At 38.9% G+C, this 72,089-nt stretch overlaps 1 protein-coding gene across 1 annotated transcript; it reads right to left on the bottom strand.

Annotated features, from left to right (window-relative positions):
• Nucleotides 1-12,437: 12,437 nt before the first annotated feature.
• On the bottom strand, nt 12,438-61,704 carry STMN2 (stathmin 2). Its single transcript, XM_037803521.1, has 5 exons — nt 61,518-61,704; nt 34,620-34,715; nt 30,907-31,079; nt 21,304-21,495; nt 12,438-13,796 (listed from the first exon to the last, which is right to left on the bottom strand). Exons 1-5 carry the CDS (start codon nt 61,534-61,536, stop codon nt 13,737-13,739), a joined length of 540 nt encoding a protein of 179 aa, XP_037659449.1. The 5' UTR covers nt 61,537-61,704; the 3' UTR covers nt 12,438-13,736.
• Nucleotides 61,705-72,089: the final 10,385 nt, after the last annotated feature.

Genomic DNA, 72,089 nt, shown 5'->3' with positions numbered 1-72,089 from the left:
TCCCAAGTCAGTCTTTCCCAGCCAAAACAGGGCCAGAATCCACACAGGGGGCACAGACCGGCTTCATAGTCTGTCTGACTATGAAGGGTGCCAAGGGCTTCTTCCATAGCTCCCCAGAGCTGTGCTTCTTGATCTGCCCAGGAAATGCAGCCCTTCAGCTAACTGACCCCCACAGCCCCAAGGAAGCATAGTGTCTTTTTTTAAAAAAATGAAATTTTATTGAGATATATTCACACACAATATAATCCATCCAAAGTATACAATCAGTGGCCTACAGTATCATCATATGGTTGTGCATTCATTACCACAGTTTTAGAACATTTTCATTACTCTAAAATAAAGAAAAAAAATAAAAATAAAAAAGAACACCCCAAACATCCCATACCCCTTATTCCCCTCCCCATTATTTATATGTTTTTGTCTTTATTTTATTACTCATCTGCTCATACACTGGATCAAGGGAGTGCCGGTCACAAGGTTTTCGCTATCACAGGGTAATGCGATAAAAGCTATATAGTTATGCAGTCATCATCAAGAATCAAGTCTACTGGATTACAGTTCAACAGATTCAGGAATTACCTTCTGGCCATTATAATACACCAAAAACTAAAAATGAATATCTGTATTTTGCATAAGAATAACCTCCAGAGTGACCTCTTGACTCTATTTGAAATCTCTTAGCCACTGAAACTTTATTTTATTTCATTTCTTTCTCCCCTTTTGGTCAAGAAAGCTTTCCCAATGCCATGATGCCAGGGCCAAGCTCATCTCTGGGAGTCATGTGCCATGTTGCCAGGGAGACTTACATCCCTGGGAGTCATGTGGCATGTACTGGGAAGGGCAGTGAGTTCACCTGCAGAGTTGGCTGAGAGAGAGAGGCCACATCTGAGCAACAAAAGAGGTTCTCTGGGGGTGACTCTTAGGCACAATTGTAAGTAGGCTTAGCTTCTCCTTTGCAGGGATGTTTCATAAGAGCAAGCCCCAAGATCAAGGGCTTGACTTATTAAATTGGGAATCCTTAATGCTTACAAGATATCAGGAATTCCTCAGATGGCGAAGTTTAATATTTCCACTTTTCCCCACAGCCCCTCAAGGAGAATTTGCAAAAATTTTTTTTATTTCCTGCCCCAAATACTCTAGGATGTATCAGGGTATAAAGTTAACCTGTATGTGTAACAAGATCTCATTCCCTGTTTTAGGTTCCATGTAATTATGTTGTTGAAATAAACTGACCATACAAGTTAAATTACATTGTGTGCTACAGAGAATATAAATTTTGTACCAAATAAACATCTCTTAAACAACAGTTAAAACTCAGGAATAGAAGTGACAGCTGTAAGACCTTATAACCTAGGAACATTTACAATAGCCTTATTGAACATTCTGTCCTTCTGCATTGTCAATTGCCCAATCTCTGCCCATGTCCTATCCCCTGATAAAATAAAGCATAGCGCCTTTAAGTCTCCTCCACTGCTGCCTCTGTCCTGGATGGGTTGGAACAACAGCCACCCTGAGAGCCAGGCCCCCAGTGATCCGAAGTCGCTAATCAAAAGCCGGAATCGATCAGCCACACCCGCCCCTGGTCTTGGAGAAAAGGATTTTTATGTCCCTTTTGGTCACCAGGGAGCTAATCAGGGGCTGCCTCCCATAGTAGCCTGCTGCGAGAGTAGGGGACACGTGCTGGTAACTGCCATGGGGAAAGAGCACTTTATTGGTCTTTATGGTAATTTACCAGCCTCTTCCTCCCACTCTTTCCTGGATGCCACATTGGCTTCTGGAATTTCAAAATCGTTGTTTCAGACAATTCCTGCCAGTTTAATAGTTGTTCTGGTGGAAAGACTGAATTCTACAGCTTCCTACTTTATTTCTTCCCCCAGTCCTCCAAAATATATATATTCGAAACTGGGATTACAACACAAAAATTATAAAAATGCTTTCTGATCTGTTACGTATGCCTGTCCACTAGTTGAGAAATCAACTTGTTAAGCCCTTGAGATTACTTTTGAATCTGGTTCTTTTTTTCCCACCCTAGACTTCTAAAACGTTGGTACTGGTTGTGGCTGTGGGCTATAACCACAATAGAAGCAGATGTATAAAATCATTAAGAAGATCTGTAAGTTTCCTTTGTTTCATTTATTAATTTTTGTTCATTCATTCACTCCACACATTTATTAGGCTCCTGTTATAAATCAGGCACTATGTTAAGTATTGGGAATAGAGTACTTTCAAAAAACTAAAAGAAGTAAGGCTGCTACACAGTTTATAAGAGTATAAGTATTAAGAGATGAAAACAGTGAGATCACAAGGGGGTTTATAAACTGTGCTAGAGAATTTTAAACTATCTGAGGGGCAGTGAGAAGCCAACAAAATATTTTAAGTGGAGGAGTGATATAATCAGTTTTCAATTTTAGAAAACACCCCTGGCTAGAGGTGGATGTGATTTTTTTTCTTTGCAAAAGAACTGCCCTATTTTTTTAGCATTTTTTTCTTACTCTTCTCATTAATTTTGCACTAGCTTCATTTTACAGAAACAAACACCTGGTAGGAAAGAGAATACAAGCTAGTTTCATTAAAAAGGTTACATGTGATCCTGTAATTATCAGTTGATATTGCTCATGTTTAATAGATTTTTTTCACCCTTTTTATGGCACTACATAACTATGCTTGGTTTATGGCTCTGAATTAGAAATAATGTTTCATTCATCTGTGACTATCCATTTCACATTGAACATGTGAACTTAGCAGTTTCCTGAATGCTGTTACTCAAAATGTTAAACTCCGGGGGATCCTTGAGTTGCTGTATTGCTCGCCATCATTTCTTTATAGTGTATACTTTTCTCATTACCTGTTCATCTCTCAGTAGATTATGAAAAAGTTATATAAGGAAAAATAGCTGCTAAATGAGTGCCTCTTAAATGAATAAATAAATGAATGGCGAGGAAGTGTTGATAACCACTTGAATTTATAACTGATTCTTTTTTTATTGTTTATTTTTTATAAAGATTTATTCACATACCATAGAGTCATCCAAAGTATATAATCCACTGATCACATTGCCATCCTATGTTGTTCATTCATCACCCCGATCTATTTTTGTTAACATTTTCATTGTACCAGAAAAAAAGTGAAAGAATAAAAAATTAAGAGTAAAAACAGAACACCCAAATTGTCCCCTCACAACCCTATTTTTCCTTTAGTTTTAGTTTTTTTTTTTTTTTTGCCCCCGTTTTTCTACTCATCCATCCATACACTGGATAAAGGGGAGTGTGATCCACATGGCTTTAACAATCACATTGTCACCCCTTGTAAGCTACATTGTTATACAATTGTCTTCAAGATTCATGGCTACTGGGTTGTACTTTGATAGTTTCAGGTATTTACTTCTAGGTATTCCAATACATCAAAACCTAAAAGGGACTGTCTATATTGTGTATAAGAGTGCCCACCAGATTGACCACTCGGCTCCTTTTGGAATCGCTCAGCCACTGAAACTTTATTTCATTTCCCCCTTTTGGTCAAGAAGACATTCTCCATCCCACGATGGTGGGTCTAGATTCCTCCCTGGGAGTCATATTCCATGTTGCCAGGGAGATTTACACTCCTGGGTGTCAGATCCCCATGTAGGGGGGAGGGCATTGATTTCACCTGCCAAGTTGGCTTAGCTAGAGAGGGAGAGGGCCACATCTGAGCAACAAAGAGGCATTCAGGAGGAGGCTCTTAGGCACAATTATAAGCAGGCCTAGTGTCTCCTTCGTGGCAACAGGCTTCCCAAGGGCAAGTCCCATGATAGAGGGTTCGGCACATCAAACCGCCAGTCCTCAATGTTTGTGAGAACATCAGCACCCATCCAGGTGGGGAAGCCCAACACCTCTGCATTTTCCCCCAGCTCCTCAGGGGGCTCTGCATATTTTTTTCATTTTTTTTAAATTAACTATTAACTATATAAAAAAATTAAAAAAGCCATACAATAAAAAAACATTTCAAAGAAACCCAAACAAGGGAATAAGAAAAAGACACCTAACCTAAAATAACTACATTACTTCCAACATGTTCCTTTTCTACCCCAAGAAAATATATAGACTATAACCCAGAAAAGGAATAAAAAAGACAGATAACCTAAGATAACATTTCTGTGAACTTGTTCCTTTCATACCCACCAGAAATTAAAAAAACCATAGTCATTCCTGGGCACTCCCAGAACATTAAATTTACCCACAATAACTTAATCTGTTCTTATTAGATTATCAAATTCCCCCTTCACTAATTGCTGTCTATTGCTAGGTCTCCTACATTCTACATTATAAACCATTTATTTTACATTTTTCAGTGTTCACATTAGTGGTAGCATATAATATTTCTCTTTTTGTGCCCGGCTTATTTCGTTCAGCATTATGTCTTCAAGGTTCATCATGTTGTCAAATGTTTCATGACATTGTTCCTTCTTAGTATTCCATTGTGTGTATATACCACATATTATTTATACACTCATCTGTTGAAGGACATTTAGGTTGTTTTCGTCTCTTGGCAACTGTGAATAATGCTGCTATGAACATTGGCTTGCAGATATCTGTTCGTGTCACTGCTTTCAGATCTTCCAGATATATACCGAGAAGTGCAATTGCTAGATCTATAACTGATTCTTATTCTTACATAGGGTGCTGTGTTCCTTCATCACAGGGAGTGTCTGTGATTACTATGCTTGGGCTTTGTGGCTACAAAACAGGTGAGTGGAAACATTTATTTATATCCCACTTCCTTCAAAAAATGATTGAAGATGTATGTATGTATATATAGGTCCCCATTGCAGGCAAGGGGATGTTTGAAAATAAAAACCTCCAATAAAACTTCCATTTGAATCAAAGTGGTCCTGGTATGACTATAAAAAAATATTTTCAAATAGCTGTTTAGGTTAAGAGGTAATATAAAGTTTATGATAGAAAGCTTGCACTTTAGTTCCTGCAAGATAAAATAACAATAGTAACTAATTCTCCATAGTACTAATTAGGGGTCAGGCACTGTTTTTAATGCTCAGACTTGCTAATCATTTAATCATCACTACAACTTTATGAGGAAACTGAGACAAAAGGGGTTAAACAATGTGTTCATTGTCACGTAGTCAAGTGACAGAGCTGAGATTTGAACCCAGGTACTTTGGCTTCCAAATCTGTGTTATTGTCTGGTACACCAAACTGTTTCTGCATAATTATCAGGCACTTCAACAATCCAAGCAAGAGCTGATGGTGATTTACACAAGGATGGTAGCAGTGGAAGTTTTGAGAAGTGGCTAGATAGATTATCTTTCCCCATCTCCATCTCCATCTCCATCTCCATCATCTCCATCTCTATCTCCATTTCCATCATCTCCATCATCTCCATCATCTCCATCATCTCCATCTTCATCTCCATCATCTCCATCTCCATCTCCTCCATCTCCATCTCCATCATCTCCATCTCCATCTCCATATTCCTATCTCTATCATCTATTTTCTATCATCTATTGATCTATCTACTGACTGATAGATATAGGTAGATATATTTTGAAAATAGAGCCAACAAGGTTTTCTGATGTTTGTCTGTGGGGTGTGAGAGAAAGCAGAGAATCAAGGACACCTACAAGGTTTTGGCTGAGTGATTACATAGAAGACTACAAGGGTTTTGGCTGAGAAGGATGGAGGTGCAAGAGAATGGAGTAGCAGGTTTGTGAGAGAATATTGAGAGGTTTTTTTAGACGCATTAAGTGTGAGATGCCTATTGTATATACAAATGGAGAGGTTGGTATTAAGTTGGCTGTATGGGTCTGGAGGACAGGTGAGAAAGTCTAGATATATCAGTTTGGAAATTGTCAGCATATTGATGATGTTTAAACTGTAATTCTGATACAGATCAATAAGGGCACAATAGTGAATAGATAGAGAAAAGTGGCAGTTCAAGAGCCGATCCCTGGAACCTCTTAAAGGTTGAGTAGAAAAAGAGTCCATCAAAGGAAATGGAGAAGCAAGAAAGCCAAGAAAGTGTGGGGTAGTGAAAGCTAAGTGAAGAAAGTTATTAGGGAGCAGGGAGTTCTCATTTATGCCAGATAATAAGTCAAGTAATATTAAAGCTGAGAATTTACCATTGGATCCAGAAACACGGAGATCATAGGTAACCTGACAAGGTTGGTGGACTGTGGGCATGATGGAATGGGGTGACAATCTCATCAGAGTGGGTTAATGAGAGAATGGGAGGAGAGAAATGAAAGGCAGAGCATGAAGACAATGTTAGGGGTTTCCCTGCAAAGGGAGTAGAGTCATATATCAGTAGCTGGTGGGGAAAATAGAAACAAAACTTTTTTAAGATGGAAGATATAATAGCATATTTTATGCTGAAATTTTAGAAAGAAAAATGGAATAGGAGGGAGATGAGAGAATTTCTGGGGCAATGCATTTGAGTTGGTGAAATGCAATGGGATCTAGTGCACAAATGGCAGGACTAGCTCATCTCTAGGAATAGATGAGAAGACAGAGCATAATGCCATAGATATTGGTAGGCAAATAGATATGTTGGTGGGAGTCTATGGAAATTCTCTTCTAACAGCTTCACTTTCTCGGTTAAGAAAGAAGTAGAGTCATCAGTTGAGTGTGAGGACAGGGGAGGAGATGTTGGAAATTTGAGGAGGAAGGAGAATTGATCTAAGAAAATATGATAATACGACTAGGGAAATACAGTGTGATAGCTGGGTTAAATTCATGTTCATGAATTTAAAGTAAGACCAGTCAGCATAGCTGTATGAGTTCTACAGCTATGTTCATCTGCATGGGGACAGGTATAGAGAAGACGGAGAGTTAATTTAGACAGGGGTATGAGTTTGGCCAACTGAGAACAACATATTAGGGGAGGGAGATGTAGGGGTTTTTAAGAGAGAGACTAAACGATTGCCCATGGAATTTAAGGTGTGTAACGAGGACAGTGGTGACTACAGGAGTAATGGGCATGGAAAGGTGGAATGGTCAGTGGAGTGGAGGTCTCAGTGTGTTGGAAGGACACTTGGAGTCAGGGTACTAGAGGGTTTTGGCTGCATAGGCAGGAGGTGGTGGTCAGAGAGTGGGATGCCTGGAATTGAGATAGTGGTGGGATTTTGGTTATAGATAATGGTGAAGTCAAGGTAAGGACCAAGGGACTGAGCGGGTGAGGAATAGTGGAGGGACAGAATTGTTAGAGCAGGGGAGGTCAAGGAACTCAGAACAGGATCTGGAAACTTCATTTCTTTGGATACTGAAATGACCACTGTTAGGACTGAAACAGAGTTGAAGATAATAACAGTGATGCAACAGCTAAAAATCATACAGAAATGAGGGGACCTGACTGGTTGGTAGTTGAGTAGTCTGGAGATTCACGAGGGAAGAGGTAGAATGATCTGGAAATGGCAAACAAGAGCAAGGAAGGTACTTAGCATTCTTGTGGAGGACGAAGCAGTGTCCTCAGGGAAAAGATAGGTTTCAGTCAGGGAAAGACGTTGTTTATAGAGGGAATTTCAGATTTAAAGGATGTAATGGTCTTACAGTGCTCAGGACATACACACCAGCAATATTTTGCTACCAAACCCTAAGCACTTTGCTGATGCTTTACTTTCCCATTTATCTGAAGATAGTTTAGTTCAGCTGGACTCCATTTTTTTTTTTTTTTCCAGGAGCAAAAGGGAGCTTCAGGCTTCAATGACTTGAAATAGCTGCTGCCTTAAATGGCATGCCTTGCAGGCAGAACCAGCTGTCCAGGAGGTGAAACCAACAGGTCACACAGTGTGTAGCTGAAAGTGTTGCTGTTAAAATTCCAAGGAGCTGCCCCAAGTAATTTTATTCTGTTTTTTTTCCCCTTTTAGTTAGGTATTGGAAAGTTATCCATTTTTCACAGAAGCATTATTTTTCTGATCTAAATTTTTTTGTATGATATGAAACATTATTCCAAGTTCAAATAATTTTTTTTAAAAAGCAGGACACTATCAGACTAGAAGATGAAGATGGGAACTACTATTTCTTAAGTGCCAATATTTATTAAGTGTGCCAAGCATACTGAGTATATTCTCATTTGAATTCATTAATTCATTTTATTCACTCATATATTTGCCCAGCAAATATGTGTTTGTGTGTGTGTGTGTGTGGGCATGCACACACACTATTCATCTCTATTCCAGGTCACAGAAGCAGAGGGAAAGAGGGCAAGGTGAATCGTGAATATGCCACCTGGAAGTGGCATGTGTTACATCCGCTCACATTTTACTGGCAAAGCAAGCCACACTACCACAGCTAACTCCAAGTGTAAAGGAAACGCAAACCCAGAAGGAAAGAAGGCAGAAATATTTAGTGAACAGCACCAATGCAAAGTGGAAAAAGTAATCTAGTTGTCGTTAGTGCTGTCCACTGAGTAAGCCTGCGGGGTGGACCTGCAGGTTGCCATGGTTGCAGTTTGCCCACCCAGAGTCTCCCTTCATCGGTGTCTTCCCCTGCTACTGGCCTTGGAGGCGGCTCCTATATACCACATCAGCTGGGTTCCCTCTGGCTTCTGGGTGGATTTGGCCAATGTGAGTCCTCGGCTAGAGATTGAAGGGCGAGAGAAGAAAGATTTATTCCCCAGATCCTTCTTTGCAAGGCTTCATTTGTTGGAGGCTGAGTTCCTCTCCTGAAAGTCACAGCTCTCATGAGGGTCAGGCAGCCCTTGCCCACAGCTGCAGCTGTACCCGGGTCTTCTGGCCAGAGGTGGGAATGTATTCTCCTTGTTGGTATCTCTTACTGCTTCACTGTCCTTTGTCGGTTTCTCTTAATCCATTCATACCCTTAAAGTCTTTATTAAATTCTCTTAATTTTCTTCTTCATAGTGTGCCGTCTTTTTCCTGCCAGGACCTGGACTGATATGGTAATCAGTAAAAACTTAGCAATCCTTGGGTCCACAAAATTGGTGGGCAGCAAGCAGGCTGAGAAATCTGCTCAGATTCCATGGAGGATCTATTCCCCAATGCCTCCTTAGATGTGTCCAAGGAGATATGGAAAAGGAAGACCTTCTAGGAGGGCAGAACCAAGAACTATGGAGACCAAATCAAATCCTGATCAGTTAGTGGGACTGCACAGTCTGACCAGTAGGAAACTGGAATTACTACAGATCAGTGATTGCTGTGTTTTCTTTCATTCTTCCCCTTTAGAATGAGCATGTTTGTTGTGATTATCCTGTCCCTATTTCACCACTGTATATTGAATATAGGATAAGATATCTTGTCTTTGTAATTTATTTGTCTTCGTCAAGAGGACCCACAACAAGACCTGATGGAGAGTACTGTGCTTCATCAGAGATCCTGGACATTGAGCTTGATGACCAAATAACTTGGTAGTTTTCTGCCTTTGGGTAGGATGAGTGTGCTTTGCATGTGGGAAGGAGAGTGAGATGACTATTTGGTGGACAGGATAGCAGTCATTGGTGCTGTTCACCAAATATTTCTGGCTTACCTCCGCTGAGCTCATGAAGAGATTACATTTTCCTGCTTATTTGGAGTTAAATGTGGCCCTATCCCTTGCTTTGGCCAATGAAATGTGATGTTTGCTACTTCCGGGTAGAAGCTTGAAGAGAGCCAGTGTAGGTTTGCCGTTTGCCATGCTCTCACTTTCCCTCTGCCACGGTGACCAGCAGTGCTCCAGACAGAGGTGGCTCCATCAGCCTTTGGCATGAGTGAGGAAGGAAAAAAGGCAGAGTCCACAGTGCCCCATGGTGGACGTGTAGCATGAGCAGAAAATAAACCGGAGTGGTTTTCATTCAGTGAGATTTGGGGTTGTGATCACAGCCTGACCGAGCCTCTGCTGATTGATACTGTGCCAAAGATTATTCTGGGCAGAGAGTTCAGCATTTGCATGGAGGCCTAAAATTCTATGTCAGATAGCAGACATAGTAAAGACAGGCACTTTACTGCTGTGTAGAGGGGCAGATCTGTGTAGAGGGGCAAATGAAGGTTGGGGGTGGGGTGGGAGAGTACAGCGAGGCTTGATCAGCGTATAGTAGAGAATGCAAAGTGGATGGAAAGAGAAAAGCAAAGAATGAGGGACATCAGAGAGGTCAAATTGTTGCTACATGATGGTCAATTGGAGGTGGGAGGTGAGGGACAGGGAGCTCTCCAAGATGACTCAGAGGTAGTTTGTGGGGAGTTTGACTTTTAGCTTTGTTTTGGGCTCCATGTTTGCCTCAGCAGTTGTCAATGTGATTAGAAGTAAGGGCAAGTGTCATGTCCAGGCTTGGGAACCCAAGAGGTTATTATTGTTACTAAAGCCAAGGGCGCTGTGTCTTTCCCTTCACATTCTAATCGTTGGTGGGAGGTGGGTGTGTGGGGTGGAGTATGGCTGTGAGTACATTTTTGCCTTTGCTTTCTCCTCTGAAATGTGAAGGCTTGTTGCTTCTGAAGGCAGTGCTCTCACCAGAGAACAGCATCCATCAACATTCAGTTGTCCCATACATTTTTGGGTATAAAGGAGATGGGGGAAGAGGATGAATCATTAAACCAATGGGATTATGTGCATTTTCACAGAACTTTTCAAAGCCATATACACAAATTCAACACACTGTCAAAGAAACCAAGACTTTCTGTAAAAAAAAAAAAAAAGCTGTAAGTGGAACTAGGCTAACAAACTGTAGGTAATTCATTAAGTGGAGTCATCCCTGAAAGAGCTCTTAGTTTATCTCTTAGCTGGTGAGGAGCATCTCCAGATGTTTAAAGCTCTGCTGAATTAATATGTTGGGTGATAGATGCTGAGTCAGTTCTTTGATCTCACCCGTTTCTTAGCCCTACCTCCATCCTAGGTGCATTCCTTCTATTGTCTTATTATCCTGCAAAGTGTAGTTCATTTTTTTCTTCTTGGATTCCTTTGCCTCCCACCACCATTACTTTTGAATAAAGTTGAAAGAGTTTCTGCCCACCTTTCCATCCCCAATGAAACGTTCCCAGACTGAAACAGATGAAACAGTATGGAAGCCAACAAGATCCGCACCTGCACCAGTTTCATTGTTTATGGGCTTCTCAAGTGAGGTCTGTAGGTAAGCAGCGTTAGCATCTTGGGAACTTGTTAGAAATGCACATTCTGGGGTTTCTGCACAGACCTAAGGAATCAGACATGCTGTGACCCAGAAATATGTTTTTACAAGCCCTCCAGGTGACTCTGAAACACAGTAAAGTTTGAGGACCACTTGTCTTGGGCTGTTTCATAGGTACAGCCCATTCATTCTCACTAGTGTAGTAAGATTTGGAGATGGTCTGCTGATGAACTACTAATAAGGAGACAATTCATGAGACATAAAAGTATCATGACCTGGAGCAAACCACTTATTGCTCCGTGCTTCAGTTTCTCCACTTTTGAAATCAGGCTGTTGGATTAGTTTGCAGTTCCGATTTGGGGGCCTGCAAAGGAGAGGTTTGCCAACTATTGTTAGTCTTTCAGAAAGCCAATAGAAATTCTGTTTCTCTTCAATATGTTGGACCGACTGACCAAAATATCCTGTTTGCTAGTTTTAGTCCAAAATAAGCCATTAGACTATGAGCGTCTTGTGGTCAGTCATTCATTTTCATGTTTCCAAGGCTTATCACGGGGTCCCACACAATGAGAGTCATTCAACCAGTGTTTTTCAAACTAAGTTACATAGAACTTGTGTGCAAATACAGCTTATTTCATGCTAATCAGGAGCTCTAATTGACTTCTCAAAGGAAGATAATGGAGCTCCTGCTTTACAGCATGTGTGTCATTTGTTGGGAGTGTTAGATTCCCACAAATAAGATATTCGTGATAGAGACCAGGGAGTCTCAAAACCTGCACTTGGCTTGCTAGTGCTTCCAAGGGCTACAGCCCAAACTTAGTTATTCATAAATCTGTGTGGTTTCAATTTTTTTAAATGATTTTCTGCTAAAACTGGATGTGATTCCTTGGGTCCTGTAGGATCTATCTGGGTCATTGACTGGACCCTGCTGTGTCTGTGTGTGCCTTATGTTCATTGGCAGTGCGCAGTTCAGCCATATGGCAAGGAGAATCACATTTTAACAGATGGCATAGGCTAGGGAAGGGGTCCTTGGGGACGCATGGGGGCACTTGAGGTCAGACAAATGAGCTGATGCCAGACACCTTCCACATGCAGCGAAAGGGGCCCTCTCCTCAGAATTATGGGTCTGAACCTTTGGTACCTCCTTCAGTCCTAAGTGATGTTAAGGAGAACATGTTAATGACTTCTCTGCCTGTAGGGCCCATCCCGAGGAAAGAGAACAGAGATGCTACCTGCTGCTGCAGAAGGGAAGTGACTCAGCTGGACACTGGCTTCCTTTAACTTCTTATTAGTGTTTCGTCGCCTATGAGATTGTCTAATCCAATAGACACCCTTTCAAAAATCTGAACTCCAGGGTGAGACATATGAAGGAGCAAGAGAACAGACCAAACCTTTATTAGTTCACAGAACTCCAATTCTTTATTAATCACAGCTTGCTCACAATGACATACAGGAAAATAGCACTAATGAAGAGTAAATATGCAGGCAGCAACCTTGAGGAGTTGGGAGTTGGGAAGAAACAACTTCAAAACTGCGACTAGGTACTTACGGTGGGTATCTGGTGATTCTCTTGGTTGGCACAAATGCCCTGCCTTGCCCCCTGAACTGCGTCAGCCCTCACTGATGGAGTATTTTTTAAAAATAGGCAGGATTGCCTCACACTGGGGAAGAAAGACCAGCTTGAGTGAAAGTCCGCAGTGTTTTTGATTTTGTTGTGTGTGTGTGTGCGTGTGCGTGTTTTAATGCAACAACCAGCTCACAGTTTCCAAGTGGAAAAATATTCAGTAGCATCATGTACTTGTACTATAGGTAAGAGCTTAAAATGAACATCATCAATCATGGCATCCACAAATAAGCCACCTGACACATTAATTCATTCCATCAAAAGAACTTAAACTAGAGAATTAAGCCCACTTCATAAAGAGCATTTTTTTCATGGCTGTTTGAAGCACTTGGATTTGGATTTGTGTTCAGCACTTTAAAAGGCTCAGCTTTTTGCTTCTACCCATATTGATCTCAGATCTGTCTTCTCTTCCATCCCTTTCTAAAGCCAAAGCACATTTGTAGCCATAATCGAGTAGAAGCAGAAGTCAACACTATGGATGGTGGTTTTCCTTAGCCTGGTTTTGTAGTCTCTAGGCAATAAATAGATTATGAGCGAACAAATGTGGAGTGTCATGTGGTGTTGTAACACTTGTGATCTAGGTACGGTCTTAATCAAGCTCAGAGATGACAAAGCTGTCCAGGTCATTAGGCAATGGTGGGTTTCTAGCACCATAAACTGTCTACTGACCTCATTTTTCTGTTGGAATGAGAAGGGCAGGGAATGGAGTTAGACATGGGGAGCTTCCAAAAGAACAGACCTAGCAAATTCATTTGAGTGGAAGGACACAACATCAAAAGCCTGTTACAGGACATGTAAGATTATGAAATAACTTGCATAATGCAATACTTGTATTTTTTAACAAAAATGTAAGTATTTACAAAATAAGATCCAAGGTATTTTTTAAACATCAAGCAAAACATTCTGCAAAGAGACCGCATTGATTTTTTTTTTTATTTTTGATTCTGTTTTTTTTTTTTTAATGAGTTCTTTTTTTAATCCATGTCATACATTTCCCATACTGATATCGCATGATCCATTATAATATAGGCAGGGGGGTTTACTAATGGTGGGGCGTGCCATACCCGCCATCGCCTCAGCCAGACAGTTCCACCTGGAGCTCCTTGTTCCTGCGCACCTCCGCGGCATGCCTCTCCTGGAAAACACCAACGGGAGAAACGTCACAGTGCCTTGTTTGGTCACATGAGAATCAGTAGTGCCTGCTTTTCCTGAGCAAACTGTGTGCTTGACTGGCCATAACCCAGTGTAGTTTCTTCTTTTAGGAATTTTTCTCAATTTACAAGAAAGGAAAGCATCAGACCTGAGAAGTGTCCTATTAGAGAAGATCTTACAAGACTTCTGTTGTCTTTAAAAAATATCTAATACTGTATTTGATTACAACTATGACCAACAGTTCATATAATGAAGAGAACTTTGAATACTAAGAATACTGTATGAATCCAGAGAATAGTAATGAAACATCGTATTGTTGTTTGCCCTATTGTTTTTATTGTTGGTATTCTTCCTTTTCCCCAATTTTCTAAGGACTTCATAATTTCTGATGGATACTTGGGGAGGATTAGATCCAGGAAGAAGACTTTTTTGGGGCTTCCTAAACTCTTCACCTGTTGTCAAAGCCCTTCACAATCTGAGTTCAAATGACCTTTCCAGTCTTACCCCCTATCCTTCTCCTACACACACTTGACATTTCAGTTTACTGGAATTATCATGCATGCAACTTTTAATGCTTGAAATTCCCAGTGTTCTGTCTGGTCAGAATCATAAACTTACTCCTTAAGCCCTGTAGTAATATCCCTTTCTCTATGAAGAGCTTCACGAAACCGTAAACTAGAGGTAATCTCGCTTTCCATATGAACACTTGCATAAATCTATCCTGCCATATGGCAACCATTTTATTTTAACTTCTTTATGGGCATTTCTGTTCTTGTCTCCTGTGTCCCCCCAACCTATAAACTCGCTGAGGGTTAAGGCTGTCTTCTCTCACTGTGTCCCACCTGTAGGACCTAGCAGAGTGCTTTGCACATAGTAGTGGACTGGAAGGTGTTTATTTACATAAAGAACTGAGGTGAGGCACTAATTTTGGCTTGGGAACTGAATTTGCCAAGGAGGGAACAAGATGGGGGATCCAGTATTCTTTAGTTAAGGTTCTACACAGGATGATGAAGCACATTGTCTTGAAAATCATAGGTACTAAACATGTTTGTTAAATTGAAATTGAAAGTTTAAAATGTTAGTTACTACTAGCATAATTTATTTTGTTATTTAGAATATTTTTTATATTGCTATTTCTTTTCCCTTGAAGCTTCAGAAATTTTCCAAGGCTCTACAGAGTCCTTTAGTTTAGGGTTAATGAGGTTCACCAGCTGTAAAATAAATCTTATCATTAAACTCTATTTAATCTCAGGCATCTCTGCTTACAGGGTTTTTTATATTATAATACCAAATATCCATTAGACACTTAATATGTATCAGGTATACATATACACAGAATACAACGGTACTGATTCCCTTAATCTTCTCAACAGTCCTGTGGTGGAGGTTCTACTATAGACCCCAATTTACAGATAAGAAGACTGAGGGACAGAAAGGCAAAATAACTTGCCCAAGACCACATAACTAACAAGTGGCAGAGCTGGGATTCAAGCCAAGGAGACTGGCTCCAGAGCCCACTCTCCTAACCACTGCTTTACAATCTCAACGTTAGTGTGAGGAGAAAATTTTATAGTTATGTGGGAAAAATTTTATAGTTATGTGTCTTTTCAAATGAAGGTTCTGGGAGAAAAAATATATATATACTACTTTACACTTTCTTCAGTGATACAGAATTAGAGTAAGCAGGAAGTTGACTCGAAGAAAGAGTTTGAATGCAATCCTATTTAATTGGTGCAAATAAGCTTTTTGTCTATATTCAAAAGCCATGAAGGGAAGGAAAAAAGTCATGTATAGAGAAATTGTGTCCTATTTGGAAATGTCACAGGGGAAATCAGCTTGGATGCAGCTGACCCTTTTGTTCTGCTATTATGTGATGCAGAGAAGTCTTTTTCTCATGCAGGAAGAAATAAATTAGTGTGAGCTGTGAGGAATAACCCAGACCATTACTGTGTTAGAAGAAAACAGCTTCAAATCTGAAGATCCTTATGAACTCAAATTTATGATATAACAGGAAACATTATAATTAGTATTACTAGGCCACTTTGGTGATTTCTGATAGTTTGGGGATATACTTCTTATTAAACTCAAAATCAGTTGTAAAGAAATGGATTTTGCCATAAGAATGGACAAATATTATCTGTGACTTTGAGACAGCATGAAAACAAATGGAAATTCAAATTCTCCAAAATATTGCTTTTTTTCAGGCATTTTAGTAAATCTTGTTATTGGAAAACTTTACATTCAAATCATCCTAATGAATATATTCTAATGAAATTGTATTGTGACTGTATATCAAAATGTGGGAGAATCAAAGGCAGATATGCAGGAAACAAGTAATTTTCAACAAAGTCTATTTTTCTTATCAGCAAACTATTCATAATTATCAGAAGACCCTGAATACAGAGGTTACTAAGGAAGTTTGATACTTTGAGAACACGCATCAAGAAGTCAAGGTTGGATGCATAACTATGTGATTATACCAAGAGACATTGATTGCACACTTGTGATGGATTATATGGTATGTGAATAAAACTGTTAAAAAAAAAAAAAAGTCAAGGCCATTCTTTGATAGTATTCTTTTCATTACTGAGCTCCCATCATTTGCCAAGCACTATCAAAGGCACTGGGCTAGAGACCCAAGCATATCTAAATATATACTGTTCTCAGCAATGTAGCCTCTTAGAGGAAAAAGCATGTGGACATCTGAGGGAAGAGCTTGCTAGCCTCAAGCACTCAACCTGTAGGGGACATCTGTCAGGGGGTTTTATGGAGGGAATGGAGAGTATTGACTAACCTGGCAAGTCATTTAAGAGGACTTCTGCTGAACCTTGTGGAATTCTCTACCTAACCCAAATTGCATCATATCTTCTGGATTTTATAACCCTACTGCATCATCCTCTAGTCAATCCCAAGACTGCCAGATCATAATATTGTTGGGGAAAAAACAAAAAAAACAAAAAACCAAAGGAGCTTTCAGTGGTACTCAGCAGTATGAGAAGCAAGAAACAACAGACAGCCTTAGAGACTAGGGTTCGAATCTTGACTCTGTGGTCTACTCAGCCTTTCACTGTTGGCCAACTGGCTTAAACTCTCTAAGGCCCAGGTTCCTTAGATGTGAAATGGGAATAATAAACAGTATCTCCTTTTAGGGTCGTGTGGATTAAAAGTGTTTGTACATGTAAACTGCCTGGCTTATAGCAAACACTCAATAATTGCTAGTTTTAATCCCCTTTTCTCTTTCATTATTCATTCATCAGACATATTCAATAGTAAATGGTTACACAAATGGCATTTGTGAGTCAGAATGGCAGGAAAACAAATAAAAGTCAGATGAGAGGAATGAAAGGCTACAATGAGCGTAAATTTATGATGGTTGAAATCCGTAGCGAAAGAGTTATACGTCATCAAAATCATCTCTTATGAAAACAATCACAGAATCTTATTCCTTTAAGAAAAAAACCTTTTTTATCATTTTAAACTACATATTTTGTGATGCTGTTATCACTAAGGTAATGGTTAAAATGCCTTTACATGGCATTATTCCATATTATTACCAACTACACTGAAATAATGCCTTTTATTTCTTAAGTACTGAACTTTGTGGCTGGAGAGAGTAAACTAGTAGTCGAGGCTGTCTGTGTTTCTTGCTTCTCGTACTCCTGAGTACCATTGAAAGCTCCTTTGGTTCCCCCCCCCCCCAACAGTATTATGATCTGGCAGTCTTGATACTTGATAAGGTGAAACATTATTAGATACTGGGTGGATCAATTGTAAGACCTAGGGAAAAGTTGTCAAATTCTATGTCCATATTATTTTGCAGATGTCTCTAGTACTCACTCAATTTTAAAGAAATCGAAACTATAAATCAGCCAGTGTGAATATCGGTGTGGAAAATAGAAGAAAAAAGACAGAGAACTGAACCATTTCTCAAGAAGGGCTTGGCCTACATCAAAAGACTGGCAAATGAGTATACATTTAAAGGTTTTTTAGTGTTTAATGAATGCACATATTATTTTTTAAATGATTACATCTGCTTTAATAGATTAAAAAAATTAACTATCTCATTACAGCTCCTGGTTGGGTCTGATAAGAGAGATGTTACTACTCAGCCTTCCTAAAAGGAGCAGGCAGTGAAAATTCATACACCCATGTCACATTGGCTATGATTTATAGGAATCTGAAATAAAAACGAGTGTAACATTCATTTTTGGAGGAAGAAAAGGTATGTTTGTGGAATAAAGATCATAAATATTTAAATATAATTTATGACTATATTAACAAAGCATAAACTCTAGTTCAGAAGCTTTTAGCTCAGTTATTCTCAACTCTAGCTAAATATTAGAGTCTCCTAGTGAGCTTGAAAAATAATACAGATCACTGGGCTCCAACCCAGGCAGTTAAGTAGTAATCTTTTACTTTAAAGAGCTCCCCAGTAGATTCTGAAGTGCAGCTGGGTTGCTTTCACTTTAGGTTCTCAGCTTTAGCTAAAGGCGTTGCTGGAACATGGCTGGACTCAGGGATTCTGGGAATTTATCAGTGAATGACATTGAGACCATCACCGTGGGCACCATGGTGAGAACATGCTGGGAGGACTGGATGGCAAGCTGATTGCTGGAAAGCTTAGCTGGAATTGTCCTACAGTTTCTGCCTAATCACTAGGGAGGGCTGTCAAAGTGGGGGCATTTAGTATGGCAGCCTTGGTATAGATTTATTTTTAGTTCTTTAGTGCCTCTTTACTAAAGGCACTGTCTATATTGGACTATGTGAGTTGTCTAATTCTCTACTTGTTGGTGCTGTCTTATCTATTGCTGGATTTTCTACTGGCTGCGTTGGGAAAGAGATGATAAATACTTTTGAGGCCACATCCCTTCCAGGTTCTTAAGCAGATACTAAGGAATCAATAAATACACATCAAAGGATTAACTCATTAATAGACATTATTTCAGTAGTAACCATCTTGTGATGTGGCAGGTTCCAGAGGAGTTTATGTTAAATTGGCAGTCTCATGCATTTTCAGCATTACTATTATATTGATTCTGTTTTTAATTTCTAATTTCATATTAGTAATGCCATTCAAATGAAAGGCTAGACATTGATTGCAGGGAAAAAATCTTACTTTGTCATATTATAAGAAAAAAGTTTTAGTACACACAAACACAATATATATAAACAAAAATTCTGTACCAAATTTACAACATATTTGAAATATATCAAACAGAAGTAAATTTGATATCCTTAAGAAGGGAGTATTCCATTTTATCGAGCAGGTAACAGATCTTGGCTGACGCTGCCGAAGATCCTGTTAGATCTGAAAAGTGAAAGTCTATATTACCTTTCATCCACATTTTTTTTTCCATCCACATTTTATGCTTTTCTTCATAATTCAGCTTTTGAAAATATAATAATTGGATATTTTTTCAAACAGATGGCCTAGATGCTGTTCCTTAAGTATAACAAAGTAGTTAAAAACTAATGGAGAATCTTTCCAGCAAAATTTTTAGTGTCTGGGCTGAATACTCAAGGGGTAATATGGCTCTGTAGTTCAGTGTCTTCTTCCTAAAGAGTATTGTAATTTATTTTTTATTATGCCTTAATAATGCATGTATGTATGTATGGTGAGTGTGGGGAAAAGTATAAAAAGGAGCCAGGGGGAGGGAGATAAAAAATACATAGAGAAAAAGAAATTGCCTATTAAAAGCCAACACCTTTGGAAAAATACTGATTAAAATGTACCCAAGTTTTATGAACTGTTTTGCGATTGAAATCAAGAGGGATATGTGCAATTTTAAAAACAATAATGTTCCTGGACAGCCAACAATATGAATCTCGCAGTAGATACTGAAGGTCTAATTGAGAATTCTGGAATGTGATCGACTTGCCTCATTCCTAACAACTGCTTGATTTTTTAGGGCCTAAGATGTGAGATGAAGGTAAGTCAAAATTATCTCAAATAGAACACACACAGTGGCTCTCTGCTGTCCATGGTAGCAGCACTGATCAAGCAGGAATCCAAATCTCCTCAGTTCTTCCTCAGGGAAAGACTGGTTGGAGGTCAGGAGAGTAAATTTTAGCCAATGGAACGTTGCCATTGTACCACCATATGTAACCTGCAGAGAGCTGAATTTGGTTGCATACTCCAAATCCTGACCTAATTCATTTAGGTGAAACATTGACATAGTTCTGGGACATATGGAAACACTAGCCTATAAATAAATTTAATCCTGTCCTTAAAGTTTTGACCAAGGCATCCAGTGGCTATTGGCGCCCCTGCCCAAATCACCTGCTACTTCTCCACACATTTCTGAGCACCTCAGTATATTCCTGCTGTGTCAGAGCCCACACACCTTTCCCCAGCAGAGCTTTTGTAAATTCAAGAGCACAAATGCCCATGAAAAATCTCCATGTTATCATTTTTGTTAAAGTGTTTTCTGCATGATATCCTTTGGGTTTAGGCTGATGTTTGTAGTCAGAGAATGGGAGTGAATACAAAGGTATGATCAGAAGTTCTGGATAAAGCTTCTTGAACCTTAGATGAGATGGGCCAAGTCTCCTAAGAAATACTCAGAAAATAGAGGGATAATCTTATCTAAACTCTTAGAGACTCCTGTTTATCTCTGTAACTCCAGTGCTTGGCACAAAATGGTATTCAGTAATGGTGGCAAGGGTGATGCCTCAGAAAAGAAGGATTGAAGAATCATTTCTCAAAGACCCTCTTTCTCAAAGGTTAATCTAACCCAATTACTGGAAATGGACAAAGCAAAAACACTCAGAGCTATCCTGTACCCTTTCAAAGGGAAGATGGTTTGGGGGGATAGATGTCATAGATCCTACAAAAGAGAAAGAGGACTTTCTTTTAAAAAGTTTATCATTTGTCTGTATTTATTATGTCAATTCCTTTACCTACTTTTAAATAGAAAGAGGACACTTTATTGGAGGAACTTCCACCACTACTTGTCCTCACGGGTGGAGTATGCGTCTGGGTTAGAGAAGAAAAACAATGCTGCAGAGTATCTAGACTTTATAAAACAAATACCTCTTCATGCCTCTTTGCTTTGGTTTCATGTAAAATTATTTTTATACCCTAGTTTTCCACATAGATTTTCCTACATGGAGAGAATGGGCTTACCAGTGGGCATAAATATTCTGTTCTTTTCTGACAATCATATTTTTCCAATTTAAATAAATTGATTTGTCCTTAAGGATGACACTGAGGTCTTTTACAAACATGTAAAAAGCACGAGTCAGCTTCCTGAACCCATCCACCCCTGGAAAACGTAACAAAACTCCAGCTTTAATATTGGATTCCCTTTCTTCTACCATGGTGCACCAACCACCAAGGCAGCAGCAGCGCGGAGAGACCCTGCCCATGGGGCTGGCTGGCCCCGGCACCTGTAGCAGATTTTGACTAAGGCTCTGGTGCTTAGGCATATTTCACCCAGCCTCCGCTGCATATGAATGTAGCCATCTGCTCAGGGCTCTGCCGTGATTACCTTTTCCTGCAGACGTTCAATAATAGCAGCTAGATTAGCCTCACGGTTTTCCTTAATTTGTTCCATTTTCAGGATCAGCTTTTCCTCCGCCATTTTGCTGAAATTGTTGTTCTCCTCCAGAGCCTTCTGAAGGACTTCTCGCTCGTGTTCCCTCTTCTCTGCCAATTGCTTCAGCACCTGGGCCTCCTGAGACTGGGGAAGAAAAACATACCCATCTTATAATTGCTCAAATGCAAACCTGGCAGAATAATGGTCCACTGATTCGGGAGGAAGAGATTTCTTTTCAAATGAATAGTCCTTCAAGCCTAGAGCCCTGTTGTCAGTTCTGCACAGCTTAGAGTTTTCTATGGAATATGGGTAGTTGGGAAATGTGGTTAGCTGAATTTTCAGCTGTGAATTTGGAGGTTGTCTGTCTTAGAAAAAGAGGAATTTAACCCTCATCGAGTTTTTTAAATAAGTTGCTGCTAAGCACTTAACGCAACATGAAATGTGGTAATTAATCACTGGAAGGCAACATTTCATTGAAGCCTCAGGAAAATGGGTGAGGACTGGAGTGAATTCCGGTCTTCTTCCTGCCCCATGGTTTTTTGGATCAGCTGCAAGCTGGGCCCTGCGAGGAGCTTTTCAAAGGGCTCCAGTGTAACGGCCAAATTCACTTGCTCCTTTTATTCTATCCCCACTCCTCCTCCCCTTTTATATTCATGAGCCAAATTATCTTTGGAGACCTGAGAACAGTGCAAACTTCATATCCACTTTGCCAGGGAGAGGAGAAAGAGGACATGTTGAGGTGACTGTGATAATCACCCCTGTAGTTGTTCAGTGACTAGAGTGGAAATGTCTGAGTCAGATGCACCAGCCCCCACTCTCCACCTCCTGTCCCCCACAATTTGTGTGCTGTGAGTCCCCCATAGCATCAGGAGACTGAATGGTGTACAGTGTACGTGAACAATCACTGGGGAGCTTGACAAAAATGCAGATGCCTGGTATCCACACACAGAGATCCAGTCACGGTGGCTCTTTGGGGAGGCCCAGGAACCTGTCTTTTCGATAAGCAGCCCTGGTGATTTGAATGCAGGCTGTCCACAGTCGACCTTTTGAAAAACGCATCAGCACAGGCTTTGCTGTCAGGCCTGTGTTCAAGTCCTAGCAACCCTGGTTGTGTTTAACTTTTCTGAGCGTTCATTTTCTCCTTTGAGTTTTCGGTTTGCAGCTGAGGGAAGTCTTATCCAGTGCTGATCTATCCAGGTTAAAGACTCAATTATTACACACTCCTGTTCCTGGGGAATTCCTTAGGATTGGCTGATGCTCTGAGGTGAGCTTCACAAGCGTAATTGTGAATGTGAGTATCTACACGATGGGAGATTAAAGAAATATTCTGTGGCCTGTTAAGCATTGATTGTCATTGAAAGCATTAATAGAAAACAGTTTAGTTGATGGTTGTAGCAGTGAGGCCCTACTGGAGAGACCTTAATATATAAACTGTAGGGTCTAGCAGGGGAAGAAATGTCTATTCAGATAAAATTATACAGAAATGGTAAAATCAGACAGCCTCAAGAGACTGTGTTGATACGTTTATAAGGAAACTTATCGGGATTAGGTATCAGGCTGGAACCAGACCGTCTTCTTGCCTAACTCCACCGTGGTTTCAGTTACATCTTTAGTAGACCTGCCACATTCTTGCCTTATTTTGTCTTGCAGAGAAACACAAAAATTAATGAGAAAATGTTTACACAAAATATGTTAAAAATCAAACAGATCCTTCCTGGAAGAAACACAAATAAAATATTTTCTAGCTAGTTCATCCTCCTTCCTCTAGATGGGACTGTTGGTAAAGCATCCGAAATGGCTTTTGCTTATTTACTGTTACCAGGACTACTGAATCGTTCCAGAGGGGGCTGGGAGTTGGTGGTGGTGAAAGGAAGAGGCTGACTAAATGTGTGTGTGTTTAAATGTTCTCTTTTTCTCTGGGTTGTGTGTCAGGATCAAGTGAAATAATGTTTCCAAGGTATTCAGCACAGTGTCTGATATTGAGTAAATGAGTACTGAGTAAATGGTAGCTATTATTGAAAGTAAAACTCAAGACACTTGGAACTTGGAGATGTTGGCAATTCAAATGTAAGATTTTGGCTATCTCATGTGTCCAGAGTATTTTTTCAAATTTCTTTCATTATGAATAGCTGGTGGATTCAGGGTCCTCATGATTAATGATAGTCTGAGCTGTTCCCTAACATACATGTCCAATGTATGGGGCTGTATTAATGGGATAGCTTATGGTTAAGTATACTCCACAGACAAATAAGTGAAAATGACTTTGATCCTTCCCTTTCAGAAGGTTCAATTTAAATCTATATAACCGCTGGTCTGAAAAACCTTCTAGAGGGAGAAGGCTGGGTTATCACAAAGCAAGGGTGTGTTGTATCCAAGAATTAGGGATTGGATTGGAGGTCTGGGTTTGTCTTATAATGGACATAAATCCATGGGGCAGCCTTCAGAGGACAAAATAAAACAAATCAAATGAAAATTTAACTTTTTCAACATTCTTCAGAGCAGTGTTTTATGTAGTTTTTCTACCTTAACACACAGTTGGATAATGTTCCTCTGTACATGTGCCCATCAGTCACAGCTGCTAAAGCCAGGTAGGAATGTGCAGTTTCTGCCCAGTGTGCTAGCAGTTCCTCTGTCCCCTTCTCCCCCCCACCGAACAATGTTTGCCACTCTGATCTAGATAGGAGCACTGGAATGTTCCTGGCTGTTTATTTCCAATGTTTCTCCTACAGGAACTTCCATGGCATAGTGAACCGAGTGTCACCCTGGTATTCAGAAAACCTGGGTTCGAGTCCTGCTTTGTTGAGCGGGGGCGAGCCAACTTGGGCTTTGGCAGTGGTTGCTGCGGAGAGTTACAGAGAGGCTCCCTCAACTGTCAAATTTTAAATTCTCAGATGCTCAAGTTAACTTTGGTACTTTGTTAAATTGTTTTAACTTAATGTTTATATTTTTATTCTTAATTTTCCTTTGTTAAAGAGCCAAATTCAGGGGGAACAGGATCGTGAAGGCAAAGCCTTGGGATTAAAAGGGTAATAGAGCAACAGATATCTTTTCGAATTTCTTGCCTTGGTGGGCCATTTGGTTTGCATGAACAAAGACTCCCACGGCTCCTGTTAGAAGTAATGGAAAGAAGTCTGTTGCATTTACTGGAGTGCAGCATTTGGCTCATTTTAGTCCTTTTGCAGCCACTGGGGCTAAATGAGATTACACAGCATAGGTGTCAGGTGCATTTCTTTAACATAATTAATGGGATGAAACAGAAACAGAAGGCTACATTATCACATGAGTCTGCTGCTAACCACCAAGTCTTGCAAAACTGGGTCAGGCTGCTCTTGAGTGCTGCTCATTACTCAGTGACTTTTCTGACACACTGGAAAGGAACATTGATGCTATCCGTCATTGTCTCAACTAATGCATTTTTAGGACTTAATAAATATCTATGTTTTAAGTACTTAAAATTCATGTCCCTGAAAAAAAAAATACAGGATATGAAGTCGATTACAGAAAGAATTCCTCACAGAGAAAATTCTGATGTTCTGTATTTTGAGCACTGCTCTTAAGTATGCAACTCAAATTCTTCTGCAGAACTATCATGAGAGCCTTTTACTTTGTGTCATAAAATGTCCCTGTATCTCCACTGGAGCATAAAGTCAGCCATTCTTTGTTTTCTCACAGCCTGCTCATTACTTTTCTAACTCTATTCCTTGGGATAAATTGATTTTCTCATGAATTAAGTTTAATCTTTGAGCCATGTCTCAAGGAAGGAATTTGGTTTGGATTCTAATATTTCAATCAATGAACAAATAAACATTTAGTCGGAAAAACTACAGTAAAACATTACATGAAGTGAAGGTGAGGGTATACAATGAAAACATCTCATAGACAAAAGTGTAAGCCTTTTCCTTCATTTTTGGTAGAAGTAAAATTCTCACCACATGTTCAAATAGGTATTCTTACTTTATACCTTGGTGGAGTTGATTAGCACAAAGGAATCTTGACTGTTTGACTGTCTGGAGGCTGGGGAGGTGATATTTGCTGACAGTTGTTAGAAAGAAATTTTCCAAGGGAAAAGTATCTGACCTTGGAGGAACATTTAGAATGCACCTAACATGGAAGGTGACTGAAATACAGAAATGGAAAATTAGGGCAACATAATGAAACAGCTGATACAATGCAAATGTCAAGGCAAAATATTTATAGAACCGAGATGTTCATTGTGACATTCTGGGAGGCTCAGGGATCGTCTCCATTTTGCTGTTGTAAACAGAGGCCCCTTACTAGGAAATACCTTTCTAGACACAAACCTGCTCACACTATACTCAACATCACTGAAGTAATTACATGAAAGGCATGTGAGGGGGAAATGATGAGACAGGAGAAGAGCTATTGTACATTTAGGAACACTTTAACATAATTTCTGAAGAGGTTTACTACCATTTGTTATATTACTGAGTATAAGAGTTTAATCACTGTACAAATGAAATGGAAGATAAATTTGAATTAAGTGGTATATAAAACTCCTTTTACTTTATGTGCACACATGAGATTTAAAGCTCCATTTTAGTTACTGCTCATTTTCCATTTATCTCTGAAGAAAACACATTCCTGTCCCTTTTCATTATGTGGGGGTTCTATTAATTGCCATTTATCCAACCACTTAGCCAACTAAATCTAGTATCAAAGTCCATTTATAGTGGTAGGTTAGATGATTTGTCTGTAATTATTGGTTTTGTTTTTAACAATGAAAAGACTACTAACCCAGCTAAAGTCACAAATAATGCCTTGTTAAAATATGACAAATGAATACAATATAATTATGTAAAGTAAAAAGGTGCAACATTCACTTTGTGTTGAAGAGCCAAAACAATACAAAGAAATTTAAAATGATTACAAGTCTTTAATCTTTAGGATGAGCACCTCCATTGGAGCCTGTAATAGGTTTACTGTGGTTAACTCCTAGGAAAAGAACCGTGGGGATGTTCTTCCCTGTGGGATAATGTAGGTGAGGATTCATGGTCCACATGACACATTCCCCCAGGAGCAATGTACTTCCTGTATGTTGAATTGTGAATAATCTAGCACTTTATTTCTTAATCCATTGCCCTACCAATCACACCCTCTTTTCCCAGATTTGACTTTAATTGCCATCTGCAATGAGAGATGCCAACAAATAGGAAAGGAAAGTCTATCAGTTTCAGTGACTAATGACCCAGTTTTATACCATTTTATTAAAAGTAAGCAACATATCTTTCTTTCAGAGATTCACTGATTTTGGAGTTGATTCTGCCAGCAGTGTCAGTATGTCAATTAAGTCTCACTGGACTGGTTTGAGTAAGGTGCTTCTTAATTTAATCTATTTTAGGGTGTGATTTTATAGATGTTATTAAGATCCGTAAGCGTTCATCATTTTTTTCATACTATTAATTTTCTTCAAGGCACTTTTATTTGGGCTGACCTAGTTATAGATCAAATTTTATTAGCAATCAAAATATCTATCCTTTGTAATTGGTTAGAAGCGTATTTTATAATATTTAAAAACATTTATGAAATGTATTCTGATAACATTTCAGTATCTGTGTTAAAGAGAAACTTCTTTTCACTGTAAAATCATGAGCTTGCTAGGCCATGATCTCCATGAGGTAGGGAACTGGATGTGTTTTTACATAATATTAGCTAACCCTTTCAGAGTGCTTGTCGTATGCCTTGATATAGAATAACTTCCAAATTTCACACTAACTCCATGATGTATGTCCTATTAGCTTAATTTTATAGGACAGAGAGACAAAGAGAGATTAAGTGACTCCATGTACTCTAGATTGTGTCTATTGTGTCCCTTTACAGAGCTGTATCAGACACGGAGAGATAAGGTGAGTCGGCCAAGGTCACACAGCTAGGACGTGTGATTACAGGCATTCTCTTAAATATTATGTTCTTAACTACGATGCTTTTAAACACTGTGCCATGCTTATGATGACCAAATCATTCACTGTCCCAGCTGGGAAACTTATGAGAGGGAGAGGAGAAATCATTAATAATGATGTCAAAACAGTAAGAGTAACCTGGGGTTGTCCTGCTAAACCACGGTGTACAGTCAGTCTAGCTCTGCTGCCTTCAGGGTAGTAGATGCTAAATAAATGTCTGTAGAGTGAGTGAATAAATAGATGGGTGAATGACAAGTGCTCATTCCATTCCGCTCATGTGGGTCAAATTGCGGTATGGAAACTGTGGTTTCAAGATGTGGGCTTCGAGCTGACCTCATGGGATAAAGTGATTTTCACAAGGGGGAACACTGATTTTCTGAGATAATCAAGGAAGGGAGAAAAAGCACGAAAATGGCTCATTCACATAACAGGCTTCTTCTAGCAGCCAATCAATGGAGCATTGATTCTCATTCAGAGGAGCCTGAGGGAGCATAATCTAACCTACTAACCAGATGGCGGGTGCTGTAGTAGTGACAACAGATGGATGAGGAGCTGGGGAAACTGCCAGAACATTTAGCACAGAGTGAATTAGAACCCACATGGAGAAGCCTCTGGGGCCGCCTCCCAACTATAAATCCAGAAGGCCTCAGCAACACAGCTTGGGTCACGGGTTCCTAGCTGGGGTCCCCAAGTACCTGGAAGGTACTAATAATTGGTGGGGAGGTGGGAGTGGGTGATGTTTGTAAGCTTTTTATGTTTAAAAATCTAACAGAAATCGTATTTCACTTCTATCTATATCTATATCTACCTTTATATTTACTTTGAGTTAGAATTATGTCGATTTAGTGAGAAAAGGCTTATTATTTTATGATAATCAGAAATATTAACTGGCAATTATAGATTCCTTTGATTAATAATTATGGGAAAAGGAATTTATTACTGTTTATTTAAATGTAGTATGTTTGGTATGCAAAATCTTTAAAAACTTGTAACTTATGGGAAAGGAAATGGGTCCCGGGCAATGAGATAGCTGGTGAACACTGGACTAGGCTGTACATCTGTGTATTTTTTAAAAGCCTTTATTGTCTCCTCATTTCTTATCTTATGGTGTCTGCACACCTAAGGTGGCATTCAAGGCCCTCCATACTCTTTACCCAAATCCTCCAATCCAACCCACTGGAACTCCTGGATTCAGCTGTTCCTGAAGCTATAACTTTAGCTACACAGGCTAATAAATCCCCCTTTTTTGTTCCAACCAGTTAAGTTATTTTTTAGTTATATGCATAGGAGAGAATCCTCAATAAGAAATTACTTGAGATATATGCACTTGCCAAAGGCTCTTTACAGAGAATTAATGGTTCTTCAAATGAGCACTAATTAAGTCAGTACAATCCAATAGAATAAAATCAATTGATGATTTTTTAAGTTGGTACTTTCTACTAATTAGTTATATTTTCTTCCAATTAAAACCCTACTACCAGTAAATAATCTCTATAGTGTTTTTGAAAATTTTAACAAATAACACCAGAAATGTAAAGGAATACTAATTTTAAAGGGTTCCAAAGAACATTATTTCTGGTATTATAATGCTGGATGACTATGATTGTAAATGTCTTTTATCCATGTGGTCAAATTCCGGCTCAATTCAATTGTTCAGATGTGTAACTGTTGATAATTTATTGCTGTCGGGGTGCAGGAATTTTACCAGAATCAGTAATTAGTTACATCAGGGGATTTTCATAAGCATATCCAGTTAATTTTATCTGTGTTCATCTTTATCCTCTAATAATTTCCTTTAAATTAAATACATTACCTAGAAACAGCAGCAGCATCTTGAACCATGATGTTGACTTTTGATCTCTGAGTTTTAATTTCAGCTCAGTCGCTGACTTTGTATTCTAATGAAGTCGGCATCTCTCCCTATTAGCCTATGACCTATGACTTCACCTCTTACCTCTAACGTGTCAATGCTCCGGTGAGAACTTAAACTGCCTTAAATAAAACATGCTCTCTACTGTTGTAGTTAGTTGGTTATGTCTGTTGGCAGCAAAGTCTTGATGGACTGTAAATCTGAATAAATTAATTTAGCATTACATGCGAAGAAAGCTATAAATAACAAAACAAGCTGATGAATGTTTTCTTAAAAAGTAACTCCCTGTACATGTACTTGGGTTAGTAGCTCAGTTTCCTTTTCTGTAAATCTATATCCATTACAGTAGTAATTGGTAAGTATGATAAATATATTTACATAAGAAATACTCATCAGACACTTGGAAAACCTCACTCTTTAGTGAACACTGAAATTGTGATCAGTATGTTATATAAAATAGGAAGAATTTTGAATCACAGAGATTAAAGCAAAAAATATCTTCTGCTTCAGAAAATTTAATCTGAGGATTTCTATTCTTTGGGCCTTATTATTTGAGATTATTTATACACACACACATACAAATTTGTGGTTGTCCTACACTCTCTGTTAAAAATTTTGGTCTTTGGAGAAGGAATATCTTCATTCTCTTTTTAACTATTCAACATAGAGGGGTTTAATGCATGAGCTGACCTTTTATGGATGATATCTTCATAAAATAGATTATTATAAATGCAGAGCTTACATTCAAATCATAAAACTGTGCATGGAGCATATTCTTAGTGACTTTGAGGTTCTAAAAATGTATCATGATAAAGTACCTGTAAAATACAGTCTGAGGACGAGTTACTTAAAATAATTCCATTTTTGGATGATCAAGGGTATCCAATGGGAATGAATTTCCATTACCATGTAGCTGGTACAGATAGATTCAGATAGATAACATCTGTCTCTACGTATAGAGACTCTGAGATTTCTGAGTGCCCCCGCATTTTAATACCATTGGCTTTTCTTGGCCATTTGACTGCAGAAGATTAAAGATTTGGCAAAAGAAATGTTTTCTAATATAAACAAGGACCGACGGCCTGGAGAAAAACCATCCCATCAAAGCTTAGAATTGGATGAGGATGATACCTGAAGATCCCAGAGAGGTCTGATCTTGGAAGGTCCAACTTCAAGGGCAGGCAATGAGCTCTGAGGAGGAAGGGGGCAAGCTCCTGTTCTTATTCTGGGGTGAACTGTGTCTGAGTAGGAAGCTCTTGGAGGGACAACATGGTAGTTTATAGTTCCAGGAATACAAGGGGGTGTGACAGAGACCCTGAGGGGGAGGACCCACCTCTCCTGCCCCTCTTCCTCCCCCCAACCTGGAGTTGCCTAAAGCTGTGCTTTCTCAACAGTGTTGTGTTTGATGGAGTAGGGCAGGGGCATTTTGAGGATAAGGGGAACCAAGATAACAGGAAGGGGCATTAGGATATTGCAGCTCTTTTAGTTTCTGACATCTCTGGTTTTAGCCTCCCTAAAAGCAGCAATTCATCTTCCCACAGTCGAGGGAGTTTTGACCTCAACTCCCCTTGCTCTGTGTCTAGTGAGGAGCTTCGCATGTTGGATGGCACAGGTTCAGGTGCCACTGTCCCCTGTGACCTCTGTGCTTCTGCTAGAGTCGTGTGTGTGTGTGTGTGTGTGTGTGTGTGTGTGTGTGTGTGTGTGTGTGTAAGAGAGAGAGAGGAGCAAGGAGCAAGAAAAGACTTAAAATCATATGGAAGTAGGTACCTTTCTTCTTTCCTCTGCAGCCTCCAGTTTTTTCTGGATCTCCTCCAGGGACAGGTCTTTCTTCTTTGGAGAAGCTAAAGTTCGTGGGGCTTCTGAGATAGGAGATGGTGGCTTGAGGATCAGCTCAAAAGCCTGGCCAGAGGCACGTTTGTTGATTTGCTTCACTTCCATATCTGAGAAATGGGAAGTTTGAGAATGTTAAGCATATGGAGAGTGAAACATAAATTTATTTTAAATAATTGAATTCCAGCAGTTGAAAGTGGCATTGTTATTCTGCTGAAAAGAAATGAAACACTCATATGATCACTTTCCCTACTTTGTTTTGAATGTATAAGACCTCTTTCTTTAGTATAATTATGGAAATATTTTAATAGGACAAATATTTATAGTTTGGGGAAATTCAGCAGTGTCTAAAGGGAGTTGAATGATGGAGGTATGTATTGCAAAAAATGGCCTGAATTGATTTTAAACCAAACTTTTGTTTCCTTTTGAATAAATATGAGCTTCACATGAAAATCAAATAGCACACAGATTTAATATTTGGAAATTACCGTGGCTGGAGGCATTTTCAGGCTAAATTATGAGGAAAACAACAGAGTTCTTCAGTTGTCATGTATATATATAATCCTGAAGTTGGAAATCACAGGAGATATGTTAGAACCAACCTAACTCCCTGAACAGTTGGAAATAACATGGCAGAGTCAATGCTAATGTGCAAAGCATCATGTTGGTTCCTGTTTTGTCCTTCAGTGTTTGCTGATCCGAGTCATCACGCACACATAATACCCATTCTGGGGAGGACACTGTGATGGGGTCCCTGTCTTCAGGATGCTTACTGTCTACTGAGGACAATAAAACAAGTCTCTTCTGTAATTCTTTGCTCCTCTTTTGTGGCTACTTAGAATATCCTCCCTAGCAGGCCTCAGCTATAGACAGGAGCCTGGGAGCTACATTGTAGTGTAGGAGGGAGGGTGCCACCTCTATTTATCTAATTTATATTTACTGTATACATTTAAAAAATCTCCATAATTTAAGAACTGAAGAATGGTTAGCCATTTATTTTTCATCCGTGGTTAAAGTGACAAAAGCAGATTATCGGACTCTTAGGTTTTAACTCTGTATAACATGATTTATAATATAAAAAATATAATTTATAGCATAAAATAGAATAGTCAGTTAGCATCTACTAGGACATTTATAATTATAGGAACTCACAACTTGGTAAGATACAATCTTTTTTTTAGCTCCAAACTGACTTTAGTCCACTGGTCCTTGCTTTGCTCTTGGAAGCTACCCAAGATGAGAGCCTTCTCTGTTGTACATCACTTTCTTTCAAATATTTGAGAACAGTTACTCAGTTCCATGTCAAGTCTCCCCTCCCCCCACAGACTAAACATCCTGGGTTCTCTGGAGTGACACTGTTTCCAGCTCTTCACAGCACTGCCCTGTAACCCCCAAGTGCTCTCTAATTGTTAATGCCCCTTTTAAACTGTGACAACCAAACTGGCCAGGTCTCCAGGCAAGTTCTGACTGAGGCAGAAGACAGGAGACCTATTACTTCTCATGATGTGAATATCATGCTTCCATTAATGCTCTTTTAGCAGCCTCGTTGAAGTAAAACCTGGGTTCTACAGGAACCGACCTTAGAACCTTAAATGCTAGTAGACAGTACAGGCAGCACCAATTCCGTATGTATACTGGAAATGATTTTTATTCACAAATGTAAAAATATTCAACAATTTTCCTGAAGGCATCCAAAATTATGCTTATATTTTGAATGTAACTCTTTAAAAATGATCTAAGCATATGGAGAAAGATTACAAGAAAACACAGGCACATAAAAATAGCCTAGATGATAAGGCAGTGGGATTTTGAGTGGCTTAGGTTATAGACGGTGGAAATCACAACTGCCTGTATTTGCTTCCAAATAGTAAGCGTCTCTTGCTAGCTGTGGGTAATTGGGGAAGCTGATTAACTTCAAGCTCCTATTTCCTCATCTAAAAGGTGGAGATAAAAAGAGCACTTTCCTCATAAGGTTGTTGTAAAGATTAAAAGATAAAGGATACTGAATGTAAAGTCCAGGCTGTAGCACTTAGTGAGTGCTTATAAATGTAAAGTCAGTATTATTGTAATTACTATTCATTCCTGTTATAATGTTTTGTCTGCAAGAAACACTTGAAATTATGAATCTAATATAAAAGAAGAAACTAGTGTAAAGGCTTGGAAAATTTGAAATTCTCTACTACCTTTTTTGGGAAGCATTGCACGAGCAGTGGGTATATGTCGTCAGTGTCCTAGACTCAGCTTATATACAACTTCCCTCCTGACAATCCCCAATCGGGCAGAACCAGTCACTGCCTCCTCTGTCCCACCGTATATTTTGTATAAGCCTCTACCTCAGCACTTAGCCACACTGTGTTCTAATTACTGATTATCTGTACACTGCAAGTCTCTTCTACTAGGGCCAACATTCCTTGAAAGCGAGGACTGTATCTTACTCATCTCTGGATCCTCAGTGACCAATACATAATTAGATATTAGAGATCATAAGCAGCACAGCTGGATTATTATTTTTAGCTGCACCCAGCAGATTAAGAAGGATCTGTGTAGTATATTTATGGTCTGAATGAACTCAAACAAAATTAGCATTGGGCCTGAATTCTTACTGTCACATTTGAATGAACATTTTTATTTGACATTGAAACCCTTTCTCATGGAGGGTGTTTTCTGATGAGACAGTTAATTAGCACTCAGGATGTTTGTGCCATGACTGAATAACTTTGGAAGGAAAAAGCCTTTGAGTTCTCGAATAGGCTTCAAAGGTACAGAAGGGGTTAACTGCCACAGGATTCCTTCACCTTATCTTTAATGTATTGCTTTACCCTGTAGAAAAGAAAAATAATTGTGAGCCAAACCGGTAGCAAACTGTACCTCAGCTATATCTATACGTGTAACTGTAGCTAACATTTGGATGAAATTGAATGAATTAAGTGAGGATGATATTGTTGATAATGACAGCTACCACCTTTAACATCTAAACCTCACCACAACTGTGTGAGGAAAGTACTAGAGTTAAATGAGGCTCAGAGAATCCAAATAATTTGTCCAAGATCATGTGGAGAGTGTCAGAGTGAGGAAGGGAACCAAACTATGCATCAGAATGAAGCAAACCTAAAGGGCTGCACTTCAATAAAGTTAATTGTAATGCCTATTCTTTAGGCTTTCCTTTTTAAACCCTCTTTATCTGGGGCCTTAGTCGTAAGTCAGTTTTATTATTGGCACTTACTAGTGTGCTGACATGCACACAAAAAATATGGTGACTTTCTTAAAAGTATAATAAAGCAAAAAGAGTGATGGTTGTTGATTCCTTTCTTGAATTTTCTCAGTATAAAGCTTTTTCTTGCAAATTATGGTCTATTCTAATTATGGTTTAGCAAAGAAGAGCCCTAGACTTATTGATGTGCTGGATATGGCTGTTAATGACAGTGCAGCCATGTTTCTTAAGAGCTGTTAATGTGTTGTTATTGGGACCAAACCGGAACCATTTTGAGCAGCAGGCAATCAATAGACCTAATACCCAGACACGGTAAGCTGATTGTGAGATCTGCAAAATATTGATTTAATTATTTCAGGAGCAGTTTGAGAAAAACAGCTATAGGCAAGCTTTTCTAATCATCCAGCCACAGCAGGGGTGTTTCTAGTCTGGGTCTCACCATCGTAAGTGTAGATGTTGATGTTGCGAGGTTCCGGGTAAAAGCAAGAGCAGATCAGTGACAGCATGGACAGCTCCTTCATTTTTTCCTTGTAGGCTGAAATAGAAGACTCAGGATTAGTATCTTTCATTTTCTGAATTTCCTCTTGATGCTTCCTTTAATTCAAATAGTAATTAAAACCTCCTGCAAAATGAATTTTGCCAAGGACACTGCTTTGCTCTCTCTCATGAAACACATTTGAATGGAAGATTGAAATGAACTATGAAGCGTCTATTTCTTATTTCATCACTATCTTAAAAACACAGAGGACATCCATTCCATGTTAAAGAAGATTGGACAACTAGTGAGAAGAAGGGAGTTAAGAGAAAGAAATGAGAGTAGAAGGAATCAGGATCCAATAGGATAGGAGAGAGGCACGAAGGATGTGGAAGAGAAACAGAAGCAAACAAAGTTGGCAGAGAGAGAGGTCATTCTAGTAAGTGTACGCACAGGTCTATTGTAAATAAGTAAGATTTAGTGAGTATTCCTTTGCTGGTTCAGCCTGAATAGCCACATAGCATTTGGGGATAGTCAGAGAACTCATCAACATAGTTATTAAGCAGATGCATCCTCCAGGGTCCTGTCTTGCTGCTTTCTCTTTATCCCCAAGTGCAATTGCTTATTGCTGCCTGTTTTTACACACAATGGAAGCCTGGACCTGACATGGGATAGGATTTCCTTCCCTCTCAGCATGGCATGACCTGTTTCGGTGCCCACCTGCCCCCTTCCATCTATCACCCTCTTCCTTTCACTTTCCCGTTTTCCTCCAAGAGGCCTCCTGCTCTGGTAACCTTGGAGAGCGCCCACCACGTGTCACCAGACCACCAGATAGGCTAAAGAGAAGGGATCCTCTGGCCTCTGTTGATTATTTAATTCAGAGAAATTAATAAATTAAGGAAAATGGAAAAAAAAGTACCTACATTGTGCACTCATTTGTGAAAAAATATAAATAAATAGTAACTAAACTATTGAACTTCACAGATAACATGGTCCTCTTGGCAGGGTCTTCTGATCGTGACTCTAACCCAGGGGAGAGTGATTACCTTAAGGTGAGAAGTCCCGGCAGGTTAGACTGGGGATTATTGGCAGGAACACCTTTTGATGGCCAATAGGAAGCAGATTCAACAGAATCACAGAAACATCCAGTCCACTAAGAGATCATCCAGTCAACTGTCCATCCACCCCACCACCAATTTTGCAAATGGGAAAACTGAGCCCCACATCCACCAAAATCATTCTTGGTTAGTGACATAGCTGGGGTCTCTGTATAAAAGGCAGTAGCCCATCTTTCTCAAGGCTGCTAGGAGGCCTTCTTCTGCTCTACTTTCAGGTTGAGGGTCAATGTGTCAACAGGGCTGGGCATGTTTGTATATGACTGAAAAGGCGAAATATTGGCAAGTGCATATGGTCCAATCTGACATATCCAGAGGCAACGCTAAAAGCTCTCCCTCACTATTTAGCTTATTTCTTTAAAATAAGCAACACAAGTTGTCTTGTACCATTAACAGCCCTGTGAGTACCAATTCTGAGAGATTTTATTGGATGCCTTTGGAAATTTAGAAGGCTGAAACCATGTTTACTTGTCTTATTTATTTATTCAGCTACTTAGATTCTGTCACTATAAAGGCCCAAGCTGATCTTTACATAACTGCTCATTGCTAATCATGATTTCTGTCAGAGGATAGGAACATTTAGTTTCATACATTTAATTACATTTAATTGAAAACAGTAACAGCAAGGTAAGAGTGCAAACTGGTGTCCAAACAATTTTGCAAAACCAAGCACATATGAAAGACACCAACTCTATTAGAGAGGGCCAATCCAAAAATTAAAAAAAAACAAAAACAAAGATTTTTACTCCCATAAAGCAGTAATAGGACATGAACTTCCAGTGAAGAGAACCATCCTCAACATTGACTTCAGTTTCTTGGAAATGAAATTTAATAATTTTCAACAAGGCCACTGCTGTAATTATGTTGGACAAGCTAATGAAGAAAGAGGAGCATAAAGTTTGTAAGGAAGCAACACATTTACAATTTTATGTGTAAGTATAGCCATTATCCTTTCCTAGGTGGTCTGGGGACAAAACCCAGCTGAGCTGTTATGGATGATTTAACAGCATCCTTACTTTGGTTATTTTCTTCATTAAGGGCTCTGATTATGTATGGTGTGACTTCACACAGTAACAGCTGTTGTGTAGTTTCTCCATGATGTAGTTGCTTGGAATCTTAGTTTGTTCTTTAAAACCACCTATAGCTTTAGCCCAAGCAAATCCTGATTGTTTCTCTGCAGCCAAGGCACACTCTCCTGCCAAGAAGGGTTTCCTCTCCACTTGGTACAGTTGACCACATTTCCCCCCAGGTAGCATGTCCCTTCCTAATCCTCTCCTTCCATCTAAATCCTTCCCAAAATTTGAGTCCCAGTGCAGGTTCCCTTTCTTGTGGCTGCTATCCATGCCGATCTCTCGTTGCTCTTGGTGGGTTGTACTACACAATCTTGGACTTGATTATATACTGTATAGGGTCACTCCCTGCTGGTTCTTTTTTATTTTTTTAATTCATTTTATTGAGATATATTCACATACCATGCAGTCATACAAAACAAAGTGTACATTCAGTTGTTTACAGTACCATTATATAGTTGTGCATTCATCACCAAAATCAATTTTTTGACATTTTCATTACCACACAAAAATAATAAGAATAAAAATTAAAGTGAAAAAGAGCGAATAAAGTAAAAAAGAACACTGGGTGCCTTTTTTGTTTGTTTGTTTGTTTTCTTCCTTCCCCCATTTTTCTACTCATCCATCCATACACTGGACAAAGGGGAGTGTGGTCCATATGGCTTTCCCAATCACATTGTCACCCCTCATAAGCTACATTTTTATACAATCGTCTTCAAGATTCATGGGTTCTGGGTTGTAGTTTGAAAGTTTCAGGTATTTACTGCTAGCTATTCCAATTCTTTAGAACCTAAAAAGGGTTGTCTATATTGTGCGTAAGAGTGCCCACCAGAGTGACCTCTCGGCTCCTTTTGGAATCTCTCTGCCACTGAAGCTTATTTCGTTTCCTTTCACATCCCCCTTTTGGTCATGAAGGTGTTCTCCATCCCATGATGCTGGGTCTAGATTCCTCCCCCCTACTGGTTTTTGAGGTATCATTTTTTTTTGTTAACTAGACTAAGCTCATTGAGGGAAAATTCTACATATTAGTCATCTATGAAATAATTCATAGCATAGTTATGCATGGAACACAAGTACCTGCTCAGTAAATAGGTGTTAACTGTCTTGTTCATTGGCTTTAAATCAGTTTCTCAGTTAACAAGTATTTATGATTTCCAGCTAAAAGCAGGAGTTTCTGCAAGGCATTCTGGAATTACAAAGAGATACGAGTGCTCCTATTCTCAAGGAGTTTTTAAGTCACAAAGGTGGAGTATATGGATATAAAATGGATTAAAAACACATGCAAAAATAGGGTAAGTGTTCAGTGGGGGCACAGGTGATTTGTATTAAGAATTCAGAAGAACCCCAATGTCCTGGGGTGGGGGGAGAGGGCCATCAGGAAAGGCTTTACAATTAGGGTAGCAAGATTTAGCAAATAAAAATACCAAATACAAACATTGCATGTGACATACATTAAGAAATGATTTTTTGTTTACCTGAAATCCAGATTTAACTGAGTGTCTTGTATTTTATCTGGCAACCAGAGCAAATGGACATGGATCATGGAGACTGGATATTGTTGAGGAAAGCAAGGAAGACAGGAGAAGATAATCTTTACTGTCATTGACATAGAGATGGGGTTTTAAAGAGACTGTATGGAAGATTCTTGTGGGTGGGGCAGTGAGTTTATGAATGGAGTGATAACTCAACGCCCGAGACATCATTCACTTCATGGTCTTTGTGAATGGCATTCTCTGTGCCCCAGGAGGCAGCAATTTCATAGACTACACTATGAATGGGGTTCTCTGGAGTTGTGTCTTGACAGTTAGTCTTCTGGGGGGTTGATTTTGCACCAAGATTCTGGGTAAGATGTTTTGAATTTTTGTTCATGTAAAAGGTATGTGGTGGAAAACATTATGTTCACATTAAAACAAACATGGTTATATTAGATATTAGAATGTCAAAATATCATGAATTTTAAGCATGTACATTTCTTGAGAGTTCAATTGTGCGTTCCACCTTTAGGAGCATTTCTAGGAGAGAGTTTGGGAAGCACAGAGGAGGCAACACCTAGGCTACAGGTTTAGGTCCTGGTTTGCCTGCACACTTAGGGTTTACACCTGTTCATCATATCCCCTTTCGCTTTCAAACGTGTCCCAGTTTGGATATTATGATCATCTTAGCAATAGGGAGCTACTGAACTCTTTGAAAGGGGGATTACCTGATAAAAGTCTCATCTTAGAAAGATTTCTCTGGTCATTTTATGCAGGAGAGACATCACCAGGAAGCATATTAAAAGTTCAGCAGGTGATATGGTATAGCTTAGGAAAATGGTAGTCCGAAGGAAAAAGAAAGGGAAGATGCTAGAGACTTATGGAAGAATAATTGACAGGAAGTAATGACCAAATGTGGGGGCAAAGAGAAAAGGAAATATAAAGGGGACTGTAGGGTTTTGAGCATATCGACAGGAGTCTGTAAGAGTGAAGAGAGAAGACAGTGACAGATCCTTGCCAATGGGTGGTCAAAGGAAGCTTTCCAGCTGAATCTAGAAGGATGGGCTGGATTTGCAGAAAATAGGGCATGGATTGAGGCATTGAAATAGAAATAATTGGGATCAACTTTTTAAAAAGCAATAAAAAAACCCAAGCAAATGCAAAGGGCTGTAAGAAACATGCTAATAAGGTTTCACTATTGATATTTCATGGTTTGAATTGACAATCATTTTCTTCATTGGTTTGGGGAAACAGCATATTTTAGTCTTCACTACACCCCAACCTCCAGCAGAATTGTATGCATGTTTGTAAGGATGTGGGAGGTAATTTCACATCATCTTTTCCATGGTTGGTTGCATTTGCTATTAATATTAATGTTTGCAAGTAAGTGCATTTCTCCAGTGAATTCATTTAAAATTCAACCCACACGAAGTAAAATGACTCTATAGCAATATCCACTTAACCTAATGATGTCTGAACACTAATTGTTTTCTTTCTTTCATCCAAATGGCTACCATGAACTATGAATAATGGTAACAGCTACTATTTTTTGAGTACAAACTGTGTGTCAGGCATGGGCTGAGCTATTTGCATGCATTTTCTCATTTAATCCTCACAACAATGCTATGAGAAAGGTACTATAATTACCCCAAATTTAACAGATGAAGAAAAAGACTCAGGTTGAGTAACTTGCTCAAGGTCCAATGGACCATATAGGGTGGAGTCTAATTCGAATGTAGGTCTGTCTGACCCTCCGTGCCTTGCTCTTAATGATATTCACTTCCCCAACAATTTGTTCCAATGCTTTACACACACTGTCAACTGTCAACATATGTTTCTGACAAGAAAATAATGTATATTATTACTGATTTTTAAAATAAGGAGTTCAAGGCTTTTTTTTCTTCTCATTTTTTTTTTCCCAATTTGTTCTTGAATTAATTCCCACATGGAGTCATTGAGTACATGGTTATAGATTAAGTATGGCAGTTTATAAAAGGAAAGTGTAAGTTTTTTTGATATGTAGATTATAACTGAATAATAAATCATGGTATAGAGATGGCTATAAACTTCAGGAACAGTTTCTGAAAAGCATCTGAGTGTGTGTGCATATATATATTCTTATTATAGGACTAAAAATATCCTGGCACATTCATATCACAGCTAAGCAGGTGAACAGAGAATTGTGGTAATTACCTAGATATTTTAGCAAAAAAACACTTTTGCATCAGTTATATGGCTGTTTCAAGAGTGACATTTGGCAGGCAATTACTTGAATTTTCTCTGTTTTTTTCTTTAGTGTGTGTTTATTTGTAGACCTGGGGGATGCTTTTTACTTTGAGGAACAAAGTGTGGTTTATAAGAATAATACAATCAGTACTTTAGATTTAATAATCGGATTACATTTCGGGATAAATTAAAACAGCAGAGAGATTTTGTTTACCTGGAAAAATACAAAATAGATACTTGAATATAATATTTTACCCATTCTTCTAAATGTCTATAATAACCCCTGAGCCCTTTGCTCACACTTTCCAAATACATCTTAATTTATACATATTGTGGTTTAACAAGAAAATAATATATATCATTCATGTCAATATGGCCTAGTATTTTTGGATGATCCAAATAATTAAAAACAAGTGGTTTAGAATTTTTCAATTTTCCACTTTACTTGGCTTATGTGGGAACAACCATCAACATGAGTTGTCATTCTTATCACTGTTGTGCTTATTTAATTTGTATCATGAAAATTTCGTTTATTCTTTCTGGGCAAAATTTTACCTGACTCCTTAGTTTTGGCTAATGCTGAATGTAAAATAGTAGTAGTATGTGTTCAACTTCCTGTTAGTATATGAAAGACAGTAAGGAATGCTCTGGAAATGTCATTGATATACCACTTTGGAACAAACTGTCTCATCATCCCGAGTGGGCTGCTTGTCTGTGTCCAGAAACATGAGCCTTCCTGGAGACCAGGAGGACACTGGACCACTGCACATGGTCTTGTGTGTTGGATGCTGAAGAGCACTTAGGGTCCGTCAGCCCTTCTTTTCCCTCCTTCCCTTTCTCATGTTTTCTCTGCGATCATGTTAGTCTAGGAGAGAGGTATTTTTGGCAAGTCCTGAAAATTCAATTTGTATTCAACCTAAATTTCTCCTTTCATAAGACCTCTGGGGAGAAAGTAAAGGAAAAAATCAGATGATATACCGAATGCAGGATATAGATGTCTGACACTTGGTTTTATAGCAAGTAAATTTGCATTGTTTTCTGAGAGATTTCATTCACAAAAAGCTCTTTGTTTGGAGCTTACCGACTTATACAAACAGTGATAGAAAGCCTCTCTCCTTAGGGAAAAAAAATCTGTCATTTCCAGGCAGAGGTGTCTTTAGAAACTGGTAAATTGAGGGTGATAGCTGTGGACCCTGCTTCCCTGGCAGCCCTCACTGCTTGTGCCTGGATTTAAAAGGAGTGCAGACAACAGTAGAAACTGGGTCCTCTGCTAATTAGTTCCAAAAAGACTTGAGACTTACACCACACTTCATTGTTTAATAACACTGAACCCACACTTTACCACTGCTGTCCTAATTCTGTCCTCCCATGTTTTTTTCCTCTTTTGTCCTTAGTCTTAACATAGATGGGAATCAGTTACTTCTTAGCTCTTTTGTGATGCCTCGTTTTTCCATTTCATAAATTAAGCTCCTGGTGTTCATCTTAACTTGATGTTGACCATATTTTTTTGTGTGTGTAATTCTTTTGGGCCCTGGCTGAAGGCCAGATCAATTTTAAAAATGTCAAATCTGTCATCCCATTTAGAAATACTTTTGGAAGCTCCATCACTGTGATTTTTTCTTTAAAGATGGGATAGAAATGATTTTCTTCAAAACACTTCTTGCATACTACATTGGCTCAAATTTGGAGCTTAAAAAACTTCGGGTGATGAATATGCAATTGAAGACTCAACATTTAAAAAGAAAAATAAATAAATCAGATTTTAAAAGCTCTATTTTAATATCCCAGCATATCACTGATATGAGGTAATGTTCTAGATATTTATTTCTGCTATGATGATGTAATGCTTATTCATTTAGTATAAAAATGGATTCCATCTACATTCATTCTACTCACCTCTCCCAACAAGAATTATAGTCTCCTAAGCCATAATGACCAAGGTGGTTGGGAAAGATTAATATTTTGACCAGCCAAAGCACCATACTTCTTCTGTATGAACAGATATCAAGTCAAGTAAAGGAGCATTTTAAAAGGTGAAAGCAGTCCAATCTATCACTGAGTTTTACAGAAACATAAATTTCAATTCTCCCTTCTTGGCACAGCAATTGTGGCAAGAAAAGGAAACCGGATGGCATGAATCTGTCCTTGGGATCAAAACTGTCCTGAGAGCAGTAAATTGTACCAGGCTGGGACCTCAACTTACTCTTAATTTCATTAAAGCTCCTGCTGAGTTTAATGAGAGTTCCACTATATCATGCAGGGTCTTGTCCTTCTTTCCTTTCCCCCTAATGAAAGAAATTCTGATAGTCTTGATGTAGTCCAAACTGTACGGTAGTCTACAGTAGTTATGGAAGCATTTACTTCTCTTTACATTTCAAGATTCTATCACCAAGCCTAATTCTTGGTGCTGAAGGATATTTTTTTCTTATGCCCTCAAATACTACCAGTTAGTAGTAACAAACCTAAATTGATAGCTAGGTCAGTTAGGACTTAAATTAGACAAAATGAGGATGAAAAAATGGATACTGTTCAGCAAGCTGGGTATTCTTATGGAATAATGGCCCTCCTTTTTCCTCCCCTGTAGTTTCCTGAGATGGGATGTGTTGGGGATTGAATCATGCCCTCCACAAGTAGCATGTTCAGGTCTCACCCCTGATCTTGTGGGTGTGAACCCATTTGTAAACAGGACCTTTGAAGATATCGTTAGTTGAGGTGTGCCCAAACTGAATGAGGGTGGGCCTTAATCCAAAATGGCTGAAGTCCTTATAAACAAAGGAAATTGGGCACAGAGAGAGAAGCCAAAGGGAGCAGCCAGAAGCTGGAAGTCAACTGATCCCAGAAAAGAAAGAAGATGCCACCATGTACATTGCCATATGGCAGAAAAGCCAAGGGCTAAGGATCACTGGCAGCCTGTCCTGGAACACACCACAGACTTAGGGGAGAAAGCATCATCTTGCTGATGCCTTGATTTTGGACTTCTCCTAGCCTCAAAAACATGAGCCAATATATTCCCATAGTATAGTATTTGTTTTAGTAGCTAGGAAACTACAATAGGATGGAACTGCCAAATTGAGGTTGTATGATCTTCTCCATATTAGGTGTCCAAAATGGTTGAATGTGGAACTCAAGGCATTTAAACCTCTCTCCATTACTTTTTAATTTTTGGCTGAAAAGTAGAAAAATATTTTGCATCCATTCTTAATTCAACAAAACTCACACATCCTATGTAGAGTGATTTGTAGGATCAGTTTCTAAAATCACAAATGCTTTGGTCACCAATGATATGGATACTGGTTTTCTTGTGCACTTTGTTGTAATATGTGACCTTTCTCCAGAAAATAAGCTCTGGATTCTACTTCACATGGATTGAAGAATGACCTCTGACTATGATTCAGGTCTTTGTATTGAAGAAAGTGGTATAAGACTACACATAGGGTGGATTACCTATTATATTCTCAATGAGAATAGAAACTTTCAAAAAGAGAAAATGAAAGCTTTTATCACAAGTACCAGATGAAAAAAATATGATATAAATTTCAGATGACTTTATCTCAGTTAATGGTTGTGGTGGTTTGAAGCTGTGTGTACCCCAGGAAAACATGTTCCTGTGGGGGTAAACCTGTTGTAAGCAGGATCTTCTGATGAGGCTACTTCAGTTAAGATGTGACCCACCTCATTCAGGATGGGTCTTAATCCTACTTCTAGAGTCCTTTATAAGTGGAATAAAGAGAGAGAGAGAGGGAGGGACGGAGGGAGAAAGCCATGGAAGCAAGAAGCTGAGATTAATGAAACCCAGAAGAGAGAGATCAGCAGATGCTGCCATGTGCCTTGCCTTGTGGCAAAGGAGCCAAGGATAGTCAGCAGCTGGTCTTTGGGAAGGAAGTATCGCCCTGATGATGCCTTGATTTGGACATTTTCCTGGACTCAAATTGTAAGCTAATAAACTCCCATTGTTTAGGCCAACGCATTTCATGATATCTGCTTTGAGCACCCTGGGAAACTAAAACAATGGTCCAACTGATTTTTCCCATTGAATTGACCAGTGGTTTGGATACTGAGGAAATAAAATTAATAAACTTAAATGCCATCCTGTAGATTACCATGAGATGGATTTGACTGTCTTCAGATAATGGAATATGCAAATGAATAAAGAACACTGAGAAGAAACAAGAGTTGGATTAAGTAGGGATTTTATGCCATAAACCCTATCAGTTATATCCTGATTTAATTACTCTACCAATCTGAAAATCTGTTAAAACTTCAAAGCGTATTTCTTGAAGAGTTTGCAAGTGAACCTCTTCTTCCTTGGAATGGTGTAATTTTCTGTGCATTCAAAGAGGTCTGTATCCTTGTTTTAGTTATTAGTGTCTCTTGTAAAATCCATGCCACTTATAATAGTTACTCATATCCGTTTTGCATAAATAAAATATTTTAGGTTGGTGTTACTGCCAAATAATATTTATCAAGGTTCCACCAAATAGAATCCTTATTTGGGTAATGTACAAATTGTACTTATGGAACTCTCTTTAAATATTTCCTCAGGAAAATAATGGACAAAAACTATTTCAGGCAAAGGGCACAAAAATCTCACGTATGGGCCAGCATCCAAACACCTAAGGAGAATTTCAGGGTTTTTTTCAGTAAAATTTTGGAAAATGCAACATGTACTCACAGGCACCCTAAAAGTTGAATTTTCAAATCACATTTCTTAAGAGTTTTATTTTAGCTAATCATTAAAAAAACTGGGCATGGAAAGTTTATGTAACTGAGGCCGTGAACAAAAACTGACTAGTTCTTTCCCCTGAATGAAAATAAGAACTGTGACTTTGCTAGTCATGCTTAAGTAAAATGTCTTCAGTCACTTTGTGTCACAGAGAATAGAATGATCAAATATAATCTATATTTAAAAACAGGAACTATGAATATGGTCACAGTTTAGAGATATATGATATTTAAAAAAAATCACTGCAGCGATATTATTTTTAAGTAACTCCAGGAGTAGTGAGGGTAACGGAATCTTTGAAATGAGTGAGAAACATCTTACTACTGCTTCACACTGTAATTATCTTCAGCATCCATTTTGGAGGCAGCTAAAATAGCGTGAAAGAAATCCATCAGGTTAACCTAGATATGCCACTGAAAACTGCTTTTTTGTTTTGGAATTCAAATCCTCCTTCAAGCTTTGCCATGTAAAATAGGATTCATCAAATTGTATACTATGACTTTAATGAGCATAATAGTCTGCAAAGAAACATGTACAAGATACAAAGTGAAATACAAAGGAAGCAAGCAATGTGACTGGAGCCTATGTTCCACAAGCAATTTTATGTTGTCACAATTACTAACAGGATCAAAATATTAAAGACAACATAGTCCAGGACAGAATTTTCTAAATAGTCTTTTTTTTTCCACATGCTTTTTGTACCTTCTGGATATTATAAAATAATAGCTCCACTATAATACAATCATTTTGAGTGGCACAAACATTTTAAGACTCATACTACGATAAGAGTAGCTTTATTATCATTCTTTCCATGCCCAAATACCATTTTGCATTTTATTGTCATGGAGCAAATGGCTACTGAAATAACACAATTCAAAATTGGGTTTTGATTTACTTGAAATAAGCAATTACATGGTACAATAAAAATACTGGAAAGATTTTTAAAATGATACTCTTGGAAGTAGATCTGACAACAAACATAATCTGTGAGATAAAATAAGAATCCATGCAAGATCAGGAAGTACACTGTGAGGTCTTTTGTTTGTTTTTTCTCCTACTGTGAGACTTGGTTGACTTGGATTGGTGAGCACTATTTCTCTTAAAAATGTCTTTAAATTCAGTGGTATAGATATGCTTAGATTATTAATGCTTGTGTTTGGCTCATGCGATTTGAATCACCAGCCATAATATCTTAAATCTCAAAGGAGCAATAGAAATCATCTCATGATATTCTTATTTTATAGATGAAGAAATCAGATCTAATAATCCTTATTTCTCTAAACCTCCTTCCCCTCTTGGGGGTGCGAGGTGGTGGTGGTGGTGGCAGGAACAGAGTGGAAAACAGAAGTGAGAAAGGAATGGAAGTGATGGTAGTCTTTAAAAAAAAATCAGTATCTTTTTCTGATATTTGACTCTTTCTTCTGTTTTTAAGTGTTTGTACATTTTTGATGTTGGGTAATAAAAACCAATTTATTTTGCATTGTGGCATTTTTTTGTTGTTGTTGTTTTTTTTCCTTCTCCCAAGACCCCTGAAGTCTTTAATCGCCTCTTCCAGGGCAGTTGGGAGCAGCTCCAATACCAGTCTTTGAAAAGGGGAGTCACATATTTCCAAATTCCTCTGTACTGTGAAAGGAAAGACCAGTGCTTGGTGTGGATACAAAGTTCTTGGGATGCATCAGAAGTCCAGAAGAGTGGTACTTGTTGCTGTTCCTTCTGACCAACGCAACATAGGTGTAGTCTGTTATTTCCAGAATTCCTCTGGTTACAAAATTTTCATGAAAAATGGCATTTCCCTTTTACTTAACAAAATTATGGAATATGCTGCGGCCCTTTCAAGTGAAACTATGCTTTTAGGTAGTAGAACAAGACTGGTTTAATCCCATTTTACAGATACGAAAACAAGCATCAGATGGTGATTGGATTAAAAAGTTCTTTTAGACCTTTAGATTTTTTATTTTAAGACCTTGAGCAAATCACTTAACCTCTCTGGACCCCGTTTTCTCTACTATAATTGGTCTCTCCAAATTCTGGAATTCCATGATTTTACTTAGCAAATTTTGTCTTTAAATAGAGTAACTTGCCCATTATATACAGATTCATCCTTCTGGATATTCTCTAAGTGTGGTGTTTTCTGCAGGAGGGGCTTTCTTTATCCCCTTCTTATAAACAAATTCTTTTATGGTATCTCATTTGAAAGAAAAGGAAAACTTACTTTTCATATTTCTGCTTTGCAAATTATTTCCTCTTTCTGAATCTTGATATTTCATAAGTATGTGATGGGCATAGAATATTACCATAATCTGACAAATGCTTCATAAAACAACTCATCTTGAATTTCAGATCATCAAACTACCAGGATAGAGTCCACTCTTTCACATACTACATGTAAGGTCTATTTTTGGCTTTGATTTATTTTTTCCATTTTTAGACAGAGTAAGTGGTGCATAAAATATAAGCTTTTTGGATGTCATCTGGATCTCCCTATGAATTCATGGTACTTGTGCTTAAAATATAAGGATTACACATTGGTATAACTGGCTGAGTGAGACTGGAACAACTTGTTTTTCTGATTTCATTTGTGGCATCAAATGCCATATGACTTGGTCATAAATATCCCCAATAAAAAGAGAAGGCAAAAATTGGACAAAGTGTTTTATTTGCCGAGATAAATATGTTGGAATCTGGCAAAAACAAATTGCTGATATTATTTAAAAATCACAACTTGGTTAATACTTAAAGGCATAAAGTTGGCTCTCATTCTCTTGACTTACTTAGCCTGGACAATTTTCATCAAACAGTGGACTTGTTGTTTAGGAATATTGCTCACATCTTCAAAAAGCTTGCCAAATAATAATAGGTAGGGCAGGAGAGAGGAGTTTAGTACTAGGACAAGGTGAGGATTTGGAAACATCTCCAAAGATTGTGACTCATGCAATCTCCTAAGGCTGGGTTTGTATCTAGGTCCCTAAAAACAGAAGTGAATCAAGCTTAATGTTTCCATTACAAGGGCCTTTGAGTTCCTTATTTTCAGGGATACATTTTCCTGGCCCATTTCACAAGGGTTAGTCCTTATTCCTCTAATGTTCTGTTTCCTGCTAGTCTTTTCTTCTCAACTATACTTTATGGTTTTTGAGGATGTGGGAAGTTACCTTATATAATCTTTCCGCATTTTCTGCAGCATGTAAGAGCCTGTGCAGCAGTTAGCAGGTGTTCTATAAATGTTTATTGCTTGGCTGCTATGTTGACAAGGGCTGAACAGGGAGGGGCTGTCCATCAGTGGTCCAGCTGGCTTCCCCATTGAGACTAAGTATAGGGTGGGGGTTAACAGCACAGATACTGGAGCCAGAATGAGTTCAAACCTTCCTTCCACTAAGTTCACTAGCTTAATTTGGTGTTACAGATTGGTGTTTTTGTATATTCTGAAGTGGCCTGTGTTTCTTCTCCCTTAGCCTTTATCCCATAGCTGTAGCTAGGTCAAGAGTATGGAAATTGCATTTAGTAGGTGGTACAACTGTAATTGTTTGGTTCCTAGGAAAAATGTAAAAATGCCCTCCTACCTCTATCCTTCACAAGATTTACTGTAAAGCTGCAGCCAGTTACACCACTCTGCACAATGTTTTTTCTCTAAATTCCAAAAAATGGAATCCAATTCTTTCCAAGCTGCAGTATTTCTTAAATGTTGGCCACTAACTTAGAACATTTTTTTTTTCAATCCTAAATACTGAATTCATTTTATTTCATTTGTCCTACTACTAAACTTTTTTTTTTTTTTTAAACAAGTCTTTGGTTGATAGAAGAGATTCAGAACCTCTTTATATATATATATATGTATTTTTTTTTTAAGTGAGGAAAATGCCTACAGTTTCTTCAAGGCTCCCACACAGTGCAATATGCAACAACCATGTGAGGATTTCAGCTGTACTGGTGCTGTCATATAAAGCTGCTACTCTGTCATTATTCCATGTTCATGAGGAAGTAGTATATCTTATCATCTATATTCTATGGTTTATACATGTTAAAAATATCATTTTTCTATGCAGAGAGTAATAATCCATCAACAGGATCTAATTTGAAAAAGGACTACACTTGTAAATAAAAGCACATAATATTTCTATTAATATATCTGCAGTTGTTTAGTAAACACAATTCCTAACTTATGTACCATACATTGGTATGAGCTGATAAATTGGAGGCAACCAAAATGCCAAAAATGCTCTTTTGTATTGGTAGACTATTATCCTCCCATACTCCTTTGAAAAGTCAGATGCCAGATAAATGCTAATTTGAATTCTCTAGCCATGTTCGTTACCCTGAAAATTACATTCTGCTAACACCTTAAAATAGAGTGTTAAAATGGAAATAACAGATTATGGATTGGAACCTGAAACACTATATATTGAAAAGGTTTTGCTTTCATGCATGACTGGGAGAAAAATATTAAGCTCACAGTATTCATATCCTCTTCTCCACTGCAGCCATCTAAAGAATATTCTGTTTGTGCTATTTGGCTCTAGTGTCTCAGTTGTGCTCATCTAGTAATGAGTAGAGAGGAGGAAGGCTGAATTCATCTACTTAAGGAAATTTGTGGCGTTATTCCTGAAAGAAAAGGTGTGGTTGAAGTAAAAGTGTCAGAAATGGAAGTGGGAGAGTGGGAGAATGTGAGGCAGGGAGAAGATTGGAAAGAAAAGGAAGAGAGATTTCACAACAGCCAAGTGATTTGGGATTTGGGTGAAACTGGTTAATAGGATTTTAAGGATGAGCAAAAGACTGCATGTATGTGTGTGTATTATGTGATATAATTCCCCCTTGCTTCCCATTCCAGAGACCTCAGTGAAGACTGCGATATTTTAACACTTCTGGAGACAGTTTCCCCTTTCATTGAACGTGACGTCCAGTGGTGACAGGTCTTACTGGGTAGGTAAGGCGACTAGATTTTATTGAAGTTATACATTTATTTGAATTAGGGTGAGAGATAAAATATGAGGAAACATGATATGAGAAATACATGCAAGGGAAATGTCATTTTACTTTAGTTATCTTTCTTGCTTATTGTGCTGTGACCCAGATAAATGATAATTAAACCCTGGCGTTACCCAGAATGGATGTAATTGTTTTGGAGATACACTATATAATGTATCAACTTTTCCTCTACCACAAGAAATTATTGAGTGGTGATGATTTCCATAATTCCAAGTAGTTTCTAGCAGATTTATTAGAAATGCACAGAGTATAAGAATTTAGATGTTTGCTTTAAATTACTGTTGTTTTTTTTTTTTAAATTTAGTATTTTTATCATTCATCTAGTGGCTCTGGGAAGGGAATTAGTTTTTTGATTACCAGGTGCTTAATACTCAGTATCTTATTGAATTCTCCTAACAATCAGGTGATTCAGATATTATGTATCATTTCTCATTTTGTGGCTGAGAAAATTGTGGTGTAGAAATGATAAGCAATGTTCCAAAGCATTCTTAGGTAGTGAATAGTGGGGCAGTATTCAAAATTGCACCCATCTAACACCCAAACACATCCCACCTCTAATCTGCTAGAGCTGTTCTCTAACATGTAACTAACATTTCCTGACTTAAGCATTTTTTGGGGGGAACTTGCATTATTGCTTTTTTAATTTGTATGAGACTTTTGCATTCTTTTGAGTTCTATGACAATGCACTTTGTTTTATTGCACAAGCTTTACCTTTCTGCTTTAACTGTTGAAAGCAGTTTTCAAGCAAGCTTTCATCATGGAGAACTTCTGGAGCAGTAAGTGGTTGGCTCATTTGGTCTTCATCTAAGTAGGCCTTGCAGTTTTCGGGGTGGTATACTCAGAGGGTAAGAGAATGTCAAGGTGGCAGTGACAAGGAGCAAACATGAAACCAGAAGCAAAGTGAGTACCCACCCAGCCTTGCCTCTGGCTTGTCAACCCCCTCACATTTTTCTGTTTCTGCTTGCTGGGGGAGCCTTGCTTTGCCCAGAATCTCTCTCAGGGTGGTGGCTTCCATCTTGGGCCACCACTAACCACATTTCTCTTAGAGGTTGGGTTGGGGAAAAGTTGTGACGTTTCAGGTGAGTTAATTGCCTTCTCTGAGCCAATCTTCATTTAGGAAGAAGAAGAAAAATATTAAATAGCTACATAGAACTTGTCAGGGAGGTCCTAAGCAACAAGCCCTTCAAAATGTCACCTTCTGTTGTCTGAGGGATTCAAACAACATTTTATTTCACTTTTAATTATTTGGGAAGTGTTTTTAAAAAAGCAAATGACTCGGCTCCAACTGTGCTCCTTGTTCCCTTTTCACTCATTCTAAAATGTTTTGGTATTTTCATGAATAATGGATCTACAATTATTATACCTAATGAGAATAAAAACCCTCAACCCCTTACATTATACAATACTTGAAAGATTCTAATAACTTTCACATTTGTTTCCTTGATTCTGACAACAACCCTGTGATATGGACTGGGCAGTTAAGTCACGCTATTTTATAGATGCTGAATTTGAGGTGGAGAGAGGAAAGAATCTGTTCGAGGTCAGTGAGAGAGAAGACTCAGGGCTCCAAAATCCTTGCTTCTGGGCTCTTCCTTGAGTGAAGCATCAGCAACCCTGGTGGCGAAGGGGCAGAGCTGTTGGAGTCTTCGACTGTCCTCTTGAGCCCCTGGTGCAGAGCTGATCCGGGAGAGAACTTCCACACGCTGCTGTGGCCCTTTGGTCTGGATTCCCTGTTGGTCACTGAAGTTAGGTTTTCTCAATGTGTGGTTCTGGACTGGCCGCATCAGCCCCACCTGGGAGCTCGTTAGAAATGCAGATTCACGGGCCCCCCTTCAGGCCCACTGAATTAGAATCTCTTGGTGGGATCCTACTTCCCCCGGTGCTGCTGATGCTCAGAGGAGTTTGAGAAGGATTTCTGCTAAAGGATTCCCTGGCTGTGACTGGCAGATAATGGAGGTTGGTTAACCGTTTACATTTTGCAACCTTTTGTGGATCTCAGTACTTCCCGACTGATGTTGGCAATAAATCATTGTTTACTCTTTTGTTATATCGTAGGTAGGATAGTAAAACTGTTAAAACTGTGAACCATTCAATTTATATTTATAAATTACCATTATTGCTATTTTTTCCCTATGCACAAGGTCTTGTTTTCTTCAAAAGACTACATTTTCCGAGGGTGAGGACCATGTTTATTTATATTCTCACAATATCTCTCCTAGGGTTAGGAACAGAGTTGATGCTCAATATCTATTCTACTTTAGTTAATGACATGGACTACTGATGGATTTGGACTAAAGACAAATATGCCTCGTTGTGGTTTTTCTCCTTTGCTCCTGTTTGATAACCCTCTGTGAAGTAATTTTTTATTACAGGACAGTGGAGTGAGTGGTCAGCGAATAAAGACCTGTGTTCTGGCCCTGGCTTTGGAGCCTACCACACATGAACTTGGCTGAGTAAATTCCTCCATGTTTAAATAGGGCAACAAGTGTGCTATGACCATCTCACAGGGATTATGTGAGGATAAAAATGTATGGAGGTGAAGGCTGTCCAATAAACCACAAGGACCCATATAAATAGATCAAACTATCTAGTTTTGCTTTGGAACATTTTTCAATCTTTATGTTTGTTTGCTCTTTTTTTCTGTTTTTGGACTATAAAAGGAAAAATTAGGTCTGAAGTAGAATGAAAAGATTACGATTTCAAAGTGACAGGAGTGCTGAATTATGTAATCTGTAATCAAAAGAATAGAACTTCATAATTTTTCATGGATTTAAATAATTATTATGAGCACACTAATTGGTATCTCTCAGATAAAGCTGTATGACTTAAATAACAACAACGATAGATATCTGTGCCAGGAATCAGAACGGACTATGCAGTAGTAAAGATAATTATATTCTGAGTCTAAGGGGGCTCACATCACCTTTATCAATGCCTGAGGTAGTTCGGGCTCCTTCCCATCCAAAAATGCTAAGTGGCTTCTTGATGGGTTTTTCTGGTCTCAATTTTGCAACAATCAGTATATTATAAGTTGGACTTTTATCATGTGAGTTAGCTTCCCACTCGCTAGGAATCCCAAACTGGACACCATTGTTCGATTTACTGTGAGCAGCTTTGCTGGGCAGACATTAAACATGATGGCTGTAGTTGCTAGGGAAGGAAAGATCTTCCAAAAGAATGAGTAGAATGTTAATAAAATTTTAATTTTAGCTTTAAAAGTCTGTTTTATAAAAGTATTTGTGAGATTGTGTTTAGATAAATTTAATTAGATCCTTTTAAATCCTGATATAAAGACATAAAACTAAAAGTTTGACAGGCATGTTACTGAAAAATCTCTTGTTAAGTACTCATACTAATGGAAAATGCACAAACTCTGACATCCAAATTACAATTAATCCAGAAGAGTAACTGCTAAATAAGCACTCTTGCAGGTGGAGGCTTTACAATCTTGATTAAAAAAAACTATTTTTAATGTGCTTTATGAGAACCATAATTATTTCTGCTTACAAAAGTCAATTCTGTAACTTACACTTTTTCAAAGTATTAAATATTTTAATCTGAAGGTCAACAAAATTACAAATGATGAAAAACTTAAAACTTTTTTGTTATATTTTATAGTATAATGAGTGGCTTCTTCTCTTATGTACAATTCCTAGAGAAGCTATATTTCTAGATGACTAGTGAAATGATAGCTGAAATGCATTAATTAACCTTTATATTCACATAAAAGAGTTTTTTGAGAACAAATGTACACAAAGTGTCATCTTTAATCATGACTAATAAAAATGGTTTACATGAACACAGGTTTTACTACTGCAAATGTCTCTTTGACAAATGACAGAACCTGATTCCTTTATTAAAACCTAATTAAAAATGTGTCACAGGGGATTCAGAGCCTTCTCACCCAACTCCCTGCCTGCCTGCTTTTGGGGTGAGAGGATGAGAATCTTGAAGTAGTATCTAATGGTTGTATTAAATGTGATGCCAGGGCTCTGTATCTCCTTTAGTTTTAAATGTATTTCTTAAAACAAAATATTAAAATTAAGTATCTAGGATCTATGGAAGGAGTTAAGGATCCATTTAGGAATGTGTCAAATGATAAGACTTATTAGATTAAGTCAACGTTCCCCAGAACTGTCCACACAAGAAGTCTCCATCGCTTTGCTCTTAGCTAGAGCTTGGGAGAGCCATGCATTTCATACGTTACGGCCCCCGTGGTCTCTCTACCCCAAATCCTAAACAATGGCAATCATTTTAATAAGCCCCAGGATAGCTATTAGAACTATTCATCAATTCAAAACTATTTCCTTTTCAAAGTGAGTTCAGCCACGACGAGACCACCTCAGGCCTGTTGAACAAAATGGCGGACTCCCCGAGTCACCTCCACGCAGGAGCTGCCTGAGGTGGAGCAGATGTGAGGGCAGCAGCTACTGGTTATGGGCACAGATTCTGGGGCCAGATGGCTTGGGTTCAAATTCTGGATCTGACTGTGTGACACTGGGCAAAATCACTTAACCTCACTGTGCCCCACCATAGCTACTTCTTAGGATAGTTGGATGATTAAAATAGTGAACTTATTAAAATGCTTAGAACTGTGCCTACTGCATTATATATGCTGTGTAAGGTTACATCAATGAATAAGAATACTTCTTACAGAGAATCTGCAATTTGTGTCTTTGACAGAAAATATGATTCTTGAAAGAAAGTGATATCCCAGAAGAATTGTTTATTAAAGGCTCAGTCTTCAAGGCCCTCAGTTACAGATTTTTGTTATCTCCAAATGAGGTTTTATATATATAGCCAAGACAGACTGCTAAAATTAAATGTTTAAGACACATTACTTTTGTAATGTTGTTTTAGCATTTTTTTCTCCCTAATGTACCAGGAATTGCAAAAATGGAAGGGATCTCAACTTCCAGGGGACCCTAGAATGAACAGTTCAGAACAGCAACAACAAAGGAATGGATAACCTTGAGGCTTAATCCAACCTCATGATGAATAACAGTATAATCCTTCCATCTCTGTGGTAAGTTTTATTTACGACCATGTTTTTAGAGCCCTTTATGGGAAATGTTGTACTTCTAATCTGAGATATTTCATGTGTAGTTATGATTTCAGCAGGGTAGCATTTGCAGAAATGTGGCCATGTTTGCCAGGTCAGCCACCCACAAGCAGCACAGTGGGAGGACTGACATATGATATCTTTGATGATATTCCTCGAAGAACTATTTTTTTCTAGGTTGAGCTTCTTAGAAAGTTAGTATCAAATAATAGCTTATTGGCTTAAGTAAGCAGGAAAACCATAATATGTTTTCAAATATATAACCATATTCATTAAATTCTTAAGATTTTTTTTTCATGTGTTATCCAGGAAGAAATACTTTGCTAGAATAACTTGGTGAGCCCAAAGTGTGGGACATAACAAGAGACAGTTTTAGTGCTGTTAAACCTCTGTTTTAATTCCTTCAGTATGTAGAGTATTTGTGGTGCATCTGCTGTGATAAATGATGTTACAGACTTTTGCACATTATCTCACATCTAAAAGATACTGGTTGAACTTTTTGCCCTGCACTTTGTTTTGTAAATAACAGCAAGCTAGCAAAATTGATTTACCATCTTTCTCAACTGTGCCTCAAGCCACATTTATTTCTTCTTACACACATACACACACCACACTCATTTTCCAAATCTCTCTGAAAGATATTCTGCTGAGTCCTGCAATATGAATACATTTTAGAAAATCCAATTAACAAAGTGTGATGGCACATAACACATTATTCCCACAGGAATAAAACCCTTAAGTTTATGAGTTTGGAAATGAAATACTTTTTAAAGATTGCCATGGATTTAAAAATGCTAAGACATAATACGAGAGCTTACAATCAGAGGTGCATGTATGTCACAGTGTTATGTTTCCAAATTTTAATGTGCATAAGCATCATCTGGGAGCTTGTTAGGAATGCAGAATGTCCGGCCTTAGCCCAGACTTATCTAACAGAATTTGCATTTTAATGAAAATCCCAGATGATTCATATGTACATTAAAATTTGAGGAACAGTATGACACTGTCACATATTTTACAGATGGATTATAGTCACATGAAATATAAAGAAAAATAATTACCCTACCAATGGAAGCAAGAAAAAAATCCACTTTTGATGATCCTAAAAACCAGTTTATGCTTGTTTCTTATTTCATTAAAAATAAAACAATTTCCTACTAAACTAGTACATCTATTACAAAGACATATTTAATAAATTTTGAAAGCTGATAAAAATGATATTAAAATGTTCAAGTTGAAATCTTGGTGAATTTGGTTTTAAAAAATATTTTGATGGGAAAAAATAAACTCAGTGAATGGGGGAAATAGTAGCAGCCAGTTTTGGTACTCTTCCTCAGCATCCCAGTTGTATCCAGCTTGCAGCTGAACACAAGCTCCCTGAAGGTGGGAACTGTGACATTTATGTGGGTCCCCAACATCGGGAACACTTTAAATAAATGAATAAGTAAACAATGTTTTTGTTTAATTTATTCCTTTATTTAAATATTAAAACACTCTGTTCCTAAATACTTTTGCTATTACTCTTGACCATTTTCTACCATTTATCCATTGCAAAACCCCAGAGTAACATAAATGATATTATAATAGCAATGAAGTGAAACTAGAAAGTAAAATCGTAAGGGAACAATTAAAGCAATTAACCGGGGTCTGAGCCTACTTCCACATGATAATCTTTCCGTTTCTCTCGTCTCCTTGAAAAGGTGTATGAACCCTTTCGTCCACTGAGGTAAAGCATGGCATTTACTTATTGAATAAGCAACTGAATGTTCCAGATAAGAAGTTTTATTAATTAACTAATATTTGGAACTAGGTTTATAACCAATCATCTACAGCATTAGTGATTGCCCTCTGGTGGAGTGAAAAGTTAATGCAGACTCCAAGGTCTTCCAATTTAGAGAAACAAGATGTGGCCTGGGTTCTGGAAACATCTGGGTCACTGGCTAATTCAGTATTCATTTCTTGTCTGGCAAGCTTCTTGCTTTTTTCATATGAGGTCATGCATCCTGTGACCACAGAATAATGTGTCTTCTTCCAAACCAAAAAAGAAATTAGTGTGAGCTAGAGTTAGATGGCAGTTGGGGGTGGCCACGCCCAGGCTCAGGTTTGCATTGTGAGCTCCCCTTGCTCTAAGGCCAAGTTCCTCCAGCCTTTTGTGAGCAATGATGTAGTTTTTTAATGATGTGTTTTTTTACTGTGACATCGTTCACAGTAAAAAACAATGGTGACTGATAATTCAAAAATTTTCCTAAAAATGACAAAAATTATCAATTAGGGATATAATCGATTCATCTTCCATTTCATTTTAATTGTATGTATTTAACTTAACAATTGTGCTTTATAACTACTATTAGACATCACAGACATAGGTAACATTTTTGATCCTAAATTATAGGGAAGAAAACTGTTTTAATGTGTGAACTGCTGTATGGCAATCTGAGAAGTCATTTCCTGAATCTGAGTAAAATGCAGCCTCTTGCAGCATTTTTATCAATGAGAATGAGCCATTGACGGAAGTCATTTTGTGCCAAATTGTCAAATGCTTATTCCATTATCTATCCATTAATAAGTTTTTAAAGATTGAAAAAAAAACAAAAGTAATTAAAACTGTTTTTAATGTACCAAGGAAAATCCTGCTAAAATGTTAATGACTAAGGCAGATGTAATTGCTCTAACAATAAAAATATTGCAGCTCTCCCTCAGAATAATTTTCTACACAAATCTGTAAGTCACATCACAAATACACTGTGAATTTTATTGACTAATCAAAGTTCTAGATTTTAATATCACAAGCCATTCAATCTTAATTATCATTTTAAAAATACCTTCCTTCAAGGAATTTTGACATGCAGAGACAAACACCAGCAGGTGTATTAATTTATACTATCATTCTAGCTACCTGTAAGGGTACAATGGACCACATAATGCTTATTACAGGTATAAAGTAAATATGTAAGATTAATTGATAAGTTACTGCTATTTCTTTTTCAGTTTCATTCCCAAATTCTGTACAAACCCTCAGCTTTTTCAGTTCTAGTTATTTATATATCCATTTAGAAGGTTCCCAGTTCATTGGAGAAGATAATGGAGAATCTTGGATGCACTAGTACAATCAGGCTAAATGCAATAATTGTTTAATGAATCAGGAAAAAAGTATCCTCCCTGGTAATTAATTAATTATGCTTTGTAACTGGATTGCTTTTCAAAACTATTATTTTAGTATTGCAGAAGTTGTGCTTCTTTCCATGATTTGTAAATGCGGCTTAATTATGGCGGAAAGAACCCTTGCATTTGTCATATTTTGGGGGTGGTGGTGGTGGTGATTAATGGATGGCAGCTACCATTTCACAATACGTGAAGAACTGAGACCCTAACGAGAATCAGCAGTTAGAAAAACAGTCTAAAAAAAACAGTTTAAATTTATGCATAACTTAAATTTATAGATAGAACCTTTAGAATATATGCTGAAGATAACCAAATCTCAGTAATATATGCATATATTTTCAACCTTTGCAGCCCCAAACAATTCTCTGGGGAGAATTTTCCAGCAATCCTTGGCGCACAAGCCCTGCCCTTAGCAAGAACCTTCACATATTTCCCCACCCACATTGAACACACATAATTCCGACAGGAATCTGAAATGTATATGCTCTATAGGGTAAAATGAACAACCGGAGACAGAACTCCTTTTTTTTTTTCCTTAGGGAGTAGGGAGATGAGAGGTGTGTAGGAGAAAAAAAAAACAGTGAGAGCAACAAGGGTTAATCCTTAATCAAAAGCAAGCAACCTCCCTTTTGGTAAGAACACATAAAGGCACTGAGTAATGAAATAATAATACGATTTGAAATAATTATAACGATAATCCTGATGGTGATGATGAGTTTGTAGCTGCCCTCCTGCAGCAGAAAACCTCTCCAGGGGGATGCAGCGCGCAGAGCTGGATCAGCCCCCTGCCCCACTCTCAGAGCCTATCTGGACTTTCGGGTGAACCGCCAGTTGTGGCAAGCGGGGGTAGCTCAGGACACTGCGCAGAAACCCGTCTCGCCAGGCTGCACCCGCGGGGGCGAGTGCCCAGCTTCGGGGAGGGGAGCGCAGGGCGCGGCGCCGAGTACTGCAGGACTGGCTGCGCTCCATGCTCACTCCACCATGTGCGCCCCCGCCAGGCCAGAGGCTGGCGGTCCCAGCCCCAGCTGGGGAGGGGTGGGGTCGAGCCGCGCCCCACTGTAGGCGAGACAGTCCCTCCTAGGTAGACTCCCCGCGGGGTCTCCATCCCGAGGAATCAGGCCGAACTCAGCGTGGGACGTCGGCTCGGCTGGGTGAAAATAGCTCTAAGCTCCGCAGGCCTTGGGGGGGGGTGAAAGGAGAAAGCCCCACCCCATGCCCCTGGGAAGGGTCACCTCCGGCTGGGCTGGGTGGGGGCCCCGCCTTTGTGTGGATCGGGCGGGGCTCCAGCCAGCCTTTCTGCAGAGCCACCCCCTTGGCTGGGAGGGGCTCGGTGCCGGGATTGAGAGTGACGCCCGGTGTCTGCGCAGAATGAGGGGTGCTCAGGCGATACCGGGCTGCGAGGCTGGAAAAAGACCCTCCAGGACCCCAGACAGCTCAACAGTCCCTCACCAACCTCCGCAAAGTCTCGGAAACCCGGGGCTTCCCAGCTTGGAGGGGAGGGTGGGGCAGGGCGGAGCCGCCGGGGCGAGCTCTCCTGGATGCTTTTTTTCGTTTTTCCGCACCCCTAACCCGGTCCCGAGGGAGGTTGCTTCCAACGGCCCCCAGACATCGAACCGTTCCCTGCCTGTCCACCCCAGGACCACCAAGCGCCGGAATCGTGGGAGCACTCGAGGCGCGAGCTCGGTCGAGGATGGAGGCCCTGGCCCGGGAATCTCGTTGTCTCTCTCCACTACCTCTTTCTCTCTTTTAGAGGTTGAGCCAATGAAGTTACTGATACTTGGCCCTTTCTGGCCTATAAAAAAGAAACCTCATGTGGCTCAACTTAATAACCCGACTTCTTTTGTATTAGATTACCTTTACAATCTTTATTAGTATTATTATATCTACATTTATATCCAGGTTCCAGGAGCTTTTTCCTAAAATGATCAAACGAGTTCAAAGAGGCCTTTATCTGCGACTGTGTCTAATCATCCTATGTAATGCGGTTCTGAAAAGAAAAAAAATAACCTACTTTTTCTCCTCCCTCTAAAAAAGAACAATGTGGCCAGAGTGGGGGCCAGTGGTCAGATTCCGCATGGAAGCCGAGGCGGGGAGTCGGGATCGCGGAGAGTCGGGTGTGGCGCCGCCATCCCCGCAGGGCTGGGCTCCCGGGTTCGGTTCCCCGCCCGGCCCCCTTTCGGCTGAAGATGCTGCACCGGGCGGGAGGGGGGCGGCGCGGCTCCGCACAGGGTGGGGCCGTCCGCATTGTGCACCCAGCGCTGCAGGTGCCTTCCCCACCCCGGGACTGCCTGTCCGCACACAAAGAAACCCCACCCCAGCGCCTTCAAAACCCCTGTCCCTCCACCCCTCCCCACCACGCGCTTCCGCGCCCCTGCAGCTGCCCACTCGCGCCCTCCACGCCCTCCCCGACTTCCTCTCTCCTTCCCCTCCCTTTCCCTAAAACAAAGGAGCGGCGGTCCCCACCCCCCCTTACCTCCCCGCACCGCACCCCAGGACTAGCGGTTTCTCCAACGAGACAATATGATGAAATTTGCCTTGTCCTCCCCGCTTCGCTCGTCTCCACCCATCTTTTCCAACAGCCTAAATGGGACCGTTTTGACTTTGCCCTTTTCTTCTTCCTTTCTCTCTCCCCATCCCCCCAATCTCCCATTCCCCATTTTCTTTTTTAACTAGAGAAGAAATAAAAGACGTTACAAAGCACTTTTCAAAATGTCCCTTAACCCCATTTAAGGTAATCAGTTAAGGTAGCTCCCCCTCCCAAACGTTTGAACCCTAATTTTAAATATTGAAACAGAATAAATCCCCTACGGTGGAAGGGCAACTTACCTGTCTCTACGTTTAAAAAGAAATTCTTAGCTTTAGATTTCCAAGATACCCCACTTTGTCCTGCCCCCATCCCCCCCACCCCAAGCTGCATCCGTCTTTCCTTGCTCCTGTGTTACCATTAACGCCTTTTTCTTTATAAAATATCTCCAAGTGCCCTCAAAGCTCTGAGAGGGTGAATGGTGGGCTTCAGGACGAGCCGAGGGAGAACGAGTCGCGATGCCTTACCCATTGCTGTTTTAGCCATGGTAGGGATGTGCAGATGCTGAGCGGCGACGAAGAGAAGGGTCCGGCTACAGCAGCGGAGAGAGCGAGAGAGGAGACTGAATAAGGCACTGAGTCTGCAGAGTGGGACCGTGCGAGAGAAAGAGCAAGAGGCAGGAGCCCATGAATAATTATCACTCAGAAGCTCAAGCAGATTGGCTCCCAAGGTCCCCTGACATGACTCCCGCAGAGTCAGAATCTCCAAGCATTAAATATTGATCGACCAATGGTGCTGGAGTACAAAGTACCAGAATGCAGTTTGAAATGGAAATCAGTTCTTCCCTGGAAGCTCCCCCCATTTTGGGGGCCTGATAGTACAGTCCAAGTAGAGTGGAGCCTTAGCCCAGAAGCCTCTTAGGAGCTAAGGGTTGGGCTGTGCCTACCTGGGAGCCAGGAGGCTTGACTTTGTTCACAGCTTCATTTCATAAATAGACATGAAAGAGGGAAAGAGATTTCAGAGCCCTGAGAAGCCCTTACAACATGCTAGCTGTTTGAAACATCTGTTTAAGCCGTGTGTTTTTACTTTTTCATGTTTTTTCTTTCACCTTTGGCTCTGTCTGTGGTATATTCTGACCGTCCCAGGCTACCCCACTGCCTGGCTATGGTGGCAACTCAGGGCAGGCCAGCATTATTGTCCTTTAGTTCCTAGCTCAGCTGGATTCAAGTGTCTTTGGACTCTTGAGGGCCCCTCAGCAGAGGGAAGCGGGTGTTTTTTTCTCTTGGCTCAGAAGAAAGGAGTTGCCTGGGCTGCTTGGGAATAAGGACAAGTAATTATGATCCACCTGAGACCTAGTAGAAGAGGCTGAGTTAGCCTGGTGTGCCTGTTCCCTGCCCATCTGGTAACAGGGAAGAGCCAGGCCCTGAGACCATGGTCAGCTTGGGCATTGGGGGAAACCACAGGTGAATGCTGTGTTGCCCTGGAGGCGTTGGATTACAGGGGTTGAATCTTCAATGACTTCTGCCAGGCTCCAAGGACAGCCCTTTGCACTGAAAGCTTAATGGAGATGATAACGATGCTCTGAGTTCCAGAGGCTGCATTGATTTAGGCCAAGGAGAGAGATGTTCAAGTTTCAGGCTGAGGAATGTGGTAGGTGAGGGCCTCTGAGACTAGTTGCAAAAAGTGACTTTCCCATACAAACAAGGCATTCATTAATTCATTCCTTTTCACTTAATGAATGACCTTCATTGATTCATTCCTTATTTTAAAGAACAACAATCAATTCATTCTTTCTCACTTGATGCACGTAAATATTTATTGAGCATTTACCATGTGCCAGGCTCTGAGAATAAAGTAGTGAGCGAGATGGGGGACTTGCTCTCATGGAGCTTTTAATCACTGTTAATTTAATATGCCCTTGACTTCACTGATGTGAAGTCTAGATCCATGCAGAGACTGTGGTTTTAACTTCAGAAAAATAAGAAAGGAATTGCTTATTCCAACATATTTGGAAACTGAAAGAATAGCGCATTGTTGCAACAATGAACATGTATGAATCCAGTTCAATCTACAGTTTCAATCTGCAAGTTTTTAGTTTTACAGATATGGTTAGGACTTTTATCATGAATGACAGAGGTTCTTAGCAGCTGTCTATCAAATTACCTTTCGAACTTTCTTTTTCTAGCTTGAAGAATAATATGCAGGTTTGAATACATAAAACCATTTGAAAATAGCAGGGCACTCTTCTTGGTGCTGAAATAATTTTCTTGAACTCCTGTTAAGTTGTAAGATATTTTACCTCATGGTCCTCTTGCTGAATGATTGGAAGCTACTGGAACTGGAGTGATTCTGACCTGCTGAATCATGGGGAAAATAAAAGATAAAATGGAAATCAATAAAATTATTTCTTGAACAGGAAGATTAGAAATTACTGTTCCTGTGATTGTACAGGTCTGTAACTATGACACAGCAAGACAGCAGTATGGGAGTTGGCAGACTGTGGAAATAAACAACCATTTTCACCTTCTCTGTAGTCATTTCCCATTTTAAATGTGAGAGTTAATTCCCTCTCAGTGGAGTAGTTACCGGCTCTTATGAGGGATCTTCAGCATACCTGTATGACTAATATCTTCAAAGTATCCCTTCTCTCCACCTGCCTGTACCCCAGACCCCTTCCCCTTAGGCTATGTGTCATCGCTACACATTCTTCAGCCACCCTGGAAAACAAGGTCCTGGGTCAGAACATTAATGCCTTTACCAACTTCATTTGGCAGTTGAACAAGATCTGTTGCACTTTGGATCACTATGAGAAAAACAAAGCAAAACCTGCCTCCTACTCTCCTAATCTCTCATTCGCTGGTGAACATTATTTACTGATGGTAGGAATGTGAGAGGGAGGTCAGTATGTAGAGGGGAAAGTGTCAGAAGTGTGACTCTTTTCTAATTCTGACTTTCTGGATACTAGCCATGTAACCACAGTTATGTATGATTTTCGAATAATGTCAAGCAGGGGTGGGGGTAGGTTAATATGATTTACTATAGAATATAAAGATGTCAGGCTATCATCCACTGGCAAGAAAAATGAAGTAAGTTCAAAGGTCTGGGTTATTTATTAATTACAGCTTTTATTTCCTTCTAATATTGCGATGTGCAATCATGCATCTTAGCCTGGGATAGTAGGGGCAAAGTAGGAACAGAGAAAATATTTCATATTCAATAGTTTGTTCAATTATTCATTCATTTGTTCAGCCAATTGATTCATTCAACAAATATTTACTGCAATTTCATACTTTAATTTATGAAAACAGTCAAGTTTGTCCTTAAGGTCTAAAAAATTAAAAAAAAAGGTGAAAAAAGCAACCCCCAACTCTTTAAGAAAATGTTACTCATTTTGGAGGATGAATATTATCCTGTGTATCAGCCACAGCACTGTTGGTTGCAAATAATAGAAGAACTAACTCAAACCGACTCCAATAGTGAAAGGGTATTTGTTGGTCCATCTAGCTACAGAGGTAGAGGACTGGGAATGAGAATCAGGTTTTCTTGAAAACTAATGGCTTGGATTGGAATGGGTGGATAACCAAATTAAAGAATAGGTGCTAGATCTGTAAAATGTAAAATAAGGATAACAATAACTATCTTGTAGGATTTTGGGTAAACTGAATGATTAACCATTATAACCTTCCTACATCATCATGGATATTTAACAAATTATAGCTACTAAGATTATATTTAGTGTTAGCAATACATTAAAAATTTTTAAGTGTAGGGAATGAGTAGTGTTTATATCCTTCCTAGTGCTTGGTGTCGTGATGCATATGGTAACCACTCAATAAATCTTTGTGAAACAATAATAATAATGATAATAATGACAGCAACAAAACACTATTGAAAATGATTCAAAATGATTGAAACCGGTGAAGCCATACTGACTTTTCCCATAACCCTTCTTTGCTTAGCTCATGTTTGGAGTGGGTACTAGGCTGTTTACTCTTAGCATATTTATTTATATCCTGCCCAATTCCCAAAAGGACATAGGTGGATAGAGTTCACATTGGTAGAAGAACCTTGTGAATTTTTGTTACCTTTATGATCAGGAAAAGGAAGCTGTGGAAATCAAATGAGTGCTACCAGAGACTTGAATTACTGTGGTTTAGAGCCTAGCCTATGTTTTCTCTGAGAGGCGGCCTGAGGTGTTGATTTCTTTCCAAACTGGAGAGGAACAGTTGCTTTGGAGGATTAGCTGATGTCATGTAATATAGTCATATGATTTTCTGCTATTAATAATCAAGTGTCTGGGAAAAAGTCATAAAGTGATTGCTAAAATTGAGATATGAAAAATATTGTAAAAAATTAATTGCTTTGATCTGAACCTCAGTTGATTACAAAGGAAGTTTGTGAAATAAAAGCTATAGAATTTTTTTATGTGTTTGGAAATTTAGTGTATAATGCAATTACCAATAAGACACCTAGAGGAGTATCTAAAATATTCATACATGTAAAAATAGTTAAGTGGCTATCATTTTTTCCCATATTTAAACCATTATATATTAATTTAAAATAAAAAGGGTTGGATGTCCTTTAATGGAATTGTTCTAGATGTTTTTTTCCAAAAGGAAGGGCTGGTGCTCTTTATTAACAATAAAAATCATATGGGTCAGGAATTTTCTAATGTGTTAGTTATTTTTGAAATGGTGAGTAAACATGTTTTATTGTTTGCCTCTTAAATCAGTTACTTAAAAATGAAGCATGCTTAATTAATTATTATCTCCTTTCCTGGACCTAGGGTTTCTTTATATCCAAATGGGACTTGTACATATTTGTAATTAGTGGAATTTATCCCTGAAGCAAAATGACATGTCGAAATTAGTAAAGCCTATTGTTGGTTTCATAATTGAACTTTTCTGGAAGTGAATTTGCCCTAATCATAAGAAGTGCTTGATAGAAATTTAATAAGCTGAATCTTTATATTAAATTGGTAATGTTGAAAAACTATTTGCAATCCTGGCAGCGGCTGCTGTAACTTTTTCCTTCTCTTAGTAAGTTAATTTACTGCTTGAGTCCAAGAGGAACATTCGCTGGACCACAGTGAGACTGGGAAGTTGGTTCCCCTTGGGGTTCCACTCAGCATTTTGTGTGTAGCACTTGGGTGAGAGCATGATGGTCAAGTCAAGTGCCTGGAAGAGAAATCTGGAAGGATGACTCACCCTATTTACCACATAAGTGTTTTTTATTTTATTTTTTAAACAGAAGCCTTACTATGAACATTGCACTATACATACAGTAAACATTGGTTAGCCAAGAACCTCGTTTATTCTTAATCACACCTAGGAGGAGGATGGCGGTGTGGGTGTGGTGTGGTGTGGAACTAGAAACACTTTATTATACTGCCTTCCAGGGAGATTTTCCCATTAGCCATTTATTAACTCATTCTCTGACCTTTTGAACCACTACCCCATCCTGCTTTGTTATCAAATTAATAGATGTAGGCAGTATTTTTTTAAAAGCTATTTCATCAAAAAATTCAGTTTGACGGTAACATTAGCCTGGAATGCAACTATAGACAATGGAGTCCATTCCCTTTTTCTTATCTTTTCACATCTTGAATGTGTCTTCCTTTTTCTTTATTGCTTCCTGAATCATATGCTAAGAAACTACACCTCACTTTATAGCAGTTCTGTTCTGCAGAAATGGAGTAATGCTCAGATTAAGCAGCAGAAAAGAGATTGCTCATAGATTTGCAGATGTGTTATTTGGGTTTATTTAGAATGTCTCGGAAGTGTCCTCTTTTGGAAAGAGGATTCCCCAAACTCATGTAAATAATAAATATCTACATCAAAAGATAAGAATAGTGTATTTATATTTTTGTGATGAACTATTATTTCAAATGTACACAAAAGAACTTGTATCAATCAAGTTAAAAATTATCAAAGTTTCATTGTGTCTATTCGTTTTTCTTTCTTTTTTTGTCAGCTAAAATCTTTAACAGGAAATCTCAGACATCATTTAAATTCTCTCCTACATACTTAAGTAGGTATCTCTAAAAAATATGAAACTTTTCTTACATAAATACATTCAATTTTCATTTAATTTTAATAATAATTATTTGGTATCCTCTAATATGCAGGCCATAATCACATTTTCATGATTGTCTCAAAATGCCTTTTTCTGTTGTTCTTATTGAGATTGTTCACATACCATACAATTAGCCAAAGATCCAAAGTGTACAATCAGTTGCCCACGGTGCCATCATACAGCTGTGCATCCATCACCACAATTAATTTTTTTCCAATTTTTAGAACATTTTCATTACTCCAGAAAAGAAATAGAGACAAAAAAAGGAAACTCAAATCCTCCCATCCCCTAACCACCCCTCCTCCATTATTAATTCATGGTATTAGTATAGTACATTTGTTAATGTTGATGAAAGAATGTTAAAATACTACTAACTGTAATATATGGTTTGCAATAGGTATATATTTTTTCCTATAAGCCCCTCTATTATTAACATCTAGGTGTAGTGTCATACATTTGTTCTAATTCATGAGAGAGATTTCTAATATTTGTACAGTTAATCACAGACATTGTCAACCACAAGATTCACTGTTTTATACATTCCCATTTTTTAACCTGAAACTTTCCTTCTGGTAACATACATGACTCTGATCTTACCCTTTCTACCACATTCACACACCATTCAGCACTGTTAGTTATTCTCACAAAAACGTGCTACCATCATTTCTGTCCATTTCCAAATATTTAAGTTCACCCTAGTTGAACATTCTGCTCATAATGAGCAACCGCTCCCCATCCTTTAGCCCTGTTTTACATCCTGGTAACTTATATTTCATGTCTATGAAGTTTACATATAATAATTAGTTCATTGAGTGAGACCCTGCAATATTTGTCCTTATGTGTCTGTCCTATTTCACTCAATATAGTGACCTCAAGTTTTCTTCTCAACCCATTTTTTTTTAAGGTGGTTTTGTTCACACACCATACATTCCATCCTAAGTGAACAATCGATGGTTCCCTGTATAGTCATGTATTTATGTATTCACCACTGTCGCCTCTATTTATATAAGAACATCTCCATTTCTTCCACAAAGAAGGAAGAAGAGTTAAAGAAGGTAGAGAGACAAAAGAAAAAGAAAAGAGAAAGAGAGAAAAAAACAAAACAAAACAAAACATGACAGCTAGGAAGCAACAAAAGGAAAGATAGCATTAAACTAAAGTAAAATAAAGAGTCAGACAACATCACCAATGCCAAGAGTCCCATATCTTTCCCCTATGTACCTGCCACCCCCATATGCATTTAGCTTTGGTATATTGCCTTTGTTATATTAAAGGAAGCATAATACAATGTTTCTGCTAATTATAGTCTCTAGTTCGCATTGATTGTATTTTCCCCCAATCCCACCCTATTTTTAACACCTTGTAATGTTGACATTCATTTGTTCTACCTCATGTAAAAACATGTTTGTACCTTTTTCACAATTGTTGAGCACCCTAGGTTTCACTGAGTTATACAGTCCCAGTCTTTATCTTTCCTCTTTCCTTCTGTTGTCCCACATGCTCCTAACCTTCCTCTTGCAACCATACTCACAGTCATCTTTGTTCAGTGTATTTACATTGCTGTGCTACTATCTCCCAAAATTGTGTTCCAAATCTCTCACTCCTGTCTTTTCCTTTTTGTCTGCAGTGCTCCCTATAGTGTTTCCTGTAGAGCAGGTATCTTGTTCACAAACTCTGTCATTGTCTGTTTGTCAGAGAATATTTTAAGCTCTCCCTCATATTTGAGGGACAGTTTTGCCAGATAAAGGATTCTTGGTTGGTGGTTTTCCTCTTTCAGACTCTTAAATATATCATCCCACTTCCTTCTTGCCTCCATGGTTTCTATTGAGAAATCTGCACATAGCCTTGTCAAGCTTCCTTTGTATGTGATGGATCACTTTTCTCTTGCTGCTTTCAGGATTCTCTCTTTATCTGTGATGTTTGCTAATCTGATTATTAAGTGTCTTGGCGTAGACCTATCCAGATCTATTCTATTTGGGGTATGATGCACTTCTTGGATCTGTAATTCTATGTCTTTCATAAGAGATGGGAAATTTTCATTGATTATATCCTCTATTATTGCTTCTGCCCCTTTTCCCTTCTCTTCTCCTTCTGGGACACCCATGACATGTACATTTCTACATTTCATGTTGTTGTACAATTCCTGGAGACGTTGTTCATATTTTTCCATTCTTTTCCCTATCTGTTCTTTTGTGTGTAGGCTTTCAGGTGTCTTGTTCTCAGTTCCTGAGTGTTTTCTTCTGCCTCTTGAGATCTGCTGTTATATGTCTCCATTGTGTCTTTCATCTCTTGTGTTACACCTTTCATTTCCATAGATTCTGCCAGTTGTTTTTTTGAAGTTTTGATTTCTATGTTATGTACGCCCAGTGTTTTCATTATACACTTCATCTCTTTTGCCATATCTTCCCTAAACTTTTTGAATTGATTTAATATTTGTTGTTTCAATTCTTGTATCTCAGTTGAAGTGCAAGTTTGTTCCTTTGACTGGGCCATGCCTTTGTTTTTCTTAGTGTAGGTTGTAATTTTCTGTTGTCCAGGCATCTGGTTTCCTTGGTTACCCCAATCAGGTTTTCCCAGACCAGAATGGGCTCAGGTCTTGGAAGGAGGCAATAGTATCTGGTTTCCCTGAGGGTGTCTTAGAAGATTGATACACCCTGCGAGGCCTGTCAGCCTGTAGCTCCAGACTGGTGTATGGAGGTTTGGCCTGTGGCTGTTTTCCCCCAGGCTCTGGGGTCTGGTTCTGAATGGAAGGCGGGTAGTAGAGCTGGTCCCCACCTTTTTCCTCTTGGGGAAGATACACCCCCTAGGAAGATATCATTTGCATTTGAATAGTCTCTCTTTCTATGCTGTCGCCGCCCTTGTCTGGGTCAGAGTGCTGGGAACTGAAAATGGCTGAGACTTTCTCCACTGAGCCAAAAAAGGAACAGAAAGCCCCCCTTTAGGGCCAGTCCATGGCCACCCTCAGTTTCACCCACTGGCCAGAGATAGCACTTGGTCCTCTGGGATCCTCCTCTCTCCCAGAGAGGTCCTCCGGCTCTCCAAGGTCAGTCGTCACCAAAAGCCTCTGTCTGCAAATAAGGTCCATACATTATATTTGGTTTTATGCTTCTCAAATCTGTTAATCTGGAGCACCCCTCCCTTAATTTTTTAAATTCCTGCACTGAGTTATTGCAGAAATTGGGTCAATTGTCCTATGAACTATGTTACATTCTGGATATAACATGTTACTTAACTTGTTCCTTTATTTTCTGTAAAAAGAAGTCAACTTTGGTGGCTTGGTTAGATTCAGGAGCAGCATGTCAAAGAATAATTCCAATATATGCTGTTTAATTAAAAGCACAGTTGATACTTACATGTGATGGTGGCCAATCACAGAACCAAGGTAAGGAAGTGTTTATAAAAGCAAACACCACAACAGTCTGTGGAACAGAGAAACTTATTTTTGTCCATGGGCAAGCTGTTTAGTTACAGCTTATCAGGGAGAGTATTTTCCCCGGAGTAGAATGGCACAGTTATCAGGGAAGGCAACTTTAGTTATTTATAAGTGTTCTGGGAAATCTTATGACTGAAAGAGTAATAGTTAGTTTTATGTGTCCACTTCACAGGACTATAGTACACAGTTACTTAATCAAACACTAGGTTTTGCTGTGAAGGTGTTTTGTAGATGTGGGTAACATCTATAACCAGCTGACTGTAAGTAAAGGAGATTATCCTTGATAATGTGGGTGCTTCTCATCCAGTTTGTTGAAAACCCTTAAGAGCAAAACTGAGTTTCCTCTGAGGAAGACTCTGACTCCAGACTGCAGCATCAGCCTCTGCCTGAGTGGCACTTCATGGCCTCAGTCTCATTTTGAGGCAGTATCATCAGCTGGGCGTCAGGCTGGAGTAAAGGCAGTTAGCAATTTTTAATTACCTCCATATCATTCAGTGGAGGAAGGCAAGAAGTAGGAGGACAATCATAAATGTCAAAAGAAATATTTAGAATCCCACTTTGTATCTAGTTTTTAATTGGCCTAGAATCAATCAGTAGAGTAAGTCCAGTGGACCAGTTTGGTCAACCTTAAAAGGCCAAGTACTTTTTTTCCTTCAAATTAATGACCCCATGCTTCCTTAATTGTCTACCCAGGTGTTAGTTGTGGCATTGACTGAGTACTTGGCTGATCTGTAAGCAGACAGGGACAATTTTATTAGCTAGGACTATTCTGGCCAACAAAATGGTGCTAGTTGGTTGAACTTCTAAAGCTTGAGCTGTTTAATTAGTTGGGTCACAGTCAGTGATAAATTGTGGATCACAAATCAGACTAGGGAAAAAATTCTAGGCATTTCCAGTGTCTTGTATCTTTTCTGTTAAGTTACTAGGTCAGGCTACCCTCAAAATATGAGAAGTAGAGGGATTTGTTTTTAATCCTTAGAAAGGCTGGATGACCTTGTCAAAGGATAGGCCACATTTTGATGTAGTTACTGTGGGAGTGCCATTTAATTATACAGCACATATGGTCTCTGAGGTGCATGTTGAGGGGACATAAAGATAATCAGTTGATACCAGCTTCTTCCTGAATATTATTGGTCTATTGGGGAGAACAAACACTCTTAGTTGATTTAAACAAACCATTAAAGAGTTCATAAATAGCTTAGAGACATGACTGACTCCAGGGCTGAAACAGAGAAAATTCAAGAGGAATCTCAGGCATCATATTATGCCAAAAAATAAGGAAGTGCTAAAAAATAATGGAGACATGTGAAAAAGGACCCATGAACTAGCTTGAAGGGGTATCCATGACCAAATCTGGAACAATCTAAGTATCAGACAAATGTAACAGTAATGGTTGATGGTCCATTGAATAAAATAAGAATTTTGGGTTTTTAATAATTCTAAATAAATGGGAAAGAAGTTAAAAGCTCCTTTTTTTAAAACTATAGAATGTTAGATAAGAAATGGAGAATGGCAGAAAGAGTTGGGAAAAAGTTACCATTATGCCACTGCCATAGTAATAATTGACTCAGGCAAGAATCATCAATGAATG

This window comes from Choloepus didactylus, chromosome 14 (genome assembly GCF_015220235.1).
Source record: "Choloepus didactylus isolate mChoDid1 chromosome 14, mChoDid1.pri, whole genome shotgun sequence".
Taxonomy (NCBI): domain Eukaryota; kingdom Metazoa; phylum Chordata; class Mammalia; order Pilosa; family Megalonychidae; genus Choloepus; species Choloepus didactylus.
The sequence above is the reverse complement of the archived record's forward strand: the minus strand, read 5'-3'. Positions and strand labels throughout refer to the sequence as shown.

Bases quoted from the DNA above. Each gene is read 5' to 3' on its own strand.
- STMN2 (XM_037803521.1), bottom strand. The intron at 31,080-34,619 runs GTGAGACCCAGA...CCCATTTCTCAG, and splicing joins CAACATCTACACTTACGATG to ATATGGAAGTGAAGCAAATC. The intron at 13,797-21,303 runs GTAATCACGGCA...GGTGTTTTCCAG, and splicing joins TTGAACGTCTGCAGGAAAAG to GAGAGGCATGCCGCGGAGGT.